Source organism: Copadichromis virginalis, linkage group LG2, assembly GCF_057382275.1.
Source record: "Copadichromis virginalis isolate Kocher_CV1m ecotype Utaka linkage group LG2, C_Virginalis_male_GT1.1, whole genome shotgun sequence".
NCBI classification, from domain to species: Eukaryota; Metazoa; Chordata; class Actinopteri; order Cichliformes; family Cichlidae; genus Copadichromis; species Copadichromis virginalis.
In genome coordinates, this window is record NC_140619.1 from 24,275,024 (window position 1) to 24,347,112 (window position 72,089).

The 72,089-nt window shown below is 42.2% G+C and overlaps 3 long non-coding RNA genes across 3 annotated transcripts; 1 reads left to right on the top strand and 2 right to left on the bottom strand.

The window, feature by feature from the left end:
- Positions 1-14,683: 14,683 nt before the first annotated feature.
- Positions 14,684-15,703, bottom strand: LOC146717340 (uncharacterized). Its single transcript, XR_014921895.1, has 3 exons — positions 15,526-15,703; positions 14,925-15,061; positions 14,684-14,788 (listed from the first exon to the last, which is right to left on the bottom strand). It is a non-coding gene; the product is annotated as an uncharacterized LOC146717340 (long non-coding RNA).
- A 14,525-nt stretch (positions 15,704-30,228) lies between these two features.
- LOC146717341 (uncharacterized) lies at positions 30,229-43,421 on the top strand. Its single transcript, XR_014921897.1, has 3 exons — positions 30,229-30,353; positions 31,897-31,999; positions 42,129-43,421. It is a non-coding gene; the product is annotated as an uncharacterized LOC146717341 (long non-coding RNA).
- Positions 43,422-45,507: 2,086 nt separating this feature from the next.
- Positions 45,508-52,041, bottom strand: LOC146717342 (uncharacterized). The gene is made up of 2 exons (XR_014921898.1): positions 51,820-52,041; positions 45,508-46,113 (listed from the first exon to the last, which is right to left on the bottom strand). It is a non-coding gene; the product is annotated as an uncharacterized LOC146717342 (long non-coding RNA).
- Between the last annotated feature and the right edge of the window lie 20,048 nt (positions 52,042-72,089).

Genomic DNA, 72,089 nt, shown 5'->3' on the forward strand with positions numbered 1-72,089 from the left:
GCCGTCGCCTGGTCCAGCCTCAGCCTCTGCAGCGACGCCTGGTCCGGCCCCCGCATCGCCACCGTCTGGTCCTGCCTCGTCTGGTCCTGCCTCGTCTGGTCCTGCCTCGTCTGGTCCTGCCTCGTCTGGTCCTGTGCCCACCAGGCCATGGCCAGCATGCCTAACACTGGAGAGCTGCCGCTGCATTCCATGCAGCCGGCCCCCTGAACGGCTCCGTCTCCTTCGCCGCCGCCGCTGCCTTCCGCGCGGTCGGCCTCCTGAACTGCTCCGTCGTCTCCTTCGCCGCCGCCGCTGCCTTCCGCGCGGCCGGCCCCCTGAACTGTTTCCACGTCGTCGCCGTTGCCTTCCGCGCGGCCGGCCTCCGGACCAGCTCTGTCACCTGTGCCACCCGCCTGGTCGGCCCCCCGACCGTGTGACCCGTGAACTCTTGTGCCTGTGGGCTCTGGGTCGGCCCCCTGAACTTTATTTGGACTATGGTCATGTGCTCCTGTGTTTTCTGTTGTTTGTTTTTGTTTCCCGTTCTGGTCCCTCCGTCCTGATCCCCCGCCTCCCGCCCTGGGTGGATTGTTTTCTGTTTTTGTTTTGTTTCTCGGGTTTGGGCTGTCGGGAGCCAGCCCTTAAGGGGGGGGTGATGTCATGGTCCTGGGCCGTGTTGGCCCAGTATTCTTAGTTCTCTTGTATTTTTGTATTCAGTTCCCTGTTTAGGTTCTGTTTCCTGAGTTGCCCTGTTATGTGGTTCCCTGTGTGCTTTCCCTTTGTGACTCTCACCCCCTGTGTGCCCCTCTATGTATTCATGAGCCCTTGTCCCCTTTCGTGTTTTATTCCATGTTTTCCCCAGCCTGTTATGTCTGTGTTCTCCCCGTGCTCTCTCCTCCTGTCTGAACCTCTGTACTTCCTGTTTTACTTTGACAGTCTCTCGTCAGTATGCGTCATGTTGTGTTCACTCCTGCCCTGTCTCGTTATGATTATCTGTGTCAGCTGTGTTCCCCGTGTGCTCCCACTTCCCTCGTTAACCCTCTGTGTATTTATGTCTGCGTCTCCCTCAGTTCTGTGTCGTAGTCTCCCTCATGCTGCGTGGATTTCCCTGTGTCTCTCTCCAAGTATTCGTTTATTGTGCCCAGTTTAAGTGTTGTATTTTCCTGTCATCTTGTCAGCAATAAAGCTGCCTTTTGAGTTCATCCCTTGAGTCCGTGAGTTTTGCGATTGGGTCCTCATCCTGCCTGCCACACAGCGATCCATGACAATTAAAGAGTTTAGCTCCCCTAAACTTGGCACTAAAAGCAAATTGTGAAGCAAAGAGATGATTAAAGAAAATGTTGAAACAAAACGCACCTATTCAACATCTTAAGAAGCTGCATAATTGGGGTCAACTTTCTGCGCGTCACGTAGTAGTAAATCAGATTACCCGTGCGGCGTCAATTAGGGAGATTCCTGAGATCATCCACAGCTAGTCCTTGAACGTGTGCTTCGGAAATACTTGAGAAATACTAGGATCATCTTTGAAGTAATTTGCCTTTTAATTTATACGTATTTAATTAAAAAATCCAGAGTATTTTTCCACAAGATGAGCAAACCGGATTTTAATACCAGCAATTGGCATGGTTCTCCCCTTAAAATGTCATGATTGTTTGTTCCCAATAAAAGATCATCAGATACTAAGAATACTTTGTAACGACTGTAATTTTGGGAGATTAACCCGGGTTGCCATTACTTACAACTGAACGAGGGATAAGCATTTTGTTCCCCATTCTTAAAGAGTGAGAGGATCTTTTTGTGGCGAGGGCGAATGACTGCAATCCATTACCATGTGAGTTCTGCATTAAAAGAGTCTGAAACAATACCTCTGTCCTTCAAAAGAAAGGATTGATTTTTTTTTTCTTCAGAGACCTGCCAGCGTTGGATATTTCTAATTGTGTATTTAACCCCCCCATTTTTTCGCACTGCGGACCTTTGATTTCATAACAGATTTTCTATGCAAACCCTTTTTTTCAAAAGTGAAGAAAAATAGAGTGTGAAGAAATGACTCATCATCATATCAAACTATAAACCACCCGGAGCCTGTCTGCATGCCGTACCACATTTTTAGTAGTTATATTGAGATATTACAGACAAGTCAGCAGCTATTTTTTTTATTGTTTTTTTTAGTTATTCCCAAAACACATTCCTAATAGAAAACATATATTTAACAAAAACACAGGAGAACATTACAAACAAAAGATGAATGCCTGAGAACAAAGTGAATCGATCTCTAAAGTCCATACCCACCATAGACACACAAACATACACAAAATCCCCCGCTCTCAAACACACACATGCACACCGCAACACAAGCTCCCAGTACCATCACAGTCGAGCGGTTTGGCAGAGCGACAGCAGCAGCGGTGGTGTGGAGCTGTGTGCTGTTCTCTGTGCACTCACCTTTCACCTCCTGCCATTTTAGCCTCAGTGATTCCATCAGTGCACCTGAATACAGATGCCGACTTGAGCCCCGTGCTTTGGTCTTACCTGACGCACGTGGACACCAGTGGAACAAACGTAGCAGACAAAGTATAACAGGTAGGAAAGGGGGCAACAACAATAAAAAATCACATACAAGGCAATATGACAGCCAGAGAGACAGGATGCTGGTGTTGTTTGCCGCATCTTGACATTATTCGTTTTCCGCCTGTTTCACCTCATGTCACTCTGCTTTTTCTTTTTCTTCCACCTCGCTGTCCTATTTTCTCTCTGCGACCACTTTCCCTCCGTTTTTTGTGTGCATATCTTCCCTTTTGCAGGCAACTGTGTGTTGTGTTATACCATCAGGGCGGTCATGGTGTTACGGGGTCGCTTATTTGGATCAAGAACTACTTTTTTTTCCACTTCTCGTATGAACCACGGAAACAAAACTTCCAAGGAAAACACGCTTTTGTTCTGAGACATGGAAATAGACCCTGTGCACGAGAAAATGCTAACTTCCTGGTTTGATGTGGGGTTGTACATTTCCGGTTGCTTTACTTTGCGGTCAATCGCTACTGCGAAGATATACTCCAAAATCATGTCCAAAACTCAAAAACGGAAAGATCGTGTTAAGTTACAAAGAGCAGAAGGTTGGAACACTCACCGCTGTTGTGTCATAAAAAATCTAATGATCAATTTTGACATTTAAAGAGTTTAGATCGATCAGTTGTTTACATCACTCAACACAAGCAGAACTGCATTACTGCAGCAGAAGACACATCGTCCACATTCAGAAGCACATCTCTGGTCTTATAATTTAAACAGACAAATGTTCAGCATTCAAACTACAGGTGAAGAATAGTCAAACCAGATGTTTCCCCGTTATGTCGAGATCAGATAGTCAAGTACACACCTACACAGCATGTTAACAAACCGTGAAAAAAGCCACACAAAAAATGAATAATTGCTGGTAAGGGTTTCTATACATTAGTATTTACGAAGGGTATGTTGTGACTTACCTTAAAAACTACAGTGGTCCCTCGCTAATAACGCAGTTCACCTTTCACCTTGCTATTTCGCAGATTTTTTAGTGCAAGTTTGCATGCTTATTTTTACGTCACATTGTGTCCTGCGTCCTGATCGCTGCAGACGATCTCCTCCGTGACGTCTCTCCTGTACAGTACAGAATCGCTGCATCGATGCTAGCAGTGTGACTCTGAAGTGCAGTACTGTATGTCCATGATGTCAACGAAACCTTTTGCACCGTCAAAAAATAAAAGTGGCTACTTGATTTCACCTATCGCTGGTTATGTTTAGAACATAACACCCGCGATAAACGAGGGACAGCTGAGAAATATAACATTTGAATCCTTTTCTCTTTTGCCCTGAGGCGAGGGGGAAAAATATCAACAAGTCGATGAACATCATTTACAGATATGTTGGGTAAATGCGCAAGACATCTATAGCAATGTAAATCGACGCTTGATTCATTCATTTACTTAACTTGTTTTGGACCGTAAGCAGGGTGCGAATAGGACACCGGAAACAAATTAAGTAAGCGTTCCTCTAGAATGTTTCACTAGTTCGGATTTGTTATGCAGTGCACCGTGGAGTTGACCGTGACAAAGAGGGTGACCCGTCCCTCTCTGAAACATGTGCGCTTTCATTCCCTAACCCCCTGATGTCCTCGCTACCGACCGCTCTTTCTTTCTGTCCATCTCTCATAAACGATTGGTATTCCTCCTTACCTCCTCACCAACAGCAAACATCACTCTCATCAAAGGCCCTCGTCTTTGATCAGGTCTTCAAAGAACTGTGTCATCAAAGTATATCAGGTTAGATATTTACTGAGAAAGGCTAGAGAGAGTGGGAGAGATTGCTTCTAATGCCTCTGAGTTATGGCACAAATGTATGCAGTAACAGGTCACTAATTACTAATTACTACCATGGCACAGACACCAAAGCAGTAATTTCTGTTAGATGGTGAGAGAGAAGGGGTGCTTTTGGGTTAAGGTGCAAATGAGACAGGCATCACGGCAGAGCCCTTTAGCTTGACATGTTTGACATTAGCACAGAAATTGATGCGAGGACAGCAGAGCATGTGAACACTTCTTAATCTTAAAAACAAACAGTCTCTCACGGTGATACAACTTATGTGACATCATTATGCATCAGAACAAAGATGGCAGATATCTGTGTCGATGATGTGGAGGAAGCCGAAGATTTGCTCAGAGAGGAACAGAGGACAGCCAAGAGAAATGATCTCCATAGATAAATGCCTGCATCACTAAGTGACTCCCTCCCCAACTTTGCTCACTTTAAAAGAGACAAATTCTCATGTAATGTATCCATAGCAGCACACTGCATTACTCCTGTTCCCCAGTGCTGAAATATGAGTGCTATGTCACCTAAGGCTGCCAAGCTAACCGTTTGCCTAATATAGGAGGGAGCAACGCAGCAAAAGAGAGAGAAAGGGAACACTAAATGTCCTGATGGAAAGAGAGAGAAAGAGCGTTAGAGGCTCCCAAGGAATAGTGCCATCTGCATGTGAATGAGTCTCACCCGGGGAGATCTCTTTTGGAGAAATTAATGATCTCAGGAAAGCAGAGCTGAGAATGTGTGCTCCATGGAAAACGGAACGAGTCTCATGTCAACCAGGTCTCTTCTTTTGCTCTTTGTACTCAGTCAGATATTAAACGTCCACGAGCTTCCTCTGGCAATCCCGTGCATATCCGCTTGTTTAAATATCATTATTACAGGGGGACTGCGAGGCGCTTGGTGAAAGGGTCATAATCAGTGAACAAGAAAGGGGGATTATATTAAAAAAGGGGAGTGAGTTCTAGACGTGGAGCTAGTTAAAAAAAAATAAATCAAACAAACGCGCGAGGCTTGTCTCAATAGCGTTGACATCCAGCTGAGGGCTATGTACCTGGGCGGTGGGATGGGAGAATTCAAAAAGCAGGAACAGGCTAATGAAGGATAATCAGCTCCGCATTGTCGAGACCTCTATTTCTTACCCCGTCCCTCATTATTTCTTTTGTAGACACGTCAGTGTACTGCGTGGCGGGCCTACATCAGAATTGTGCCTTATTGGTAAGCGCCTCACTCAAATTAAAGCCTTGCTTCTTTGCAGAGACCCAAAGTTTTCACTTTCAAGACTTGGACGTAAGTAATATGAAGTCACCCTTGACCAAAATACTACTGGTGCCATTTACAGTATGTTGTTAAGCCTAAGTATTCACTTTAGTCTTTTGTTACTAGTGGAATTTTTATTGCAGCAGCAGTTTTCTATAAATTTATCCTAGCCTTGATTCACAGGCAGGGAAAGGCACAGCCTCCCTGACAGTAACTCTTACAGTTTAGCACTCGCATTTGGCTGTTTACAAAGTCTAATAAGCGTGTCCCGGTGGCAGGCCATGCTTCTGCAGAGGAGGAGATTGCATTTTAGCTCCATTGTGTGGCTTGTGGTCCCCTCATCAGATCTGACAGGCAGTATGACAAGTCCTATCTGCCAGCTAGCTGATAAGTGCAGCTCGAGCTACGCTTAGGTCTGCCTCAATCCAATCATATGACAGCCCCAGTGAATGGCGTTCACTCACTGCAGCTGGGCAGGGCTATCCTGGCTCAGTCGCTAACGCTGTAGCATTTTAAACCATGGGTGGAAAGCTAGCCATGCAGAATTATAGTGCACTGTGTTAGATATGCTGTTTCAGCTCGAGTTGTGCTGAAGCTGATTTGTTTCTAATGGTGCTTGCAGTATATTACATAGAGCATTAAATGAAAGCTTTTGCATTAAGTTCCAATTTTTTTTTTCTTTGACAAGGCATTTGACATTGATCCTCATAGCATATTTTACCGCTTTGTTTTTTTTTCCCCTGACACAGACTCAGTCAACTGTGTCACTGGAGTCACGTTTATGCATTAATTTGAAAGGGTCTCTTCTGTTGGTTGCTTTTTTTAGACTTCTAATGTTTAAGAGGCAAAAACAGAACACGGCTCACGATGCCCCGATGTTATGCAACAACCCTGACTGAACTGCAATTTTGAAACTGCCTCTGATCCAAAAGAAACTTCAAAGTGACTGCAGTTTTACAGCAATTGTGGAGAGTTAATCCAAGCCATCACTCTTAGAAGGTTGCACAAATCCAGTTGTGCATACAAAACTTTTCAAGTAAAGCACTGATTGAACCACAGCATGGTTTTGGATTGTTTTTGTTGTAAAAGCAATATCAACAGCAATCAAAAGCACATTATATGAGGAGATCGTTTTATAAGGTAGTCTTTCAAAAACTATGCAATTCAAAAGAAAAATATGAAAATAGCACAACAAATTGTAAAGGCAGAACAATTTGGAGTGAACACAATTTGGGAAAAATTCAAAAGCACTCAAAAGCAAATAGAGAAATCACACACACAAGCTGACAGTCTTCCCTATCTTCTAAGTGTCCCATTTCACTTCACCCTTCATGGTCACTGCTATCTTACCGGCAATACTTGTAGCTGTTGATGTCGGGCTCACCTGTGAGTGCGCATTGATGAAAATGTGGCTCGAGTCAAAACCAACAGAGAAAACAAAGCTTTTACAAGACATGGCAACCATAATAATTACTCTAAACCAAATCTGTCTCTAAATCTAACCTAGTAGGTTTTTTTTGCCCAAACAAATGCACGCCGTTATTAGTGCCTAAATCTAACCTTGTCAGTGTTTGTTAATACCTAAAAACACAACATGTTTTTTTAAAAATTGATAACATATTTAAAAATATACATATGGTGTCATAGTGTCTGCAATATATAAGTTTAGCTTCAGCTTTAGGAGAGGAGTACGAAAGTCGAGTGCTGAAAAATCCTGTTAAACATGTTGTAATAATGTCACACAAATATGTAATCAATCAAAAATACATAGTATTATTGTAATGAAAATATAAAGTTAAGTCAATAATTATAAATAGTTAAGTAGTAGTAATAGTAGTTGAAGGCATAATCTGATCACTCTCTTCCATCATTGTGGAGCCCCTGTGCCGCTCTGTTAGAGAGGACTGTGTTATTTTTCGCTTGTTGTGGCCTGCTTGATAGAAAGAAAGAAATAAAAATAGCAGTACCACTTAATCAAAAAGGATTTAACTTCAACTTAACTAGCTTTTAAATCAAGATATGGAGGAATATTGTTAAAAGCCAAATGAAAATCGATACAAGGCAGTGTGGCATTTGCTGAAGTGCCTCAAAACAAAATGCATTAATATAGAAATGGCAAACTTAAGTTGTGATTTCTTGTGTGGACGCTTTGTGTGCCAGTAGAGAGCTGAGCAAGTCTAAGTCAGGTTACTCTGAGCAGATATCCTTAAAACAATCTAGCGCCATCATTCTGCTAATATGTAGAGCTTTAAGAAGACTCATTAATGTATATGACGTTAGTGAAATTCATTAGAGCGCTGAAGAATACTGATCTAAAATGTAACAAAATTCCAGATTATTACGATTTTTTGGGGTGTTTTTTATAAACATGTGCTTTACCCATCTTGATCATTTTTCAGTGTAGAACATGGTGTAGTGTGAAGCATCACTAGACAACACATTTAGTGTCTTGCCTACTTGCTGGTTTACTGAATTCAGGGACTGACTGTTAAGCAGCTGGATTATTAATTATAATTAAAGTTTCCAAGTGCTGGCTTAGCTCGAGCTTAAGATAACCGCTGAATTTGTCAGGGATGTTGTTATTCCTTGTGTTACACTTTATTGGCCCGAGGGTTCTTTAGTGAAGATCGGTTAAAATCGCATCAATCGTTATGGCTCCGTTCATATTATCTCAAAAATGCAAGTATTAATACTCAATAGGTGGTTATCTCTTGTTTTTTAAACAATAATCTTAACAATAATTTAAATTTGTGTCTGATTTTTATATTATTTGTTGTAATGAGCGATTTCAACTTGGCAGGTAGTAAGTATACTGGTGGCTTTAAAAAAGACTGCAACCCTGGATATTTTTGTTTTGGCTACTTTCATTTACTGTAACATACATTGAATGGTTGGCTTAAGTTTAGGAAAAGTTAGCGGTTGGAATTAACATATACAATTAATTGGGAGTGAGACCAAGATATGCACAAGGACCTGTGAATTATACTTATGAGCTGTGATTAAACACGATCAGTTCCAAATTGCACTTGCTATGTGGTTCATGATTGCAACATTACTGCACAAATTGTAATGTGAAATTGATGCAGAGTCACAAACCAGCAACTACGACTTCTGTTCGCTTAAACCTTCTTCCCGTGTACACATTTCATTTTGTTGCCCAACTCTACTCCTGCTAAAAATCCTAACCCAGTGCACCAATCAGTAACAGACAAAGCAAACATCAAAATTCAGAATCAACCAAAACAAATGAGATGCAAAGAGATTTCTCCTTCAGGTTTCTTTGAGGAGTTCAAATAATTTTACTTAACAAAAGTTTCCGTGTAAAGCAGACATTTGTTATACTCTCTGTCCTCCGTTTGTGTCTCTATGAGTATGGTGCATTTCTGGCCCAGCAATCCTCAGTCAGTCATGCTGACAATAGGGCTTCATGGAGGACCAAGCCAAGTCCAATTAACAAAGCCTGTTACCATCTTCTGTTGAAAAGAGCCACATACTGGGTTTTCATTTGGGAATATAACAGCAGAGATGTAATGTGCGCTGACAAATGGTGTTTTTGACTTCCCCTCTGTTTTGGAGAGAAAGGGAGGTGATAGAAAAGAGAACTGGCAAATTCCACCGTAGTGTTAGTGCTCACATTTTGCTCCCTCCCGCCGAATCAGCTCCCCACGCATTAGAGTTACACTTGTTAAACTAATATTGCAGCGCTTTCTGTAAATTCACAATCACTGTAAAATCAGCACACTTACACAACCTTCTTTTTTTTCTCCCCCCGCACAGCATCATAAAAAATAGAACATTTTCTAAGCAGGCAACTGAAAAACAAAGAAAGTGAAAACAATGGGGGACAAGTTGACAGTGTTAATGCAATGAACACGGAGCCTGTATTTTAAAAGAGCGCAAGTCTGTCAAACACAGAGTACTAAGATTGACACAATCCCCGAATTTAAGCTCCTGTAGCTCTTTCTAAAGCTTCAAACTATCACATAATCTTTACCAATAAAATAACAATGCCTCGAAAGAAAAAACTCATGATTAACTTTCCGTGTTTTTGTGCGTGTTCCACAACATCTCACAGTCTCTATATTGAGAACTGCTGTTTAATGGGACCGGTATAAATGTGAGCTTGTATGTATTTAAAAAAAAAAACAATTAATAAAGGGTTCCAAGATTGTTTTTTCACTCTTTGTGAAAGCTTATGGTCGGCTGGGAAATTGTACCAGTCGAGGCAGTGGGTTTGTGCACTGTGTGGTTTGGCAGCCAGTCATTCATATGCCTTCTCAGAGTTTAGCAGTTTAACACCAAGCCTGTTAAAATGCCAGCAGCTGTCAATCTGGCTGCTATCCTGGCCTTGTTAGAACCTAGATATTGAGAGGGAAGGATTGCAGTCTCTGATATATAATATGTTGCCTGTATACTGTCGAGTGTGCAGTTATACAAGTTAGAATAACAGCCCTCTTAATAGGAGGCATGCTACACACCATGTGCATCTCTTTGAGGGCAGATTTATCAAACAAGTAAAGTAGTCAATTGGTCAGAGGGTTAAGTGCGGATAAATGAAGGAGGCCAAAGAGAGATTACTTAGAATTCATGTCAGGAAGGCTGAAACACAGGAGACTTGGAGGGAAAGACTCTCGGCTTTCAGTGGGAGCTAGCTGCAGGGTCTCTAATAAAGATTGGAGCCTATGGAGCCCTTCCAGGTCAAAAGGCCATGTGGATCAAAGACACACAGACTGCATTCCCACTGGCAAGTCCACAGGTGGTACAAACTAGGAAACAGTCTAGAAGTCGGAATTGTAGGGCTGAGGACTCCCTACAAATTCCCTTTAATCCTTGGCCTGGTCAGGCTAACAGCAGTGTCTCTGCTTGAAGGGCAGGGTGGACAGTCTTCTCACAAGGGTCAAGTTTCCTGCTGCCTGCCCTAGGACGTCCTCATGAAAAAAAAAAAACCTTTTTTCTTTGCAGAAGCACGGAGATTTTCCCACCTTCATATCTTCTTCACAGCTGGAGAACCTTCCGGGTGATGTTTCCATGAACCTTACAACTATAAGTGCACTAAAACTAACTAAAATCACAAAGCACTTATTTTTCCATATGTTGTTTTCATATTTACATCGTTGCCCTTGTGCTTCACAGCCCTTTCCCCTGTGTTGTTTCTGTACACGTTCTGTGCTATTTTGCCAAGTACAAACATTTAAATCTAGGACAGAGATGAAAGTCTGTTCTTTGCACTGTTGTACATTGTTATCAGTGTTAATTACTTTGTTTATTAGAACTCCCTCTAGTGTGCTATTTTAACGCAGGGCTTGTTAGACACTTATCAAGACTTCACATATAAATTGCATTAAATTACCAAGAAATGGTCCAGCAGCATATGCGACTCTAAAAGGAATTGTCAGATTAGGGCTTTACAATCAAGGAAACTCTTTGATTAAATATTAACAATATAGAAGCTAACTAGCCACAAATCTACAATTCATATAAGAAACAAAACAAAACTTTAGTTTTAAGTCCACACTTTTAATGTTACATAAAGTCATCTATAACATAATGTATGAATTTCCTTAACACATTAATAACATTTCTATGAAATTCTAAGCATTTGGAGAATAATTTTGTCTCTGTACACATAAAAAAGTGTACATAAAGTCTCTTTGTCAGCCTAATTATGGCTTCTTGGACTTGCTTTTATTCACCTAAGACCTCATATTCAGAGTTCCAATGAACAGCTACCAAACGAAAGTTCAACATCGGAAATCAACCACAGGTGAGGGCATGAATTAAAAGAGCTGTAAATAATTTCTGGACATCAAATAGAGAAGGAGCTTCTCATTCCCCCCTGATTATTATTAAAGAAAGATTATCTGGAAAAAAAAATGACGACACAAATTTCATAATATTGCTTGTATCGTATATTGCTATGGCAAGACAGTCCATTAATGCTGTCTTGCAGTATTTGATAGTAAAATCATCAGAAGGGAAGTGATAGGCTCACAAAAAGTGTGTGCACTGGCACTGTGCTATTTAGTATTTAGAGACAATTACTATTTCTCTCCGCATGCACCAATAGCTTCTTTTAATCCTCACTTCAGCTGTATGCAGTGATTAAATAAAAGCAAAGCAATCGGATCCTCCTCATTGCTGAGACACGTCAGCCAGATCAATAAAAATGACAAACTCTTAATGAAGGCCACTCTTCATCCCATATAATTCCACCACTCCTCCTAGTGTGAAAGCCTTGGTGCGCCATATGCCATTTAATATTTATTTACACCCAGTGAAAATCAATAAATAGATTTTAAGTAGAGCTGGAAGACACCAGTTTGCCCTTTATCGCTCTTTTTAATGAAGGTTTTAGTCCCTTTGGAAACGGGAGGGAAATTTGTAAATGAAATGAAATGCACTTCAAGCATTTTGGGGAGAAAAGAGAGTGGATTAAAGTAGCAGTGTGTGTGTGTGGGGTGGGGTGTGTGTGTGCGCGCGCCTATGTGCGAATATGTGCATGTAGCTTTAGCGATGTTTGTGGCTACACAGACAAGGAGAGAAAGTCTGAATCAGGGCTTTCAGTAATCAGTGTCACATTGTCAGGGAGCCTGCCTTTGACTAATGAGAGGTGCTGACAACCTCACTGCATACTCCCTTGGCTCTGCTGAGTGGGACAGATCTGTTTCAGGGCCTTTGTCAGGTTCAATCTCTCTCTACTACACTCTCTTTCTCTCCCTTTATTTCCTTCTTTTTCTCCCTCTGAGTGTCAGGGAGAGCAATGACCACTGGTCAGCCCCAAGGACACCCCCTGGCATTCCACATGGTAACAAATTGACCATGGGGGACAAGGTGCCTAAAATTGCCACGTAGATGAAGAGGTTTTGAATTTTCCATTCTCCCCCAAGGACCGGAAACTGCAGATTTTGTTGGTATCACAATGACAGAAAAGAAAGGGCGAATGCCATAATGTCAGAAAATAAGCAAAACAGGAAGGAAAAGTTGGGCTTAGCCAATTTTAGAGGTGAGTAAGTCCCAAACTGATAGACTAGGAAAAAGCCTGTACTGAACACCTGATATAGTGTAGTCACCTATTCAGCATGTTATATCAAAGGGCGTGGAATGAATCCATCTATAATATTCTGTGTCACTAAGATAAAATGTTGTACAGATGACCTCCGCGGGGGGAGGATTAACTTTAAAAATAAAGAAAGAAAACTGAAAAACAGACATTTTCTGTGAATCCCAGATTTTTGACAGATGGAAGATTCAACATTGGCATTGGCAGTGAAATGTGTTTAAAGTCAACAAAATGTCACACTTCAAGAGATTATATCTGCAAGGTGGGTGAAAAGTTACAGTGGCTCTCACGGGTCTCGGAAACCTTAACAAACAGATGGAGCCCACTAAAAATCGAAAAACAAAAATAAAAAGCGTTTGTCGAAATAATAGCCTTTCTAAATGTAGAGTGTAATTGTAATCAAAACATCTACTGCTTTTAAATATAATCACAAGAGAGTGCAATCTCCAGGGCGCCACTCAGCACTTGCTACAAATTCAAGAGAACTGCTGCTAAATTTATAAGTACATACAGGTTCTATCTGCTATCCACCTTAATGTAATGTGACAAAGTAATTTTGGTTCCACTGCCAAAAAAGTTTAGGGGAGCATGGAAAATGGCACCGAGACTGAGCAGGCGGCTAATGAAAATGGTGCTGATGCTTCAGCTTCAGCTGCCTGTTTGAATATAATACCAATGCTGCTCCTGGAGTACGGCCTGCCCCAGCTAGAGAGCAGTGTTATGCCCAATCTAGGGGTGGTCGAAACGCAACATCAAACTGAGACCATTTGCACCAAACAACCGCGGACTGGGGAAGCTGCCGCAGCAGGTGCATTTGCTGCTCTCATCAAAGGGAGGGACAAAAAAACAGGGGTAAGAATGGAATATGCAAAATACCTGGGTTAATATGGTTCGTCAGTGATCATGAGTTTACTGCTTTCTGAAAATAAATTAGGGGTACACCTGGCAGAAAGGACAAATGGAAATGTTGGTGTGCCGGATGGTAAATGATTATGAAAAAAGGAGGGAGAAAGTTTTGTTCAGGAAAGAGCATTGAAACAGGTCTAGGCAAGGCAAAATGACACCTTAACATGCCGTCTCTTTTATTTGAGCATTTAAATTGTGCAGATTGAATATCCTTGGCCATCATTTTTCAACTTCACAGGGACCTTGACAGAAACTGGACCAATCAAAAGAACTAAGGCCTCACTGGTCCATACAGCAGGAAAAATACGTGATGTGAATCATTTTGGTTTGCAGGTACTTAGCCTGTCTTGCATCTGGCCTTACAATAATAGCAAGACACAGAATATGGTTTAAACTCTCTGGAGACTTGAATGATTGGCAGGTGTGTAGTAGGAGAATTTTTTTTTTTAATAAAATAAATTGTCTCACTTACCACTGTTTTGTTGAATCACAGTGTATCAAATCAGGTATGAAAAAAATGTACAGAATGTAGAAGAAAATTGGATTTTTTTTATATTAGAATTATTTGTTAACGTTTTAGATACATTTCAATGCAACAGATGAGCAGATGTGCCTGTTTGTTTTTTTATCAAAGAAAATTTGTAGCGCAGTCACTGAAATATCTGCAATATGAAAATATACGGTAATTAATTTGTATATTTAATTTATATAACGTCAAAGAGTTTTATAGTTTTGTATCATAGAACAAAGAAATAAAACAGCAAAGGGAAAAAATGCAACAGTGCTTTTCTCATATAGCTGCACGGACCATCCAAGGCACCAGGAGACCCTACCCTCACCCAGTTCTCACTGTAAGAGGCAATTTCACTGTCTGCAAGTGTATGATAACATAAAGATTTAACAGTCTCTAAAAAGAGATTCAGTATTATAGGGTTAGGTCAGCTCAATACTGTAGGTATTAACTGATTATTCTTGTTTCAACTCCACTGGAACCCATCTAGGTGTTCTTTTAGCACATTGGATCAATGGAAATAAAGTTAGAGTGGCTTAAACATTCCCAGACTCCCCACCTGAAGATGTCAGTCATGGAGGTGATTTGTTGCCGTACCATGTGGCTCACTTTTGGGAGTGTATTACCTGCTGTAAGGTCTGTCTCTGTTGCAAAATGCAGTTAACATCCAGAGCACATCTCTCAAGTCTGCTCCCTCTGCTAATCTGACACAGACCTGTTTGTTTGTGTATGTCCCACTATAAAAAAAAAAAATCAAATTTAAAACATCCTTGACACCAATCAACACCAATCAAAACGGCAAAGGCAGAGGAAACAATACACTCATATGTACTGTCACGCGGTGTGTGTTCAGATAATGGGAGCTTTTCTCACTCGAGTCGTCTTAGCTGGCTGTCTCCAGTCAGGTCTACCTCTGAGCTAATCAGGCCGTCTCAGTTCTTTAGATGCCCCCCATGGGACAACACAGCCACCAGCACACTTAATTGGTTCATTTGTTCCGTCATGTTTTGCTGGGCAGAGACAGAATGAGAGGAAATGCTGCTGTGGAACCATTGTCTCCATGCTCGTCTCCAAGGATAAGAGAAAGTGACACATGAATGCTCACCCAGATAGATAAATAGTTGAATAGAAGCAAGATAAAGTGTTGAGGGAAAGGATGAAGGCAATTCATTTTATGGCTACAGAGGAAGTTGTTTTCTACTTTTTATTTAATGTATACTTATTAACTCACTTTAACATATTTCATAACACTTGATAATTTAAAATATACACTTAGATATGCATTTACTGAGCAGAAGTGATTCCAAACAACCTGCAATTACACCCTAATTATTGCATTAGGGTTTTAGTGAGGTCACAATGAACATTTGCCTTCAAAGTAAAAGTTGTGCCTTACCACTCCACTAAAACACATTTTAAATGTTTGGTATTTTACTTTGAAGGCTAAAGTCTCAGTTTTCACTTTGTGTCTCACCTTTCACAGTTTCACTACTGCTTGGAAAGTGAAGGCGGCATCTTCCATGCAAACGACTAGCATCCGTAGCATCCTGTCAGTAACCAAAGCAATAGCAAGGAGGTTTCTGGTGCAGCAAACTGTACCTCTTTGTGACCAGTTTCACACTAGCAACTGCTAGCAACCACTCACCAACTGGTCCAAGTATATCCACCAGGTTGCCAGGGAGCCACTGACGGAACTGTAACTGTGTGCAACTGATTTTATAGCGACCGCTAACAACCTACAGCAGCCCCTCATGGGTGGGAAAGAGCTGTGTGACTGAGGCCCTGTCCTCCTACTACAACTCAACTTTGGATAAGGGGAAGAAAATAGTACAGTCCACAGCACACACATAGTTGGAGGGCTGCAAGCTGTGTATGGCTACACAAAAAGATGATCTTATAATAATGACCACATTTAAATGGCTTTTAATTACATCACAACTTCTTGATTGCAAACTGTTTAAACACTAAAGTAAGTACAAGAATAAACCGCTGTGGCTGCAGAAGTGATTAAAAAAACCTTTTAATATACGCTTCTGTTTTGTCCTATCCTGACCTCTGCTACTGTTTACTACAAACTTGCACATAAAGAAATGCACAAGAAGAAGATCCAGCTACTGCAATATACCACAGCCACATAGAGAGCTTAGCTACCATAGTGCCTCTGCGTGTGCTCCCCAAGCTTATCACTTCCATCTGATAAATGCGTAGATTGGATTGGGAGGCAGGCATGGGGAGAGGAAGGGGCAGACAGAAAGTAGAAAGCTGGGGAAACCAACCAAGGCACCATGCAGCTTAATTCTCCTATGCCTGCTCCTAAGATTATCTGCCATGATTTTCCAACATAAAATAAAGATAGATAAATAAAACCCAGAACCGTATTGAATGAATAACAATGAAAAACCATAAAGGCTTCTGGGCGTCTCCAAGTAATTTATTCACCATTTGCTGGAATACCTGGAGCGAGAACAATTCGGTGGAATTGAAGGATGAAAAAGAAATAGAATATTATGTTGTAGTTGATGGGTATAAAATTACATCTGCCATTAACTCTAAGCATAATACTGCCATGATAATCAAATGATGCCTCATCAATATTGATGATTATGTGGTAGAAGGAAAAACAATGGCACCTGATTAGTGATAGCGGGGTGTGATAGTGTGGGGCATGTCTTAGCCTAATATTTATACTGAAACTGGGAGTTTTGCTTGAAATCACATCAGGTCTCTGTGGACAAAAAGTGTTTTCTGCCGTCCACACGTAAAGACAGCCAGCAAACGCATGCAGTGATGGTAATTGTGGGGGCCTATTCCATGAAAGGAATGCTGTTTTAAACATTTTAGCAGCTTTTTAGCAATCTGTAGACCACTCGTGTCAGACAGTCTCAATTAGCTTCAAATTCAGTTTTCAGAAATAAGACACTGTGGGCCTTTATTGAGATGATCCCAGGAACAATCTGTAACCCAGCTCTGTTCTCCATTTCTAATCTTCTAAAACGAAGGTTCCTTTAGGGAGAATGATAGCAACATATTCAAAATAAGACAAAAAAAGGGAGGAAATTGAAAAACAGTGAGTGAAGAAACTACTTCACCTTATCTTCTCACATGTCTTTTCTTGTCCTATGTGCACGAAACTGAATCCAATCCTAAAGATTAGCACTGTCAGAGAATAGATGACACACGCTGCACAGCACAGGGCTACAGAGAATGATGATAGCTAGCACACTCACACGGTGACAGATGGATCAGTACTAACCAGCAGACACCATTAAACTGAACCTTGTGGTGTTGAGTGGAGTAGCTAGTGCAGTGAACAGGACAACTCCACCGCTACTCAGAGGAAAGCGCTGTCAGCCAGCTCTTTAATGACCACTTACAGCAGAGGGATGGGCCAAGTCCAGCTCACACTCTCTCACCTCCAGCAGGAGTTACATGGAGATAGAGCCAGTCTTGGCTCGTTGCCCCGCTGTCACAATCCGAGTCTGCTTTGAAATCGTCACATCTGGGCAGAGGGATGGCGATGATGGTGGGCTGGTTCTGCTGTCTGGAGGCTGGGCAGGGTCTGGAGCGGTGCTGAGTTATACTCTGGAGGAGCTCTGGTTAATGGAGGCAGGTCACTTGGACATCTGTTTCTGGTGAGCAGGGGAGACACAGAGAGAGATTTGTAATAGGCCAGGGGATTTCAAATGCTTTCTTGTATATAATTGGTTACCATACTGTAGCTTGAACACAGATTTCTTGCTTGCACATCTTTTTACAAACCACTTTGGAATACAAACTACTTTATGTAAATTAGAGGCACTGAGCGCAGAGAAACACATCTACAGCCTCCCACCTTTGGCATCTAGCAACCAATCTGCGTCATGCTGACAGATCTTTCTCCGTGCCCTCACTAAAACTAGGAGAATGTCACAGCACTCACATTACTCTCACAAAGATGGATGCTGCAGCGGCAACATCACACGGGCTGCAGCTCAATGACTTTGCTAACCTTTTATACCAAATCAGGCCTGCAGCTAGTCGGCACAGTGCTTATCTTTGCAAATATTGCAGAGCTGATAACTAGGGCTCTCATAACCTATTTGTACACATGTACCCTAAGGATTGTTCAGTCTGTCAGAAACACTAGATTTATGGACTGTACTTGTAAGTGTTTTGTTTTATATTTGGAAAAGGCAGCAAACAGGCAGGTCACCGGCAGGGACTAGAAAGAGAGAGCGTATTTCTTCTATATTGGCTTCTTTTCACTGGCTCCCTGTTAAATCCAGAAACGAATTTAAAATCCTGCTTCTCACATACAAAATCCTGAATAATTAGGCCTCATCTTATCTTAAAGACCTCTTAGTACCATATCACCCCAGTGGAGCGCTTCAATCTCAGACTGCTGGTTTACTTGTTGTTCCTAGAGACAGACACCCTTTCTAATTTCAAGATCAGGCTTAAAACTTTCCTTTTTTTTGTAAGGCGTATATTTAGGGCTGGATCAGGTGACCTTGAATCCTTCCTTAGTTATGCTGCAATTGGGGCTGCAACACTTTTTATTCGCTCACCTCTTCTCACTCATCATAGCTTCTTTTCCACAAGTATGGCGTTATTTTTGTGCCACTATTCTATTCTATTCTATTCTATTCACCTGAAAAAAATTCAGCAAACGTAAAAAAATAAATTGCAGGTGCAAGTGTTGTATTTTGAGGAGAAAGTTATTTTGAGCAAAGAAAAGCTAAATTTGAGTGAACAAAATTCATTCCTGCATGCAAAAAATGTTTTTCAGTGTTTGCTATTATCCACACACACACACAACAGCAGCCCCTCTCGCTCAGTTTTTGCATTTGCGCTTGCTCGCGCTCTCAACATTTCTGCCCGTGCGCGCTCAACTCTTTCTGTACACCGCTATATTTGTGCCACAAAACCAGCCAATCACAGAGTTGGATGCAAAAAAAAAACTGATTGGCTGTTTTGGTCTCCAATCAGCTTGAAATGACGAAATGCAATATCCCAGAATCCATTTCGTCCAAAACTCAAACGAGGCAGCGCAGTGGCGGAGGAACACAGAGTTGCGGAGTTTGAAATATTACTCTTTCTGGGTCACAAAATAAACTTTTCAGATTTCATGCGAGAATGGTGCTGTGTAAACTTCAAATGTCTGCTCGATTCATCAAGACATCACATATTTCCGAAAGTGCTCTAACGTTTTTGGAGATGCCTGTTACCCACCAGCTGATCAGGGGGTCACTCGGGTTAAACATAATATATAAGGCTGAACTGACAAAAAAAATCACCGACTACACCACCAGGTATTATAGGATCAGCTGATCATTGATTGGTTTCATGATTGAAGTAGCAACAGGAGAGGGAGGGAGAGAGAATGAGAGAAGAAGAGGCAGCTGTGCAGCAAAGACAGAATAACTCCAGCTTTGTGTCTTTTTCATTCTAGCTGAAGTCCGGGACGAATCGCGTTCCTTGGTCCAGCCCAGAGTTGATCATCACCAATTGGCTACTCCACCACCTTTCATTGTTTATACCATTACAAAAACAAACAAACAAACATAAAAATGAAAAATCATCATCGGCCCACCGAGCAAATGTCCGGTATGCCCAATGGCCAGGTCAGCTGGTGGGTAACAGGCATCTCCAAAAACGTTAGAGCACTTATGCAAATATGTGATATCTTGATAAATCGAGCAGATATTTGAAGTTTACACAGCACCACTCTCGCATGAAAATATCTGAAAAGTTTATTTTGTGACCCAGAACAGCCAATCAGAATTTTTTTGCATCCAAGTATGTGATTGGCTGGTTTTGTGGCGCAAATATAACGGTGTACAGAAAGAGTTGAGCGCGAACGGGCAGAAATGTTGCAAGCGCAAGCAACACGTTGCGAGCGCGAGCAACACGTTGCGAGCAAGCAGAAGTGCAAAAGCTGAGCGAGAGGGGCTGCTATTGTGTGTGTGTGTGTGTGTGTGTATGGATAATAGCAAACACTGAAATACATTTTTTGCACGCAGGAATGAATTTTGTTCACTCATATTTAGCTTTTGTTCGCTCAAAATAAATTTCTCCTCAAAATACAACACTTGCACCTGCAAATGTTTTTTACATGCGCTGAATTTTTTTTAGATGCATTCAGAATAGTGGCACAAAAATAACGGCATACACTAGCACCTACCCAGCTCGACTCGACTCAACTCTAATGTTACTAAGAGTTGTTATAGCAACCCGGCCGAAAGACCCTTCGCGCCATTTGTATGCAACACAACAAAACAATGGATGAGGTCAAGGCAATGGTATACCTGCTGCTTGATGTTTTTTGTCAGACTCAGGGACTGTGGTGTTCACTTTTGAGCAGTCATTTCCCTCATTGCCAGGTTTAAAAATTGTGGTTTTGATTTTTGTGAAAGAGTCATTTTCATGACTTGTAGAATCCTTTTTCTGGGACACATTTTAGAGTGACACATTTTTTGGATTGACTTAGCTCGCTTGGAGCAGCTGAACAAGTAATAAAAAAGTACCTGGTACCAGATACTGCTACCTAATAAAAAAACCCTAAAAACTGAGTTGATTCAAGTGAGAAACTACTACTGGAAAAAGTGCTTATACACCACATTAATCATGAATTATTATTAATCTCTTGCTCTCCTCCACAGCATGTCTTTCATACTGCCTAAAAGTATTTAGTCAGCCACCGATTGTGCAAGTTCCCCCACTTAAAATGATGACAGAGGTCAGTAATTTGCACCAGAGGTACACTTCAACTGTGAGAGACAGAATGTGAAAAAAAAATCCATGAATCCACATGGTAGGATTTGTAAAGAATTTATTCGTAAATTAGGGTGGAAAATAAGTATTTGGTCACCTCAAACAAGGAAAATCTCTGGCTCTCACAGACCTGTAACGTCTTCTGTAAGAAGCTTTTCTGTCCACCACTCGTTACCTGTATGAATGGCACCTGTTTGAACTCATCATCTGTATAAAAGACACCTGTCCACAGCCTCAAACAGTCAGACTCCAAACTCCGCCATGGCCAAGACCAAAGAGCTTTCGAAGGACACCAGGAAAAGTATTGTAGACCTGCACCAGACTGGGAAGAGTGAATCTACAATAGGCAAGCAGCTTGGTGTGAAAAAATCAACTGTGGGAGCAATCATCAGAAAATGGAAGACATACAAGACCACTGATAATCTCCCTCGATCTGGGGCTCCACACAAGATCTCATCCCGTGGGGTCAAAATGATCATGAGAACGGTGAGCAAAGATCCCAGAACCACACGGGGGGACCTGGTGAATGACCTGCAGAGAGCTGGGACCAAAGTAACAAAGGTCACCATCAGTAACACACTACAACGGCAGGGAATCAAATCCCGCAGTGCCAGACGTGTTCCGCTGCTGAAGCCAGTGCATGTCCAGGCCCGTCTGAAGTTTGCCAGAGAGCACATGGATGATACAGCAGAGGATTGGGAGAATGTCATGTGGTCAGATGAAACCAAAGTAGAACTTTTTGGTATAAACTCAACTCGTCGTGTTTGGAGGAAGACGAATACTGAGTTGCATCCCAAGAACACCATACCTACTGTGAAGCATGGGGGTGGAAACATCATGCTATGGGGCTGTTCTTCTGCCAAGGGGACAGGACGACTGATCCGTGTTAAGGACAGAATGAATGGGGCCATGTATCGTGAGATTTTGAGCCAAAACCTCCTTCCATCAGTGAGAACTTTGAAGATGAAACGAGGCTGGGTCTTCCAACATGACAATGATCCAAAACACACCGCCCGGGCAACAAAGGAGTGGCTCCGTAAGAAGCATTTGAAAGTCCTGGAGTGGCCTAGCCAGTCTCCAGACCTCAACCCCATAGAAAATCTGTGGCGGGAGTTGAAAGTCCGTGTTGCTCGGCGACAGCCCCAAAACATCACTGCTCTCGAGAAGATCTGCATGGAGGAATGGGCCAAAATACCAGCTACTGTGTGTGCAAACCTGGTAAAGACCTATAGTAAACGTTTGACCTCTGTTATTGCCAACAAAGGTTATGTTACAAAGTATTGAGTTGTATTTTTGTTATTGACCAAATACTTATTTTCCACCCTGATTTACGAATAAATTCTTTACAAATCCTACGATGTGGATTCATGGATTTTTTTCACATTCTGTCTCTCACAGTTGAAGTGTACCTCTGGTGCAAATTACTGACCTCTGTCATCATTTTAGGTGGGGGAACTTGCACAATCGGTGGCTGACTAAATACTTTTTTGCCCCACTGTATTTACTATCAAAAACCCTTTGGGGCAACTAGGGTTGCCAACCGTCCCTTAAAATACGGAATCGTCCCGTATTTAGAAACAAAAGTACACGTCCCGTATTGAGCTAATAAGGGACGCACTTTGTCCCGTAATACAGTGAGAATCAAAAGTAGTCTATAAATGTTAATGGAATTAACGCTTTGTTTGAAAACATAATTCCCAGCCCCTCTCCTGCTTTGTGACCAATGAGCTGACAGCACACTTATGACAATTCGAGTATGACAATTCAGATTACCGCTCATCTCATTGGTCGAGGAAAGGTCGCTTACGGAGAAAATACCGGAAGACAACAGATGACCACAACAAGAAGCATGGCCAACAGGGGAACAAACGCCGTCACTGCGGTGCAAGTCTCGGACGACAGTACACCTAAAGCTGGGCAGACACTGTGCGATTTTTTCAGTCGCGTTATTCAGCTCCTGCTCAAACTGCACGATTGACTCGCAGGGGTTAGAGGTTGGTAGGTCACGATGCAGGTCTCACACTATACCGCCCGATGCTCTGATGCGACCTGAGTGCTCACACTGTGCGTCCATAAAATTAAGGTTATAACAGAAAATCTGTCGCTCGCTCTCTCTGTCTCTCACTCACACAGACACACCACCACCATCAACTTTGCTAAATTGCTAATGAAAAACATGATCAGGCAGCTGTGATTTAGCAGCGATGTAGATCCAACTATTTTCACGGTTGTTGTGGTCGTGATAATTTTGTGAGGCCACATCGAAAAGGCTCGGATGAGCTTTTCAAAGTTCTACAAGTTGTGCCTCCATCGCTTGTGTCCAGATCACACGCTGCACAGCCGTGCTGCTCCGTCTTTTTCACGGCGTTTACGTGTTTGCGCGCGAGCAGTGTGAGCGGCTCACGAGCGATTGATGATCGGGAGCTGGTCGTGAGGTGTTAATCACTTCTCGTTACCCCACGTATACTACACGACGCACGATGAAGGCCAAAATCGGTCCGATCACTCAAAAATCGGCTCAAAATGGGCCTAAAACCGCACAGTGTGAGCCCAGCGTTAGAGCAGCAATGTTTGTTCCCCTCAGAGAAAGGGAAGAATGGGAAAAGGAAAACACCTGGCTGGAAAAAGTTAATATGGGCATGTGCAGTGAATATCAGCGCTATGTGGCCAGAAGTGTGATAATATAATTTATTTTGTGTAATAAACGACTGCAAGGATAGATGATTACAACAAATAGATGACTAATACATAAAAGTAATACATAGATGAATAATGATGATGAGTTAAGATGCGTAATCATGGGAACAAGCGGGTTTACAAACGGGAGCAGCTGATTAGCATTAGAAAAGCTGAAATAATACCTCAGCTGAAGCCAATTGTACTAAATGCACTAAATGTGCACTGTTACAAGAATATTTTTCTTTCTATTGTTTTCTATTATTTTAAGTTAAGCAGGACAGAGTTCTTTTAAAGAAAGATTTACTTATATTCTCAAAAGTTAAGCATGACAGGCTTCTGTTTAAGAAAGAGACCTGTTTTACTGTGTTAATGTTGTCATTTTGAGCTAAAAATAAATGGCTAAATGATCATTTGTTTCACATGTGTTCATATCACAAAGAATACACATCTACTTAAATCAAATTCAAGTCAAAGGGTTAAAAAAAATAATTTCACACACAAAAAAAGAGCTAGAAAATTCACCACACTGGGAAGGGTGAAGACAACTGGGTCGCCCGGCCCTGGCCACGAGGTGTCCCTTATTTATTTTTCAGGGAGTTGGCAACCCTAGGGGCAACTGTTGTTGTGATTTGATGGTATATACCGTAATTGTCGGGCTATAAGCCGCTACTTTTTGCACAAGCTTTGAACCCTGCGGCTTTTAGTCAGGTGCGGCTTTTCTATGGATTTTCCATGATTTTTGTCATATCGTAAGACGATTTGTTTTGTTTGTTCCGCTGTTGTACGGCACTACGTTGCCTGGCGGAAGGATCGGGGTTCAAGAGTGGTATGTTAGTCACATGTCCGTCCGCCAGGCAACGTAGTGCCGTACGAAGTAGCGCGAAAAACAAACTTCAAAGTAGCGCTACGCATTCAGCGGGAGGCGTGGATGACGAGCGGCGATAAACTTGCGAAAAGCAAGTTATGCCCAACTCCACCGGTGGATTCTGACAGCGTGGAAAAGTGCGAAAACATCCACGATCACCAACGGATTTTGAAGGGCTGGACTGCTGCATGATGGAGAGGAGGACACTGCCACGGCCCTTCTGAGGGTGTTCGACTCTGACACTGACAACGAGGATTTCTTTGGTTTTGAAAGTGACAATGAAGGAGAGAAGCGGAGAGTGGATGACGAAGCCATCCTGAGCCTGTTCGTTTCCGACATTGGAGAAGAGGACTTTGGTGGTTTTAGAGCGCAGGAAGAAGAGAAAGATGGTGAATGACTGACTTTTCTTCTTGTTAAAGCCGTGTCACTGCACCTGAGCCTAAAAGGTAGTCCGAATCTATTTTTCTGGTGTGCTGTAGGTTACTGTTATGTACTACATGTGCAAATATGTACCCATAACTTGTTTTTCAAAATATTAATAAAAGGGGTGTGTCTCCAAACAGCCATCTCTTTCCTGACAATTCCCTTTGTGCATATTCTCTTACATATGATAAGTCAACATTGAAACACCTGCGGCTTTTAGTCAGGTGCGGCTAATGTATGTACAAAACAGGATTTTCCCCTGATTTTAGCTTGTGCGGCTAATATTCAGGTGCGCTTTGTAGTCCGGGAAATACGGTAAATAAAAAATTTTTCAATGAAATGTATTGAAAAATATTAGTGCCGTCAGGGCTGCCTCATTAGGGAAAACCCCACATATCCTCTAACATTATTAAGTCAATATTGAGGTTTTAAAATTAGTTAAAGAGAATACATATTTACACGATAATAATATTTAATATAGGACACTTGAAAAAGTTATTATTATAATGACTATAAGTCAACTGTCAACCAAATAAATAAATGGGAAAAATGGTGAAGGTAGTGAGTTATGTGTTAGGCTCAGTCTGGGAAAACACTGGAAGTCAACTCACAGGAACCTTGCTCTGAGCAGTGAATATCTTTGCGTGTTTTTTAAAAAAAAAAATACTTTTTTGTCCTTCTTCTTTTTTTTAAAACACTAAAAAAATCAAAGTAGGACAGTTATGAGGCAAAACAAGATAAACGCATCTAAGTTATCTCTTTTATAGCTGCTGGAAGCCCAAAAAAATCAGAATCATCGCAAGGCCTGCGGGACTTTCTGTTTTTTTTATGAAGAACTAGTTCGGTGTTACGAAAAATGATGGGTTTTTTGTTGCAGCGGGATGAAAAGACAAAAAGACAAAAGGATTTCCAGGGAACGACAGCAACTGCCACGACCCATAGTAAGATACTTAGTTGTCTCAGTCCACAAGGGAGCAGTCTTGCAGTGACACTGTCAGAATTATTCTTTTGTGTCCACATCCACATATGTACAACATAGTGTTTGATAGACAGAGACCCTACAGTCTGGGAAAACTAGACAGAAGGGAGATGAAACAGCTAAACCCCACTGGAATATAGTGTTCAATTGAGCTACGGCAGAAGTTTGAGGCTTATATCAAAGCAAAAGCACCAACGGAATAAAGAAGTGACATAGTTGAACTTTTCATCCATCCTTCAACTCTATCAAGTTGGATTCTTTGAACTGCATAACTATATAGAAGAAAAGCAGCTACAGTCCACTGGACTTAAATCACATTTGGTAAATTTAGCAATTGCCACTGGTTCATTTTAGTTTTTCCACCCATCAGATTATGATAAGGATGCTGAATAGAAAAGAAAAGCTGGTTTATTGGCTTATTACGCTTTGTGGAGCTACTGTCCTGTCTTGGACTTGGGAGGATGAACACCACATGTCAGCTCACACCAGTGTTATCACTAGATTTAGAAAGCACAGGGGAGACAGGGGATAGGCCTGATCCATCCCCTGCCTCAGGACTCTATCTCCGAGAAAAGCCACACAGATTTGCCCTTTTGCTGGAGGCCACAGGGTGCACAGCCTGCAGGGTCAGATCCCTTTTCAAAAAGCAAAACTATGGTTTGATGCCAAATTCCTACACAAAGTCGTGTTCCCTTAAGAAAGGCAATGCTTTGCCACTATTAACCCATGTTGTCACTGATAAATCTCTCATGTAATGACAAACAGCAGGGAATAGTCCTAAGTTAGAGGCAGTGAATCACTGACGTGAAATGGCACAGTTGATGATGTTAAACCAACTAACAAGCCCGCAGCAGTTTAATATTAGGGAGTTCGCCTTTCATTCCTGTTCAAAGCCGTGACACACTGTAGGATATCAAACCTTTCTTCAGATATCAAATGTACCAGCCTCTATTGAACAAGTCCTTGGCTTGTGAATTTTGCTACACATCCACATAAAGTTCACTCAGGGTCTACACAAATGAGACTGTCTCTGGGGAAGATGATTGGCTGGAGATTGCAGTGGCAAGGTCTCCCACTGAGGGACGAATGTACAATGGGGCCCTAAGGGGCCTGCTGAAGAAGGGCGTTTAGCCTCCAAGTGCCCCCCTGTGGTAACTCTATCTCAGGGGTGGTGGGGGGCCCTCAGCTGGGGCTAAGTGGAGGTGTGTAAGTCACTGTTCCTCCCCTCCGCCTGTACCACCTCCCCGAGCTGGGAAATAGAATTGGTGACTGATGGTTTAGGTTCTTTTTCTGCTTCTTCAGTTTTGCTGGGTGGGAGTACTTTGTGTCGTGTGTTTGAGATAACCTTGAAGAGCTCGGCGACAGATAAAAGTGACACCTAGGTGGGGGATTTATCACTCACTGAGATGCCCTAATGATGTTAAACCATTACATGTAGGTAGAGTTGGTGCTTCTCAGACATAAGGTCACTAGTTAGTTTACAGCTATCTTTGCCTTTCCACGTTTAAATACAGGCATTTAAAGTTAGTACAGCTAAGCAAAATACAAGAAATCACAGAGAAATCACCTCTATTGTCCGTGGTTATATTAAAAACTCTGCTATAGCTGTTATAAAACTGTTACATCATCTTATGAGATCCTAAAATGCAATGGAAATGGCAAGACTGAAAGGGATGACAGCTGTAAATGTTTGCCTCACCACATTCCTCATGTGGAAACTTCCTTTTGTCAAGCTCAGCTCAGATCTCTGAGGTGGAAGATGGAAGATGATGCACAATTCAAGATGTAGTGATGTAAAGCATAGCACCGCTGGACTTAATTGGTTGTCAGGAGAGGGGTTTGACTGAGAAGTGAAAAGGGTGGATTTAGGGGGATTTCTTGAGCATTCATTTTTGGACAATTTTAAAATTAGGGGATAATTTGTGGAGATGGCCACTTCCTGTTCCAACAGATGAGTGAGTTTGGTGTGGAAGAACTTGACTGGCCAGACACCTGTCATCAACTCAGTGGAATACCTATGGGATGAAATAGAGTGGAGACTTCTAGTCACGCGTTCCCGTCCAGCATCAGTGTCTGACCCCACAAATGTGCTTCTGGAAGAATGGTCAAAAATTCCCATAAACACTCCTAAACCTTGTAGAAAGCCTTCCTAGAATACAGGGAGTGCAGAATTATTAGGCAAATGAGTATTTTGTCCACATCATCCTCTTCATGCATGTTGTCTTACTCCAAGCTGTATAGGCTCGAAAGCCTGCTACCAATTAAGCATATTAGGTGATGTGCATCTCTGTAATGAGAAGGGGTGTGGTCTAATGACATCAACATCCTATATCAGGTGTGCATAATTATTAGGCAACGTCCTTTCCTTTGGCAAAATGGGTCAAAAGAAGGACTTGACAGGCTCAGAAAAGTCAAAAATAGTGAGATATCTTGCAGAGGGATGCAGCAGTCTCAAAATTGCAAAGCTTCTGAAGCGTGATCATCGAACAATCAAGCGTTTCATTCAAAATAGTCAACAGGGTCGCAAGAAGCGTGTGGAAAAACCAAGGCGCAAAATAACTGCCCATGAACTGAGAAAAGTCAAGCGTGCAGCTGCCAAGATGCCACTTGCCACCAGTTTGGCCATATTTCAGAGCTGCAACATCACTGGAGTGCCCAAATGCACAAGGTGTGCAATACTCAGAGACGTGGCCAAGGTAAGAAAGGCTGAAAGACGACCACCACTGAACAAGACACACAAGCTGAAACGTCAAGACTGGGCCAAGAAATATCTCAAGACTGGTTTTTCTAAGGTTTTATGGACTGATGAAATGAGAGTGAGTCTTGATGGGCCAGATGGATGGGCCCGTGGCTGGATTGGTAAAGGGCAGAGAGCTCCAATCCGACTCAGACGCCAGCAAGGTGGAGGTGGAGTACTGGTTTGGGCTGGTATCATCAAAGATGAGCTTGAGAACCTGTGGTCCATCATCAAATGTGAGATTTACAAGGAAGGAAAACAGTACACCTCTCTGAACAGTGTCTGGGAGGCTGTGGTTGCTGCTGCACGCAATGTTGATGGTGAACAGATCAAAACACTGACAGAATCCATGGATGGCAGGCTTTTGAGTGTCCTTGCAAAGAAAGGTGGCTATATTGGTCGCTGATTTGTTTTTGTTTTGTTTTTGAATGTCAGAAATGTATATTTGTGAATGTGGAGATGTTATATTGGTTTCACTGGTAAAAATAAATAATTGAAATGGGTATATATTTGTTTTTTGTTAAGTTGCCTAATAATTATGCACAGTAATAGTCACCTGCACACACAGATATCCCCCTAAAATAGCTAAAACTAAAAACAAACTAAAAACTACTTCCAAAAACATTCAGCTTTGATATTAATGACTTTTTTGGGTTCATTGAGAACATGGTTGTTGTTCAATAATAAAATTATTCCTCAAAAATACAACTTGCCTAATAATTCTGCACTCCCTGTAGTTGAAGCTGTTATAGCTGCAAAGGATGGGCCGACATAACCTTTCATTAAAAAAAAAAAAAAAAAGGAAAAAAACGAACAGGATGCCACTTAAATTCATATATGTGTAAGGCAGATGAGTGAATACGTTTGGAAATATAGTGTATATGCAAAAATGTATTTGGGCATTAACCGTAACAGCAGTGGCGGTAAGGCTAAGCATATAATAGCTTTCAGACTGGTAGTGTGAGCGGGCAAGGGAACAAAATAGTGCACAGAGCATTTAAGTACATTCCCATGATCACCTGGAAATGTGTGGCAGTTGAGTGTATGCTGACCTCTGGTATTGAAACTAGTACTAGAGCTTTGATTCAAGTACATAATGTGACCAGCTTGATGTAATTATTTATTTCCTATGGTGATTGAAAAAAAATCGTAATTCTCGCTCATAGAAGTTTTAAGGACTTGGCTGTATTTTCAGCATTTACTTCCAAATGAAGAGCAGTGCATGCCAATCAAACTATAATGTGTAGATGTTAACAGGTGAAGAGTGTAAGCAAATGACAATAAGAATTTACATAAACCTAAACAGCAACAGCAGCCCACAAAGACAAACATGGATCCATTCTCTGAAATAATGACAGTTGCAGAGGAGTTGCACACACAAACGCTGGGACATTGAGCTCCTGCCCTGTGCTGCCAGCCCTTTCTGTTTTCTTAACCTGTCCTTTGTAAACATATGACATAAACAATACTCAGTACTGTACAGGATAAATGAGGGTTAATTGAAAATTAAAATAACTTACAATATTTAAGGTGGAAAAAAATGATATAAATAACTGACTGATGCTGACAAGCTGTCTTTAAATGTGCAATTAAGTTTGCATTTGCATTTTTGCACTCTCTGACTGCGTGGTAATATTTCAGTCAGGTGGCGGTGTGCAAATTATCCAAACTAATTGGGACATCATGCACAAACTGACTCCATCATCTCTGTCTGTTGTTTTTCTCTCCGCAGCAGGTCAGACTCACACACGGGCGACATGCTGCTACTTGTGTCTCGTGGAGCGCCCACATCGTCGGACACTTTCCACACTTGCCCACACACCACGACTGCATGCGTGCACTGTCTTCTCATCACAGTGTGTGCTTGTGAGTTCATAATAATCTAATAATCGCCTGTAAGCAATGGAAATAAAGAACAATCTGTTAGATTTCTGGAAATTCTGGACAAGTTGCCATGCAGGACTTTAGACAGTCAATGGCAAACTATTCCAATATCCAAATATTTGCTCAGACTAATGATCACCTAATTCTTTCTGTTTTCAGACAAAGTGCCTAACGGAGTTGACTTTTGCATTTTAAATTAGACTGGCTTGCTTTTTATAAGCTAATGTTGGTTGGTTATTGCTTACATTTGGTTTGCAGCATTTCTAAGTTTTTTAATTTCATACCAGTGACAACCAGATGAGTCTAGGGCAAATGCTATTGCTACCTGTGTGTCACCAGTAACAGCAGGGAAGAGACAAGATAGTGCTCCTCAGGGAATTCGAATGAGTATAGCTGACTGTGACAAAGAGAGTTGCAGAAGGGGGCCGAGCATGTGTGGTTCAGCAGAATTCTAAAAAACACAATTGCTTAGCATTGCATGGTTTTAATTGGGAATTGATGCCATGAGCAAAATTTCAAATTAAAATCTAAAATTATAAAACAGAAACTGAAAAAAGAGCACTTGTTAAGTAAGAGGCCCAAAGGACGGATGCTTGAGCGCCACCTTTCGTCTTTCTGTCCACTTGCCTGACCTTAACTGTTCAAATAGAGTCAAATGACACTTCTTCATACCTGAAACTGGATATTGGGCCATTTTATGTGGCAGGCAATGTATAGGGGAAAATTTGTTTAAATAATTTACCTTCCTGTTATACTGAAAGGGGGAAAAAAGCAGCGGATCCCCTAAGGCTCTTTTCATTGGGTACAGACATCCTGACTCCCAGCAAAGCTTACATAACACTGCGCTCCACCCGTGATCATCACAACTGTATCTTTCAACCTGTGCAGCACTGCATTTGCCTCACAGTAAAACAGGCTCGACTCCATGGCTAAACGAATGTTTCATCAGCGGGAGAGTGAAACTTTCTCTAATGCACTCTGACATGGCTATATATGAACACCACGCTCCATCTCCTTCTTACAAATAATGCATGTGAACTCACGAACGTCACAGATTCGCAGTTTATTTGCATTGCCACACCACAATGGCTGTGGAGGCTCTGACAGCGTATAGCAAGTTCAGTTTGTTTATGGGAAAGGGGATCGTTCAACTGAAAAATAACAACGGCAGAGTATGCTTAATAAAACCAGTGTGCAAACCCACTATTGTAATGCAGCCTGTATGAATAACACATTTCATTTTAATGGTTTTGTCTGCCTTACATGTCTAAAACAGCGATTTTGATCGATAACAGTATGTTGCATCATACATAAGGTTTCCTCAAAAATCAATCCAAACATTTCTGCCAGCGTGTGTGAGTACAATAATTCAGTCTCATTTAGCACAGAGAAAGATGAGATAGCACACTAGGATAGCTGTTGATTACATGAATTGATTTCCTGTTTGGAGCCCCTAATGACATTATGAATCAAGTACAAGTTACTACAAAGTATTTAACAACTAATGTTGTTTGATGTTTGTCAGTGGTGTGTATTGGCCAGAGGACAAAACACAGGAAGCTGTGATGGATTTGATGCCTGTCTGAAGTGTGGATAAATCTGGAACAGAGTGGGATGAAGATAACAAGGTAAGGCAATAGACTGGCATTGTGCCGCTTCATCTCTCTGTCTTTTTCGAGTCTTTCTCTGTCTTTACTGTATCATTCTCTTTCACCCTTCTTATCTCGCCATCTATCTTTTTGTCAGCTTTCGCCCTCTTTTACAATGCCAGCACATCTGTTCAGTCCTTTAACACCTCTGCTGTGCAGTGAATGATGTTGCCTTAAACCCCCGAAACATCAGAGATGCCAAAAAGCAGGGCAATAAAATAGAATCTCTCTCTTAAGAGCATTCCAAAGGTTATTAGCTATTGCCCACAGATAGGTGTTAACATCATTTTTCATTGTGGGAAACATTCCCCCTTCCAAGGAGAAGTGTAACTTTGTAAAACACATAAGTGATACACCCCACACAGCCCTCCTTCACTAACTTGTCTCAGGCACTGACTGATTTACTGTAATTCACTTTATTTTGTTTGTGCAGAGTATAAAACACAGTTGTGGATCAGAGTACAATTGCACTGAAGGTTATTTTCAAGAACAGCAAACTACACTTTTACAATCAGTCTCAATTCAGCAGTGTAATAAAAAAGGAAAAATGGCATGGAGGTCGTTTTGCTGATGTGAAAGAGACTCTTAATGGCATAATTTAATCTTGTTTTAGATGCTCTTCTTCTCTCTTTTTTCCCCTTTCTCTGATTAAATGTGATTAGGCTGCACAACACCTTTGCCATTTCTTAATGCAAATCTTCCTTTCAGCCCAATTAGTCTGTCTTCTAGAGCGCGCACTTCTATCTAAGCTGTCACTCGGCGGGGCTTAGCCTTCGCAAACTGTGTTTTTGCTTTAGGGCCCAATAAGGACGTGCCTCTTTCGGCTACTGACTGCCAGACAAGCATGAAGAATTTCTAAATTATGACAAGAAATCTGTGACTGAAGAGTGACAAATGCAGTGAAACTGTCACAGAAAAATATTTGGGTTATCCAAGTTTTAAAAGTTAATGGCGGTGCCATTTAGTAGTCTGTTTTCTGAACTGTGAACTATAGCGGCTCCACCAAACTTTTCCAAGGTTCTAAATATCAAGAAGTATCTCTAAATGACAAAGTTTAAAATTCAATGCATGCTTGCTTAAAATCAGACGCGATCATTCTATAACTGTCAAGAGTATTTGTAGTAACAAATACATACATATATGTATATAAATCGATGTGATGAGAAGGGAAAATGTGACCCCCATTCACAAAGATACAGTACTGTGTAAAAGTCTCGAGCCACTCCTAATTCCTTCATGGGGAAATGGGAACTAGCAATTGACTGAAACATCTGCAAACATACATAGATATACAGTAAATAATACTGTAAACAATCCAAAAGTGCTTTAAAGTCAGTTTTTTGGTATGACCACCTTTATTCTTCAGAACAGCCTGAAACTTTCTTGTCATTTTTTGAAGTAGTCTTCAGGAAAAGTTCCCCAGGCTTCTTGAAGGACAATCAAAGCTCTTGTTTAGATGTTGGCTGCCTTTACTTCTGTTATCTCTCAAAATGCTCTTACATTTCTTTTGTATCGGGAGGCCGAACCATGACCGCTGGTGTTTCACTGTGTGTTTTTCTATCCAGGTATGATTTTAATGTATTGGCTGAGTGGGATTGGGAATGTTTTCCACCATGGTTTTTCATGATGGAACAAATCATATTGCATATTGATTGAACCACAAACTTCCAAATTGGATTCATTACTCCAGAAGACGTATTGCCACTAATTTTCAGTCGAGTTCTTGTGTAATTTGACCTCAGCTTTGTCTCCCTTTCCTTCAGAATGGCTTATTGCCATATCTGCAAGTGTTCAGTGAACAGGATGGATCAATTGAAAGGCCAGCTGCATCTCTCAGCTCCTGTGTCAGGTCTTTGCTGAATTTCTTTTGCTATTTTTTAAGGACATGACATTCAGATAACTGTTCAACCACTGTAAATAGTTGTCCATCCACTTATTTCTTTGTCCTCCACTTGTCCAGTTTCCTCACTGCACACCATGACGAGTTATACCAAGTTTTCTAAAATAGCTAATAGCTCTTTAGGAATCACCTTGTTGATGCAAAATGCTATTTTATGCCTGTCAAACTGTGTTATCGTTGGCATTTTTCATAGATTGAACCAAAGACATGGGAACAAACTATGTGTTTTTGTAACAAGCTGTTAGTAACAAAGTGCCTAAAGATACCATTTAAAATTGATGCTTTGCTAAATTGTCTGTTATGTATAGACACAAAACTGATTCATCCCTTGAGGTGTTTTTTTATGCTTGAATATTCATAAGTCAGTGTTAAGAGGCTTAATAAACTAACAAACAAAAATTCCTTTGAAAAAGTGAAAGGACTGGACTGAAAATTAGTGGAAAAACAGCTAATGTCCACACAGAGGCTTTGAAAGACCTTCAGAAGGCCTGAAGAACTATTGCTCCAGACCACTTAAATATACAAAGACGTCTGGCCTCTTCAAAATAAAATACGAATAAATGAAAAGTGGCTCAAGGAATGGCATTCACCCCATTTCAACTAAGCTTATTAATAGGGACTTTGTGCATTCATTGGGAACAACCTAACTGTGGTTGATAACATTTGTTGATTTATAATATCTCTAAAGCCTAATAGTGATATTTTGGAACCACTGAGACACCTAAACATCAAGAGCAAATACTTTTAGGATTACTTTTTCTGTTATCTAGCAATAACTTTTGGATTACCCAACAAAAGGAATCACATTACCCTGCAACACTTTTGCATTACATTACAGTAAATGATTCAGTATCCTGCACTACAACAGACCACTGCTGACTGTGAGAGACAGAGCACCTTTTACTGTGTAATCATCAATGGTGTACTAGTACTGTGAGGCGACACCAACAGGACTCCTAAACAGATAACAAACAGACAGTTTGAGCTGCATATAACTAAATATACTTTGGATGCATTTAGTTTTTGATTAAATCACAGTTATTGATGATCATTCTGAAAAGTTTGTGCTGTAAATTCTGGTTTCACGGTGGTGTATTTGCTTAAAGCTGGCATTTCCATCATGACTGCTTTTCCTCACAGTGACCTTGTCAGCGCCTTGTCTGTCTGTCAGCTAGCTCTGCTAAAAAGGCTAAAGCAATCTGGCAGCCTCCCCTGTATAAAAGCGGGGTGGGAGGGGGTTGAAACAAGGGTGGAGGAAGGATGAGAGAGATGTGACCTTTCTACTTCCAGTGAAGTGTTTTTAGCTAAACAGCCTTTCAGAAATGAGCAAAATGACAGGTTGGCAAGTGTTGCACCTCAGAGAGAGATGGAGAGAGAGAGCATGCATGATTTTCCTCAAGATTTATTAGTCTTTTCTCTGATTAGACAGATTTTCAGTTTTCTGTTTAAATTGAAAATGCAAAGTTCATGTTTTTGAAACACCATGTTTCAGAGATTGGAAGCGCTTTTATTTAAAGAGTAAAAGGTGGAAAGCAACTTGAAAGCCAAAGACATGAGACCTCCACACACAATCATTCATTTATTGAAGTCTTTTAAAGTAATATGTGATTTCACTCATTTACAACCAGCTATTATATAGCACCATGTCCTTCTGAGGGAAACACAATGCATACTGATGCTGTCCTAGCTCCCCAAGGTCAACGCCGCAGAGCCCGCGTCTAATGTCACAGCTTTGGTGACGTTAAAGCGGGTATTCAAAATGCACTGAGATCTCCATCTGTGGGTGGTGGAGGGTAATGAGAAAGGCTGAGGAGAGGTCACTTATATGACCAGCATTGGCAGCGATGACTTTACTGAGATGCAGTCATGAAGTCAAAAACACACAATCTTTCTCGCTCTCTCTATCTCACACACACACACACACACACACACACACACACACACACACACACACACACACACACACACACACACACACACACACACACACACACACACAGGGTGGGTGCTCTCTCAACCAGAAAGGAGACTGAGATTGGAAATAAAGACCATCCTCTGTGTCTGAGGACTGTGAATAGGAGCAGTAATGTTTTCAATTTGAGCCCCAAGAGCAATAATGGAGCTCATTCTACACCACCTAGATACTGTAGTACTGTTCGCCTTAAAGCCTTAGGATTCTATCATCCTTCACCCTCTCAATTCCTCTCTTTTTGCCGTCTGTGTGCTGTTCATGAAGGGATTAATTTGTGGAATAAGGACTCTTTGGTAAAAAGAAGAAGAAAAAAGACTGAGAGACAGAATTGTGGAGAGAAGAGAAAGAGGATAAATAGATGAAGAGGTGTGGGGTAGATGAATAGGTCGGTGTTTGACAGCGGGCGTTATTTCAAATTCCAGCCTCTCGCATTTGAATGACATCTGCTTGAATCTGTTTCATTCATTCATGCAGTATAAGAATTCAATTTCATGGCATGGAGTCTTGAGGCACGTTTCCTGTATATCTCTACGTGCTAGCGTGCCACGGAGCGAGAGTCATTCTTCCTCTGCTGGAAAAGAAAGGGTAAATTCATTTGTGTCATGAAATGCAATCCAGGTTATTGTCTCTGCCCAGCTTCCAAGTATCCCATGAAAGACTTTTAATCATGCACCGGGGAAATAATGTTGTGAGATCTAACTGCTGAGCCAAAGGCAATTGTGAAATATTCAGATCTGAAATAAAAAAAAGAAAAAAAGACATGATTACCTTTGTTTACTGGAATATATTGATATAATAGGCTTGTGTATCCTTGAAAACTGCTATGTCAGAGCTCAGTAAGAAGAAATTCATAAAGTGCAGATGCGAAACTAAGATGTCATGTAATGTGGTCCGAGAAAGTAAACTTTTGATAGAAACTGGAGCTCCAAGGACAGCAGGAAAGAACAGCTTTAAAGGAAAAAAAAGCAACACAGTGGTCGCATTGTCAAAGCTCTGTGTTTTCTAAGTCCCTACATTTGACAAAAGAGTGCGCGAGTACAGAGACAAGGTAGTTCGTCTGACCTTTAAGAAATGCACAAAAGGGTGAAAAACCCAGAGACTAAGTGGAAGAGAGAGATTTTAAAGAAAAAGCAAGATGCTATTCTCTCAAATGAATGGATAGCAATGTTTTTTTTAAAATGCTGCTACATCTGCATGACTGAATTTCTTGCGCCATCAACCACAGAATCCAAAGTCTTTACCTTGTTTTTTTGTTTCTACTTTTACTTATTGCCCAAACAGTCAACGAGGCACCATCGAGGTTTGTTCTTTTGCATTTTCACTTAGACCAGAAAACAAAAAAATTGCGTTGCCAACAGCTAGCTTCTGTTCCTGTAAATGTTTTATGCGCCTGATTTATATGCAAGCAAAAACTGACTGTGCTTTATTCAGAGATTTCGTCAAACTGTCATCATAACTAAACCTTGCATATAAATCTCATTACAAAAGTGCAACAAAAAATTGACTTTGTTTCTTTCTTCAGATCAAATAGTCTCAAACCTCATAAAAGCTTGTCCTTGAAGTGAGAGGGATGAATCAGCAACCCAGTGCCTTTTAGTTATTAGTCTTAAATAATGCAGCGTAGCCACTTAATACATGTGCTTTAGACTAAAAGGTAGTGATCAAAGAGAAACACTGAGCAGGTCAGATGATGCTAGCGATGAATAACTGATGTCCTTGTGCATGTTTGTGTTCTAAGATGTGTATAACAGACATGACCCGATTCACATCGCATTGGTGAATGCCTTTGTTGATAGAGAAAAGTGGCAGTTTTCTGCCTACAGCTCTCATTTTGGAAAAGGCTCAGTGTAGGGTTTCACAGGGTTTAAATCAAAAGCATTTGATTATGGTATCCTATGCACCAAGAGCTTTTGCTTGATATTGTTGTCTCCTTTTTCGTTGAGATGGCGTTTAGAGGCTTTTGCATCTGAATTCTTTACAGATATAAACTTTTTTTTTTAATTCCCAAAGAGTTTTCTACACAATATCTTAGATGTTCCTAGGACTGCACTCAAGTACCACTGGTTACCTACCTGGGAACTGAAAAAGATTGCACCATAGCATGGAAATCCATACTTACCCGGAGCTGACATCTCCGAGGACCAATGCAGAGAGCGATGGCAGACGGTTATGCCTGAAAAGCACGAAGGTGATTTTCAAAAAGGAAAAATTAAAAACAAAACCACACACACAGATGCACCTCCAAAGTGTTTCAAAGGGGAGTTGTAATGAAACCTCGTGTTCATTTACGGCTCCTGTCTTTTTCAAGTGGAGGCAAGCTAGGACAGCTTCATCATGCCTGTCCAGGAATAGGGTGTGTGTGCCAATTCTGTGATGGCCAGCAGGTTTATCTAAGCTGACAGAGATGAATCTCCCAGCAGAGGGCTGGGCCTGTTCAGCTGTCCTGCTGAGGAGAGCCCACACCAGGGCTGACATTAAATTATTTCAGGAGGTAATTAGTCTTCTGTTTTTCACCAAGACACCAAATGGTCTTGATCTCATGCACACATCCGTGTTGTCTGTTTTAGATAGACTCGTACCGATAAAGAGGAAGAAATTAAACAAGTGAAACGAGCATCAGCTTTTCAGAAAACAGCGAACTTGGCTTACATTGTACAAATATTGTAGAACAAGTAAGAGCCCTTTTTACATGCAGATAGGATACAGTGAACAGCGAGAAGGTGTTAATTTTAACAAAAATGTCACTGCATATGAAATGCTAACAGGGCCACAGCTATTATACAGAATGAAAGAATCTCATCACCCATCCACTTTTCACTTTTCTCAGTTTCTAATTTTGTTAATGACATGTTAAAGACTGCTCTGGCTGACTTGATGGCAACAGACATTATTAACTTCAGTTATTCAATCAGTAGACCTTGAGAGAGAGGTGCTAAAGATATGATCACAACTCAACCAAGGTGTCAGGCTGTCTTTTTCTCTGTTTTTCCTTTGTCGTACAAGTGCTCCGTCCCAAACCGGGGAAGACTTTATTTATACCCTGCATCAAAAGTTAAAATTACCGTTGACTCCCTATCAAGGAAAATATGATTTGCCTGTCACGTTATAACTATCGTTGCCTTTATGGACTATATTATGCAAAGTCATGCAAATTAGATCGGCAGCCATCAGAGAAAACAACCCTTAATTTTGTCCTTCTGCTTTTCTTGTGTTTAGCGTGTAATGTGGTTATGTGTGCTGCCAGCAAATGAAAAGTCACTTTCATGGCGTATTACTTTCTCATGTTGCTTGTTGATCAAGTGGTGCATCTATAACCACTTTTTCATCCTAAAACAAATAAGTTCCCCCTTCCTTTCTTTATTTTTCATCAAAATAAACTATCCGTCTTGTTAAATTTGTCACGAGAAACCGTGACGACTTTGCAAGAACACCTCTACATGAACCATAAACGGTCTCTTTTTTAAAATCTGTTTATAAATGAGCCCACTGAAGCGAACACATCTTTAAAATAAATAGTCCCGTCTCTCCTTCTCATGTCCGCTGATAAAAGCTAACAGCGTCACATAGTAGTTTACAGTTACTTAGTTGAGCCTGTGGCTCTGTTCTCTCATTCAGTGGGTCATTTGAGGGGTAAAGAGTAATTTACCATGAAAATCCAATTGCTTTAATCTAATTTGCTTTGATATAATTCACAATAGGCTTACAGCCACAAAGCGTTTACCTAGCTGAAACAGTGGAATTGTCCCTGGGGTACAATTACAGTCCAACTACAGGTACTTGGCTCATAGAACATTAAATAACCAGAATCTCCTGCCACTGGATTTACAATGAAATGAAGATCAAAAAAGAAGAGAGAGCACAGATGCATGAAGATTTGTTTCATTTTGCTAAATCCATCCTAGCAAAGGACTAGCCAGAAACTCAGACACCTGAACGATTCACAAACAAAACTTTTCGTCATGTATTGCGATTATATCGTCACCAGTTTTAAATTCAAGATATTACTTAACGAAGTGTAGATGCAAAAAACCCATTTAAGAGCTGTAATTACTTTTTTTTTTTAAATAAAAAATATATATTCAGAGGAGCACATCAACTTTGTGAAAGCTCTGGACCGAGAGCCAAAATTTTCAGTCACCCCTACTGCTCCAATAATTGCAGAGGACACGCTGATTAATCTGTCGCATTCCTGCTGGAGCCAGCAGGAAGACGGCACAAATTCTGATGCTAAAGTGTTTCCACATGACACAGCATATGGAGCTTCGGTAATTCTTGACCAGAGGTGGTGATGCACCGCCGGCAAAGAAGTACATGGGGATAAATTAATAGGAATATAGTATTATCAATAGTTGCGTAGAGACCTGCGGCAACTGCGGAGAATCAGCTCCTCTCATCTCTGTCGTGAACAGTTTGTTCTGTCATAATAAACAGAGCATGACATTCGCTTCATTCAGGGAAGGAGATTCTGAGCTCCCTCCAGAGAAAAACAAAAACCCTCATTGATGTCTATCACCTTGTATCATTATTTAACGCCATAAATATTTCATCAAAAGTAGGCAGTGTGGATCTTTTTGTGTGTGTGTGTGTGGGGGGGGGGGGGCTGTGCAGTGGATCAGATGCTTCCCCTGCATCTCCCTCACTCCCTCACCTTCTTACTTTGTCCCCAAAGTAACCAAAATATCGTCGTCCCTGTGATATACTCATTGCTAACCCTCGCTGTCACTCCCCGTGCCACAGACAAAAGGACAGTGGCACCTCAGCCTATATCACAAAGCTAAATATTACCATCTTGTAAACCTTCCCCTTCACTTTTGCTGGCATCCTCCTGTCATAAGTCACTCCTGACATTCTTCCCTAACCTGCCTTAATCTCTTTATCACCAGTCTTCTTTTTGCAGAAAAAAAATGCTTTAGAGAGTCTTTCAGAGTTTTGTAATTTCCAGGCAAGAAAAAAACCTGCTATGTCATAAATTACATATTTAACTGACAGCTATATACGGAACAAGCATGTCGTTTATTATTTAGCTGATTTGCGATGCCATATTTCAGCTGTGCTACAAAACAGCATCACGTTATGGGTGTGGGTGGAGGAAGAAAAAAAAAGAAACCTTATTCTTTCTGGCACAAAAATAAAGTGTTACTTTGGCTCCTCCTCGATAATGCAGCGCTTTGTGACTCCAGGTGGAACTGAACCAGGCAGGAGACATGCCGGGACCATGTGACCTGCATGTAAAGTCTATCCTCTCTTGCTTCCCGGGAGCGTGTCGTGCAAGGGGTCTGTTCTCCGCGGTTTAAGGGCTGTCCATGCGACACATGATGCCAAGTGGTCACACGTCAAGCTGATTGCACATCGGATGCGTGAAAAACTGCAGGAAGAGTGAGAAAATGACAAAGGTGTGTCGCGCTCTCCCCTGCAGCCCTGACACCAGCACTTTGGGCTTGTCCTTCTGCTGAACCAAACCATTTCAGACAAATTGGCGGGGGGATATCGATTGTACATTCCGGATGCTTTGGTATCCTGTCGTCAACAGAGTCCAGACAGAGGGATTTAGAGAGGCCTGAGTTTGAAATGTGTTGGATTTGTAACTCACAGCAAGCCTCCTGCTTTACTATCCTTGACTTATTTTATTTCACAGGTCTGTAAGCCACTTCACAGTTAGACTAACTTCTCTCTGAAGCCATTCAAAGCGGCTGACCTGCACCTGTCGGAGGAACAGTTTTATTTTTTACATTTTTTTCTGTTTCGCCAGCTCACATATATGCACACCCCATTGTTTATCATTTCTCAATGTCATTTTGAATGAATTTTAAACCACATCAAGTCATATCCGTCTCAAATTATAAACCTCCATAATAGGTTGGAATAGATGTTCATGGTAGTCGGGGTTTGCTTGTTAGCATCTATGTAATTGTAATATATTGGTCAATGCATCTGAATTATGTGTTCCAACCCCTGCCAAGAAAAAGATGGCTATTTTTGTATCCTTTTGTGGAGCACAATATATATTCAGTTATATTCCGAAAAAGTCTAAGAATGTTCCTTTTAACTGCTCTTTTATTCAAATTTGATCACTGATGAATTGCTATATTGACGTATTTATTTAATATAATAGGCTATTTTGAAGGTGAATTCAAAAGCAACTACAGGAGAAGCAAGATTACAATGAATAACAACTCTATTATGTCCCTTGTCCTCTATCTCCCGTTTCCCTTCCTCTCTCTAATCTCATTTCTCAGGGGACCGGAGCAAGGAGGAAGGAAGTTTTCCCGTGGTATCACACAAGAGACTGCTCTTCCACAGGAGGAAAAATGAAGCGAATAAATAAAGAGAAAATCGAATTCCTTCAGCCGTTGCAGGAGTGCCAGCCAATGAATCAGCAGAATAAATTCTCTCCAGAGATAAACAAACATGATATTTCAGCCGGGAGCCATAGGACGGAAGGGCCTCTGTCGCTCTCGTAAAGTTCAGAGCGCTTCGGACCGTAAAAGAAGCCGCCTTCTCAATCAGGGAAGCCTCTGGCACGAAGGCCTTTTACAACTAAAGCTGTGTAATGAAAACCCACGGAAAACCTCACACGCATGCCCTCGACAAGGACTTTAACGCCGCAGATATACGGCCTCATATGGAAAACCATTAAAGTGGGATTCTGAAGCACAAGTGTCTCCCAACACACTGTCAACACACTAAGTGCTTGTAGTCTTGATTTACACATCTGCGAGCTGCACCGTGTCCTGCGTGCTGTACTAATAAAAAAATGCAGCTGTATCCTGATAGAAAACATGCCTTCAACTACGAAGCTTTTACTGGCTTGATTTCCAGTTTTCCTTCACTCGTATTTGCAAACACCTAGCGGTGATTTTAGTGTCTACACTTCGGTGATGGAACCCGCACATCACTGTGAATAGCGAGACGTTCGTGGTTTTTCTGTTGTCTTGTGGTAATGATAACAAGACAGAGTCAACATTTATGCTGTTGATTTAAAGGTCAACGTCTTGTGCGTGTTCACTTGGCTTTTTTGCACCTTAGGGCGAAAAAAAAAGAGAGCCACTCATGTGAAGTGAGACTTGAAAAGGAGAAGGCTGGAGGCTGTGTAGAGTGAGCATATAAGGGGGGAAACAAACATGTCAGTTTACGGGTATCGCTAATTTAAAAAGGATTATCTCAAAGGGTATTTCTGTTTGGAGTGTTCCTCAGCATCTACACTAGACTGACAATTTTGTACGTTTAGCAAAAGAGAGCTGTATCAGATTTCTTGGCTGAGGGTTCGTCTCTGCCTAATTTATTGGATTGCTTCCAAACAGACAACGAAACTCTTGCCTTGACAGGTTAAATGGCTCCCGCAACTTAGAGACACATTACTTTGGCACGGAAGGGGGTATGTTGGGAAAGCATGGCAAACTGCAAAGCTGCTCCTTTCGTCAAGGAAACAACACATAATTGGTCTTGGCACTTGAACTGTTAGCACTGTATAACACTTGTATGAGGATGTCAGCTATCTTTGTAGATAAATGGATTCCTGTGGAAATAAAAAGGGCACACAGCACACGTTTTGCTTTCTTTCTGTGTGATTACTATCATGACATTTTTAAGCATGTATTTTAGCAGGAAAAATGGGCATTTAAGCACATCCTGGGTTATTAAACATATCACTCCCTGGATTGTTGATTGTTTTTTCCTGTGCATTTCCCAACCCACGTTGTCCACCCAACGCCTATGGGGCTATCATACCCAAAATTATTAGATGTAGAAAACAATACAGACATAACAATGAATATTCACTGAGCAGAGACAACTTTATCTCAAATACAAGTAATATGGGCCAGCAATTGTGCTTAATATCTGCCACTTAACTCTGCTGGATTGCATTTATCAACTGTATTTCTAGCCTTTCTGGGCTGACACATTTCAGAGTGGCCCTTTTGTTGCCACTGTCTGCAACCCAGACTGATGAGGACAGTTTTAATAGCAATTCTCTCTCATATACAGAGATGCAGTTGTGACTGAGAGACACGCAAAAGCGCCACAGAGTTGAGATGCTGTAGCCGATTCGGTGATTTAGACAGGAAGGGCACTAGCTTCTTAAATCTTTTTCACAATGACGCCAACAAACACACTGACCACAGTGATATCCCAGATTGAATCTATCCAGTGTGAAAAGCTTTGATTCATGATTTCGTTTTCTTATACCCTACCTACCTTATTTTCTCATCCATCTGCAGCATTCTCTGCAGAAACATTCTCTCACTGTTTCTGCCATTCTTTGGAAAATAGGACAGTGACAAAAGAGTGACAGCAGGAGCCCAGACTTGATTTTTCATATGGCTCTTACCAGTATCAACTTCCTCATGACGAGCTGTCGTCCCAACTTGCACAGTGTAAAAAGTTACCACATGTAGTGTTGTGTTCAGGTACCCTGTCATATCCCAAATCCTTTGTTTGTTTTCTTTTAGTCTTGTATTTTTTTGTCTGTTTTTTTGTTTTGTTTTTTCCAGTGGCTACTCTGAAGCATGTTTCAAGCATGTGTGATGCCTGAAACGTGTGTGCGCCTATGGGCATGTGAGCATTTCTCATAAGGATGCAAGTTCTTTTGAATTAACGCATTCTTCACAGAAAATAAGTCAAGGCACTAAAAAAAATTAATGGAACCTTGTTTCCTTCACTGAGATGCTTATTTAACTGGTTCCACAGACCCGAAACATCGCACAAGGGTTAAAGCCCAAAATATGAGGGCTGCATCCCACCTCAGCATCTCCCTCAAAATCGATAACAACCACCGACATCGTGAATGACTGAGCTATCATCCTTCACTATTTATAGCGTGTGATGCTCTGTGAACCGTGAAATTAATAAATAGCATGCTCAGTAATTGCCTGGAAACCAAGCGCTGTGGCAAAGTGAGGTATAAAATCGGAGGCATCAGATGGGGTTCCTAATAAGTTGTCACATTATTGTCAATGACCTTCAAGCAATTAAAACAGTGGAGTAAAAGAGAGAGACAGGGGGTGGGGTGGAATGGAGGAGGGGTTAAGAGTGGTCGAATTGATGGGAGTGCAGGAGGACTCTATTAGGACGGGAGGATCTTCATTAAAAGGTACTGACTAAGAGAGGGTTAGTGCTCAGGAGAGCTGCGAGTTTGCCAGTGGCCCAGTTTAAGCAATCTTTTGCCTAATCTATTGGTGATGACATCGAGTGCCTTATAAAATCAAGATCTCCATGTTACCAAGCATCAGGGGCAACGAGGTGGAAAGCAGGTTGCTTGATGAGCACTCCTCCTGACTTGTGGTTCAACTTATGTTTCTTTTTCTTCAAAGAGCATTGGTAGAGCTGCAAGACTGCACATGTGCACATAGAATGCAGGCTTTTGTGCAGAAGACACTACTGTTACCACTTTTAAAGGGCCAAGGAGCCAAATAAACATACAATACATATATTATTACACCAATAAATACCATTAGGTCACACTTACCCCAAAACATTTACATATGCTATCTGTGTGTTTGCACACTAGAGCACTTAAAATAGATTTTAAGTGAGTGTCTGTGCAGGGTTGCATATGATATCACACTTGCTTGTTTCTTAATAATGCAGTGTTTAAAAAAGTGGGAATAACATAAATGGTTTGCAAACCTTTTTTAATGAAATAATAATGGTCCAACAAATAGTACAACAGCAACTTAGCAAATGTTGAAACTTAGTGTATTAGTTCTTAAACAATAAATAGACATGTACAGTTTTATAGTAGTAATCAGTACATTGACCAAAAATGTTAGTCAGCGAACACAATTTTGTTCATATACTCCAAAAAATACAATTTAAAAAATAAATAAAACAGCCTTCTCTGCACCCAAGCACATTTAAGATGCACTGAGGTGAAGTGGAAAACTTCTGAGTGGTTTATGTACACATACAGTCAAGAGCTATTTTATTAGGTGCACCTTGCTGGTATTGGTTTTGACCCCCTTCTTTCTTCAGAACTGTCTTAATTCCTTTTGGCACAGACTCCAGAGGTGCTGGAAGCATTCCTCAGAGAAGATAGTATCACACAGTTGCTGAAGATTTGCTGACTGCACATCCACGACATGAATCTCCTCTTCCACCGCATCACAAAGGTGCTCTGTTGGCTTGAGATCTGATGAACGTTGATCCCTTCTGAGTACAGTGATTTGTGATCCATGCATGGTGCATTATCCTGCCGGGTGCATCCATCTGAAGATGGTTACACTGTGGTCATAAAGGGATCCACATGGTCAGCAACAATGCTCAGGTACACCATTACACTATCACCTGCAGCCTGAACAATACAGCCTGATACAAAGCCGGATGGATCCATGCTTTTATGTTTAATTTTGTCCCTGCCATCCAAATGTCACAGCTGACATTACAACTCACTCAAACTAGGCAATTTTTTCCAATCGTCTATTGTCCAATTTTGGTGAGCGCATGCAAATTGTAGCCACAGGTCCCTGTTCTTAGCTTACAAAAGTGACACTAGGTGTGGTCTTCTGCTGTTGTAGCCCATCTGTGTATTCAGAGGTGCTCTTCTGTATATCTCTGGTGATGTTACTTCCTGTCAAGCTCAAAAGCAGTCTTGTTTTCCTCTGACCTCTGACATCAATGATCCCTTTTTTGCACAGAAAACTACTTTCTATTTCTCTTTATAAACTCTAGGGAATGTTATTTGGGAAAATCCCAGCAGATAAGCAGTTTCTGAAATAGAGCGGGGTGTCTGGCACCAACAATTATGTCACATCGAAGTCACTGAAATCACTTTTCTTCACCATTCCGATGCTCGCTTTGAACTCGAGCTATGTCAACATGCCTAAATGCACTGGGTTGCTGCCATGTGACTCGATACTGGCGAGCAGTTGAACAGGTGTACTAAATACACCTGTTATGTCTGTGTGTGTGTCTTTCAGCATGAATGGAGTCACAGATGTTTGGCACAACACATCGTGTTATCCAGATTAATGTCTGCTACAGGGAATTTAGTGTCTTCCTTTCCTCAGTAAGACAATGAAATAAGTGTTCAGGGAGTAACCTGACCACACCTGTCGTCCATTAAAGTATTTGGTACATGATGAGTATTTGGTGCAAAACAATACATCAAAAATGCATCTTGCTGTTTAGCATTTGAACTCCTATGTAAATAGGACAACCATTCACTTCACAGTGTTGTTTAAAGAAAATGCGATGCAACAGAGTGCTAAAGATGTTTATTTCAGCATTTATGAATTGTGTTGTAGGTGCCAAATTCAATTTGAGTACATGTACACGTAGAACAGCAGAAGTATTAGTCAATAGTGGCTTTCATGACACAGCAATCAGCAGTTTGTAAGCAAATTAGGTATTAAATAACATAATTAAATGACGGTGTAAAAACTGTAGCACAGAGACCAAAAATATACTTGGGATACACCAGCAGGTTCCACTCACTGTTGTCACATTACTTTTGTTTTTAACAGAATCTGTCAGAATGGATGTAAAAAAAAAAAACTAAAAAAAACCCTATGTAAATACATAATGCACATAAGTAAATATAGCATCTGTAGCGCTTGTATAGTAACTGAGAACATGGGAGAGAGAAAAATCTTTAGTTGATTTTTAGTCAGGAATGAGCAAGGAACCTCTCACTCATTAATTAGTCAACCTCTCTACCTGTGGGCCAGCCTGCCACACTCCACTGTGATTGATGGAACAAGAACAAAGGGAAGGGACCACGATTACTGATGAGAATTATAAATACGTTTCAATTAATAAAAATCCCCATTGGTACTTGTCTTACAAGGTCTGCAGGTAGCGTAGGTGTAAAAGTGGTGAACACTGTGATTTTTTTTGTGAAACAGTGAGATTGCAGGGGTGATACAGGAATAGAACAAGCGCGGTCTCCACTGGTATTCTAGATGAATGAACAGAGAAATAGGGAAGATGAGGGGGGGGAGAAAAGAGGACAAAACAAAGTGAGTGAGGGTAGGTGGAGAGAGAAAGAAAGGCGAGGGTGGATATCGCCCAGTGCTCTTTAATAACCAGGGCAGCGGAGGTTCAGGAACCAGACATGAGCAGCCCAGTGGACACTAGAAGAAGGGCAATGGGGTCACACGGCACAGAGGGGGAAGAGATACTGCATCACGCCCACGGGAGATTGATGTGTTTCCCAGCAATCTACAAGCCCATAAAAAAGGGCACTGTCTGCGGGCAAGCTTAAAAACCAACCAGGGAATTGGTGTACAAAAGTTCATCTGGCACTGTCATAACACTGCAGCATGACAACATAACCTAATAACTTCACTAGCTTTGCAGGTATCGTGGCTACTTTCCCTGAAGTACAAAGAGGGGGAGTTGTTTATTTGATCTGCAGTGGATGTACAGATGTGCACTTAAAAAAGTCTGAATTTCCTTCACCTCGATGCTGCCTGGAATCACATTAGTACTCATACTGAGTTATACAAATTCTTTACACGCTCTGCCCATTAGTGTGAGCAGGAACTGTTTAACCATATATTGGTTTGAGCACATAGGAATTTCCTGCTCAACCACTGGACACAGATTTGTTCTTGCGAAGTCACTGGCTAACTTAACAAACTATATCCTTGGCTCATTTCATGCTTGAATACTCAAGCCTTTACTTACATCCCTTTATATCCACCAAATGTCTCAAAGTTATTTTATTTTATTTACAAGTCATGTACTCCAAAGGAATTTCACTACTTTACCAAATCTGTCTACTAAGTAAATAAGAATCTCAATTTTCCCAGGCATTATAAGGACAAATAACACTACTTTGTTAAAGTAAAAGTCATGGATATTAAATGAAATTACATCTTTTTCGCACTCTTAACTTGTGAGAAAGGCCCTCAACACTGGAAAAACCTTGCAACTGCATTGAGGCTAACCTAGCCACTGCAAACTACAACCTTATTACCACCACATTTCAAGACTACAAAGAGGGAGTATTTCATACTCAAAAGACTCAATCTTCAAAGAGCTCCAGCTGATTCTTTGACACCTACCTGTGTTTGTAATGTTGCAAAACCCAAGGTAATTTCCTGTAATTCCAAGCAACATTTGCAAACGACATCCCGAGTACATACTATAACCTCCACAAGGACGCCACATTAGCATAAACATACCACATTAGGGCAATGAGCACATTACGCAATGGGCTCTTGTTATAATTCAAACAGCGGAAAATGCCCCTATTGGGTTTTAAAGGCCAGTATCTCCCACCAGGTCTCTGTGTCTTCTTCTTACAAAGCCACAGTATTGTCTTTTTAGTTGCATTGCAAGATCAAAGAGTATTTTGAACTGTGGCACCTTCTTTCAGAGCACCGAGGACGGTTGCATGAGCATCTTCAAAGGACAAGTTTTATTAATCACGACAGTGACTATGTCAACACGGCAAGGAGGTGAAAGGAATACATTTAGAGCTTAACACTGATGAGGGAAACATAGCCGTCTAAGCTTTGATTATGCAATGTTCACAGGAAAATATGTAACCCCCCCCAAAAAAAAGGTTATAAGCCCAACACGACTGAAAATAAATTGGAAACATTTGATTATATGTATTCAGCATCTGCTCAGCTCATTGTGTTCGTGTGAAGAGGTTTTATTCTCACAGTGAAGTATTGATCGTTTTAAACCTGCACCTGTCTTCACTCAAACGGAGTGCTCTTCAACCCATTCTGTGCTGCAGTAGTTATTCCCATGATGCTTTTTTCATGCTCCAAACGCTGTGTCAACCTGGGCAAGAGCTGCAGGGAATCTTTGAGTCAACACTGCCTCTTGTGGACTAAGACTGTAAATCCAGAGACACTGTAAACACCTGCAGTACAGTCCAGAGCAGATGCTGCAGTGAGAAACTGTTCATTATCCATATCTCCTGAAACCTCGTGGATGCCCATATTGAGCTGCTCTCATAGAGGAGAGTTCAACTCTTATCCGGGTAATGTGGTTAATCAATTAGAAGTCCTCGTCCCCTGAGGGTATTCACATTAACTTGAGTATAGGTTTTCACTTAGAGTGGATCAGTGATCTCTGCAGTGGCTTCCCCCTCCAGACTTCTTTCATTATCTAAAATGAGAGCATATTGAAGGGGGGCACAAAGGTGGAGCAGGCTGGGGGAGTGGTGGAGAGATTTGTGAGAGCAGGTCACATTTACGTTTCATGCCACACCTCGGCTGAGACGTCTCGTATATCCATCAAATGATATTATCCATCACCATCAGCCCTCCGCTGATAAAGAGAAATGACATGAGCTGCATTAAGAGAACATTTTTTTTAAAAAGTGACTCAGACAACTACAGTGTTCAGTCAGTGTCAAAAAGAAAGAAAATCATTGCAGCTCCTCGCTCCTCACCCACTGCAGTCTCGGTTTAGAGGAATCTATTCAAAACCTCACATAATTCCCTGCATTCAATCTCATCCATACAAATCTGTTCATTCTTTCTAGCACAATATTCTATTCAGTGTTTTCTCTGTTCAATCTCTGTGCCTGGCCTCACTCTCTGTCTCTGGTCTGTTGCAGTCATCTTTAACAGGACCCTCCTCCTGTTCTCTGACAGCCATACTTTGTCCTCAGTTGATTCTGCAGTCTCGCAGTAGTTGATAAAAAGGACTTGAAATAAGTAAAGCACAACGATGGCATAACAAGTTTGGGAAAAACTCATAAAACATGTTTCATTATTTATAGAGTTGTCAAGCAAGTAGTTATATCAAAAATGATTCGTTGCAGGTAAGTGTAACTACTGTTGAAGTCGGTGAGGAGAAAATAATTTTTCTTCAAAATAAATTAATCTGTAATTCTATATATAATTTGCTGTTGGTAATGCTTCTGTATATATCAGTATAATCTGTGAATTTCGTTTTGCACCTCTTTGCATAAGTATAGTTTTATCAAAATGATACACTTCCTTCTATGAATTTGCTTAGTGTGAAAATGAAAAGATGCCTCCATCTGGAGATTTTTAATGAGGACGGTTCATTTTTTTCCTAATGCACAGCTGCAGGAACTGCTTATGTCACCGTGACACACACATTCACTGCCCAATTCTGTGGCACTTAATCGAATGGTTACAGATTTGTTCTTGTAATATATGTTTAAGTCAATACTTGGGCAAATCAGTAACTTTAATTCTTTTGTCAACTGGATTTCTTTTTCGACTAAATACCTAATTTTCTTAGTTCACATATATTTACTACATTATTAGGAAATATAAAAACTAAATTTTCTCCTATTCTTTAAGTGTGCTCATTGTACAGTTATGGCTTATGCAAGTTTTAAGTAAAGATATTTAAAGAAGGTAATTTTGAGAAATGCTTTTTTGGCTGGTATTTATGTGGAAATATTCATTCTCGTGTTTCTACACACAATATACATCACCGAACCAAGTTAGCTTAGTGCAGAGACAACAAATATAGAAACAAATATGTTTAAAGAAGTAACATAGCAGCATGAAAAAGTAACTAATTAATACTTTGCATTTCTTTTGTAATCTGTACAAAAGAAGATTAAAAAAACAGCAACAGACCATTAGCAGTTCTAGGCTATCTTTAAGTTCTAAGCTAAGTTTACCCTCTTGCTAACTTAGCTTAGCACTTCTTGCTAACGTAGCTTAGCAGATCTTGCTAACAGAAAATTCACTCACTTTTCATGGAACCAAATTTTTCCATTAAATGTCACTGGTTAATTTAAGATGTGTGATGGTCAAAAAAGAATTGACTACAAACTCGCTCTCTGTGCAATCACTTTATCTTCCTCTCCGTCATTTACAATATATAGGGTTTTCAAAGTTAAAATGGATCTGGGATGGCAAGAACATACATAAAGATCCCTATCTAACCACGGATATAGTTGTTGGAAAATCAGATTTTGTGTATTTGTAAAAGTGATGAAACAATAGAGGATAAAAACCTGCCCTACTGATCACTTGCCTTTCCACTGACTGACTCTCATCTGTCCTCCAGCCTCTATCTTCAGATCCCCTTTCCATCACTGACTCGCCGAAACAGTCTGTTCCCCTTCCAGTACTCCATCACAGCAGCACGGAGCCCTGGAGATGTCTCCCTGGTAGCGAGTGATGTAGTGGGCTATGCTAACAGACCCTCTCGGCCACTATTATTAACCAGGCACAGCCCTCATTTCTCAAAGCCTGCAGAAACACATGCACAGAACTACAAATAGACAAGAAGTCCAGAAAAAGATGAAAAAGACACACCTACAAAAACCCACACAGACACTTCACTCAATTCTTCACCGTGGATAAGCAGACATTGCATGTTTTCGTTTGTTAAAATTAATGTTGCAACAACTGCATTTGATTTAACTTTAATTTGGTAGTTGAATTAATGAATTGGCAGCGGTGCATTACAGTGATGACAAGACTATTTTTCTGTGCCCCACAACTGCAGTAGCCAATGATAAAAGCAGTATTATTACCACAGTATGCAATATTCAAACAAGAGATTTGTCATCTAATGAAGAGAATTACATTTCAGACTGCATGTATAATTCATTGCCATCAACCTTAATCCAGTACTCAGCGCTGCAGACTGCAAATGAAGAACAGAAACACACAAGTGCTTTATCTGAATCAATAAACTACTGTAGATTTAAATGTGGATAAATGAGGTAAAATTGGAGGCATTTGTAAGGATAAAACAAGTTCACCCAAACAAGCCTAACTCATACAGGTAGGTGAGTATCCACGCTTGCTTGCACACAGTTCGCTTTTTGCTACGCTTTCTCCTGTGGTGCATGACTGAAAATCTGTTTTATGTTTTTGTTGATGTGTTGCTGAGTGTGTTTTTTCTTGCTTGACTGGACTAGTATTCCTTCATTAGTCTTTCCCTATCAGCAGAACTGCCATTCCTGTATGTGAGTGAAAAAGCCTTCGCCTTCCAGTGGTGTGTATCGAATTCCTTTACCCCCTAGTACAGCTAGTGCTGCTAGCTAGGAAACAGAGTAAATATAACTGCTCCCTCTCTAGCCCACCAAGGCATTGATTTATACATAGCCTACTGCAGCTGGGAGCTACAAATCTGAGGGGAAGTCAGCTTATTCATAGAACAAAAATATAGTTGTTTCGTACACACATCTCAGAGGATTTGATTCGGTATAGATGAGGCTTGTCAGAGCAGTGTGTTAGTGGGCACCAACCAGACACAAATGTACTGTAAGTTTGCAAAACAATCCCTGTTTATGACATTCTCCCAGAATATATATCTATGTGTGTGTGGGGGTTTCTGTACTTTACCTATAGAGTCTTGTCAGGGGAAGGGTTAAGCTCTGTAAATTTGTCTACATTCACATTTTACCCTTTTAAAAATGCTGATTCCCCATATAGGTAATGCACTTGTCTGTGTGTGTCGCAGTAATTCAGCACACAGCGGGAAGCAACCTTCTTACTCAGGGAGCAATTAAGAAAAGAGAGGGATGGAAGAAGGGATGGGGGGCGGGTGTTGACTGCAGACGTGTATCTTTCACCACAGTAACGTTTAAATAAGATAGCGAAAAACGCGAGTGTTCGGAAAATGTAAAGAAAGAGAGCAAACAGATTGGAGAAAAAGAACTGGCAGATGAGAAAGATCGAAACAGACAAGAGACGTGGACGGAGGGGGAAAGGAGACAGCGAAAGAATAAAAGGCCCAGGTCGGGAATATGTTCCTCTGTTGTGAGAGGAACCTTGTTGAGTGAGCCAGTGGCTTCGATGTCTGGCACAGCATCAGTCCATGTGATCAGACAACCGGCATCTGGCTCATCACCCAGTCACTTTGTTCCCTCTCTGACAGCCTCAAGGCTTGACTGCCTGACTGACTGTTGAGGAGATAGAGCGAGAGAGAACGAGAAAGAAAGGGCGGCAACTTCCTGTGCTCTCTTTTTCTCGCCGAAGAGGAAATTAGCAATGTGAGCCAATTAAAACTAATGCAAAACACAGACTAAAATTAGCTTTTCCCGGGGGTCAGTCAGAGAAAAGTCAATGGTTCAAACGATCAGTTCGCTTTCCCTGTCAGGCATTTACACAAAAACACACAGACACGAACGTGCACGCACACAGCTGCAAGATGTATAATGGCTGTCCTGTCTGCTGCCCCATAGGCCACGATCCCATTGCCCAGATAGAATTCCTAATTGATGTGACAAAGTGCCTGGGAGTGTCCCGTTTCTCCAGAGTGGTTTTCTAAAATGCTGCTCTGACCTTCCCCCCCCCCCCCCCCCCCCCGTCTCTCTCTGTCCTTTTGTATGCTATTCCTTTCACAACCAAGTGTGGTTTAAACGGGGGGTAAAAACAGTCTCTTGACATCCGGCGGTCGGATATTGTTATGATCGCAGAATATTGACCGAGGGACATCGTGGAGCAGAAATGAGAGGACAAATCAAACATCAAAAAGCTCAGCTATAAAGCGATGGTCTTTGCAGAAAATGAAAAGCATCGCAGCGCGTCAGCTTTCATCTTGTAAGATAATAGCCTAGTCATCGCTGTTAAGCAGACATGGCTTTAGAGTGCAAAAGGAGATGGGTTTGCCTGTGGAAGCTTTTAGGAACTGTCACTCCGAGAAACATGACAGCATCGCTAAAAATAATGCCTGCTTATAAACTCAATGTCAGTGGCTCGGGGCGTGTTAGGTGTCTACTTAAGAGACCGCGGTGTAGAAAAACAACATTTGAGGATGCTCGCGCACGCCCGTGCACGCAGACGCTATCAATCTCCGTGTTACATTTCACTGTCAACGGGCAACAAACGCAGAATGACACAAGCCGACCCATTCTTTGTTTTCTTGTATCTAGATGGATGTTCTTGTTGTGTTTTGTTTCCCATTAATTAAGTGTGGGGGTGTTGGTGTCAGTCACTATTAATTTGGAAGTGGTGATGCGCCCGGCTTTGTTTGTCAGTCTTCTTTTATTACACCGCACTATTGTCACTGAAAATCATGATTAATTTGTTGAATTTAATGATGTATAATTTGGCAACTCCATTTTTTTTTAATAGCTGTCAACTTGACAGCTCCGAGGAGATGCATTCGGAGGTTGGCTTTAGAGGGAGGCTGCCTTTGGGTTTGCTAATTGTGATTTTCTTGTTGAAAACGTGTTTCAATCTTTCAATTACTGTAAATGAACGACTGACACATATTAGCAGAATTTTCAGTTTATCAGGATTTTTGGTTGAATTTTTGCCTGAGCAGGGGTGTGTGTGGCATGTGTGCGTGTGTTTAGGAGCAAAAACCAGCAGATAACTGCTTCTAGTGCACAAATGAATGAACTTGACACAAAATGTGCATCGCGCAGCAAATGGAAATGTAACAGAGCTCATGATCTGTCTGGAAATGCTGCTGTGTGTGAGCATGATCTTTAACTTTCCTTGTGACCTTTACTGCATGAAATGGTAACTCTGTATTGTCGACATCGCGAGGCAAAGAGCTGTTCAGTGACCTGTGCAATGAGATCAATTCAGTTGTCAAAGAGATACTCCAGGCTTCTATCAAAAAACTTGCAATTGTCCATCTACGATGTGCGTGTTCATGTTTGCAAATTCAGGCTTGTGTTTCTGTAAATGTATGCTGTATGCTGTATGTGCGTGTGTGTAGCGTGTGGCCCTTCCACCATGTGTAGGAATTTAAATCTGTTTACCCCTCCCGCCTCAAAAAGTCTTGATATGGGCTATTTACATTCTGAAATGAGAAACAGATTCAGATTCAGGGGCAGTTTCTAAGCCCCATTATTTCCCGTCACTTTCAAATCAAAATCAATTTCCCCAGCCCCCGTTGTTCTCCTCTTGGGCTAGAATATTTTCTCTTCAAGTGTGTCTGATGAAAGGTTTTCTGTGCACAGCCCTGCAGAGCCAGTGTGCTCTTTGTATGTGCATGCATGTGTCAGTGGGACACATGGCGAATGTGAGATGGACGAGCGTTCGACGCTGACCTAAGCTGCCCCTGCACTGCTCTGTTTGTTTAGAACAGTGCTTCATCCTAAAGGCAGATAACATCACACACACACAAACATACACAGAGAAACGGGCAAGCGAGTGCAGTAGCCCAGGAGTGCCTCACTGTTGTAGTGCATGCTTGCTAGTAATGTGTGTTGTCTGAAGAGCTGTTTGTTCTCCTCCCCGTGCTTGATCAGGTTGGATGAAATCTCTGCCTCCCTGCCGATGGCAGCGACACAGTAGCCGAGCGGGGATACTGATCTGTCAGCGCACCATACAGACAGCACTTAAGAGACTCAGGGTAATGGCTGTTCGTGGGCCCTGTTAAAAACCCTCCCCTGTTGCTGAGGCTTAGTGTCACTTAGGAGGAGGGTGTGAAAGATGCAGCACAAACTGCAGGGACTTGCTAACTAGATGCCTGCCATCTGCAAAGACACGCTCCTGTCCTGAGAAATAGTGAGATTTCAATGACTATTTAAATATCCAGCAGGTAAATATTATGTCCCTACTGGCCTTTGTTTACCATTATTGACATTGGTTTTGTTTGAAAATGTAAATGCGATTACAAAAACTTCATATAGGAGTTACTGAATTACATGAAACCCCCCTAACAGCGTTCCCAGTTGGTCTAATCCCCACGTTTGCCCAGTCCTGAAGCTTTATTTATTTTTTTACCCCTGTGATCCACATCCACAAGTCTCTTTTTACTGTACACTGGATAACAGACAGACTTCATCCTCCTGTCAGAGCTTCAACTTTGCCTCCAGCCTTGCCCCGGCACTGTCCATACAGGATGCGATTTAGGCAGCGTCATATCTGAGAGGCACGGTGATGCTTGTGGAACATCCTGCATCTTTCTCATGGCCTCTTAGGCGAAGACATCTACAAACCAGAGCCAAAGTCATCCCCAGCTTCGTCTCGCCTCACAGAGCTCTGGATGCAGCACTTTCCAACTCAGGAGGGGTGTTGGTTTCCATAGGGTCCACTGAGATACGGGACACGGGGTTTCCTATCATTCTGCTGTTAGAGCATAGCCATCCTGCTTCTCAAGGCAATTTTTTTTTTGGCAGAGGCAAGCCCTACACCTTGTTTTCTAAACAATTTAATGTTGGCTTCACTGGCTTTACTTTGCTGCACACCAGTTTGCTGCTCAGGTTGGGTCTAGACAAAAACAGAAAAAGAGCATTGTTTTTCTCTGCTAACCCTGGGGCAGGAACGTTTTCATGGCTGTCCTGGCTCTCACCACTGCTTCACTGGTGCCATTGTCCAGAACTGTGTTGTATAAATGATGTAGTGATTCCATGTCTCAAATCAGGCAGGAGCTGCTTAGATGATCCCATCTAATTCTTTGTTTTTGTCAAAGTTTTTCTTCAGTTTAGTGTTAACATACATGGCCTGATCTGGTGAATGACAATGATACGTCTCCTTTTTCCCTGAATTATTTTGCTTTGCACTTATGTGTTGTGTTCTTGTGTGTTTTTCACTTCTTCTACAAACTGTAACCAAACTGTCTGTTAGTATAGATATAAACTTGAAGCTCTGGCCCTCACCTGCTCCTTGGTTAACAGCTGAAAACACTGTATTACTGGGATAGGAACTCACATCTCACACGTGCACACACACACGCACACAATCATATTATGTTATATTCCTAAATTCACAGAATTTGCAGCAGCAATGATAAAACGCACATGAGAACAACAAGCCATCATTAAATACTTTGTAGCAAATATGTGCACAGGTATATGAGATTGTCTGACGACTTGTAACTTTTTATGGCAATTCTAAGATTTCCATTCGGCAAACTAATAGTACTTGGTTAAGGTCAGGGGAAGATCTGCCAAGCAAGTGTCACTGACTGCGGCCAGGAAACACTGACTCCTGGCAGAAGGCATCCAAACACAACAGCCTCTAATGTTATAACCAGAGTCTTGGCACACGCAACCCATCTCTCCATTTTCCTCCCTAAGAGGTTGCATTGTACCGTTAAATGTCACACTCCTTCCACCTTCAGAGAAAGTCATGATTTGCATTACCACAAGAGGGTGCATGTCAGAAAACTGTAAATGTGGGTCAAGTGACTCAGCTGTGTAACAAACCACACACGCTGTAGGCTTTCTGATAAGGGCAGCCTCTGTTTGACCAGATTTAATTGACTGCTGTGTCTTTCTGGCAAAAAAGAAAGCAGTCATCAAGGTCGGTTTCTGATTCCTGGCCTATAAAATGTTTATTCAAACCAGTTCTAGTTCATATGAGAATACAGAAAGAAAGTGGAAACCTTGAGATTGTTCTGTTAAAATAATGATTTCTTTTTTTCCTATATTTACATTTTGTTCATTTTTAACTTATATTAAATAATGAATTGGGGTTATTCAGAACTCTGCTGCTCGAGTCCTCACTAAGACCAAAAAAGTGGACCACATCAGTCCAGCTCTAAGGTCTTTACACTGGCTGCCTGTCCGTCAGAGGATAGACTTTAAAGTTCTGATGCTGGCCTATAAAGCTCTGAATGGTTTAGGACCAAAATACATCAGTGACCTCCTGACCCAGTATGAACTTTCCAGATCCCTCAGGTCATCTGGATCCGGTCTTTTATCAGTTCCCAGAGTCAGAACCAGACACGGAGAAGCTGCATTCAGCTTTTATGCTCCTTATATCTGGAACAAACTCCCAGAAAGCCTCAGATCAGCTGAAACACTCAGTTTATTTAAATCCAGGTTGAAGACTCACCTGTTCTCAGCTGCATTTGAATAAAGCACCAAATCCACACTTTTAAGCTTAAATTTCAAAACTTACACTAACTACTGATCTTATCTATTTCTGATTTTATCTGTTTTGATTTTATATACTGTTTTGTTTGTTTGTTAAGCTTAAATTTCAAAACTTACATTAACTACTGATTTTATCTACTGTTCTGATTTTATCTGTTTTGATTTTATATACTGTTTTGTTTGTTTGTTTGTTTGTTTGTTTGTTTGTTTGTTTGTTTGTTTGTTTGTTTGTTAAGTGGGATTAGAGCTCTGGGTAGCTCCCCAACTGGGTCTAGACTGGGTCTAGAGAGTATTTTAAATTCAGGGAATTCAGGGAATTTAAAATAGAAAGTAGCTCGTCCACAGAAGGACTGGTAGCTCCCCTTACGATAAGGGTTCAGATCGCGCGAACAGGTGTGAAATGTGTGTGTTTAGTTAGTTTGTTTGTTTGCTTGTTTTAATCAATTTTAAATCATGCTTTTTATTTGTTTTTGTTTCTAATGTCTCTGTAAAGCACTTTGAATCACCTTGTTGTTGAATTGTGCTATACAAATAAATTTGCCTTGCCTTGCCTTGCCTTGCCTTATGGCCTTGTGTATCCACAGGTCTCACATTATGTGATATGATAAGACAGTCGTGTAACCTGATGTGAAAATCTAGGATGCACAATAGTTTCAATGATAGAGTATAAAGTAATATGTGCATGAAAATGCGAAGCAAAAACCAGCATATACACAAAACTGCTGAATTTACGAAACGTGCACACCAGCCTATTGTGTCCAATCAGTAAAATCTGAATCTAACTAACAGGCCAGCGTCCTCTGCATATAATTTGCATACTGACCTGCTCATATTTATATGTAAGGAAATTAATTTGCCTCCAGGTGAAGCTGAGAAAGTGGTGACGATGTTGCCAGAGCGAAATTTGAGTTTGAGTTTTCAGCAGAGAGGCAAAGGCTTAAGAATAAACATGTTTGGACATCAGCGCTGATCTGAAAAAAGACTTATAGACTACAAGAAAAAGAATCTGTGAGCCCAGCAGTGTTGGTCAAGTTACTTGAAAAAAGTAATCAGTAACTAATTACTGATTACTTCCCCCCAAAAGTAATCCTGTTACTTTACTGATTACTTATTTTCAAAAGTAATTAATTACTTAGTCACTTAGTTACTTTTTAAAGACACGATTTACAACCTGAATAGGTGATAAATCTTTCAGCCCAATTCTACTTTTTCTGCATAATCCATCATACAAAATGTAATCAAATGGAAAAGTCTCTTTTTAAAACTTGTTTTATTAGTTTTGATCTTTTAACTTCAAGCAAAGATTTAATTATATGCAACATTCTCTGACTGGAAGGCACAAGCATTCTCCACTGCAACCACTGAACATCCAGGGTATGGACATTGAGGCTGTGGACAGCTACAGGTACCTTGGTGTTCATCTGAACAACAGACTGGACTGGACTCATAACTCAGACGCCCTCTACAGGAAAGGGCAGAGCAGGTTGTACCTGCTGCGGAGACTCAGGTCGTTTGGGGTGGAGGGCCCACTCCTGAAGACCTTCTATGACTCTGTGGTGGCTTCTGCTATCTTTTATGGTGTGGTCTGCTGGGGCGGCAGCATCTCTGCTGGGGACAGGAAGAGACTGAACAGGGTGATCCGAAGGGCCAGCTCTGTTCTAGGATGCCCTCTGGACCCAGTGGAGGTGGTGAGTGACAGGAGAATGGCGGCTAAGCTGTCATCCCTGTTGGACAACGTCTCCCACCCCATGCAGCAGACTGTGACAGCACTGAGCAGCTCCTTCAGTGGGAGACTGCGGCACCCACGGTGTGGGACGGAGAGATTTCGCAGGTCTTTCCTCCCCACTGCTGTCAGACTCCACAACAAAGACTTTAACTAAACAAACACACACATCCACACATGTGCAATAACACTAAGTGCAATAATCTTTTCTGGCATCGTTGTATTTTTACTCAGTTGTATATAGCATTCGTATTCTATTTTTATCTTATTGTATATTTTTATTCTATTTTATTCTACTGTATATAGTATATTATTTTATTCTATTCTGTACAGCTGTGTACTGTATTTATTCTTATTGTATTCTAATTTTTGCGTCATAACTTTTGCACTGTCCACTTCCTGCTGTGACAAAACAAATTTCCCACGTGTGGGACTAATAAAGGTTATCTTATCTTATCTTATCTTATCTTATCTTATCTTATCTTATCTTATCTTATCTTATCTTATCTTATCTTAATATTTAAACCTATTTTCTGCACATTCCAGCACATAAAATAAAATATTCTTTTGTGTTTACGCTCACTCTTTCAAATAGATGCAAGTAAAACGTGGCAGAAAATAAATAAAGTCAAAGACTCAGCGGTCCTGTTGCTCTATTTTCACCTGTAAAGCAGGAGTTGCGTAGGCGGAGGTTTACCCTGGTGCAGGTGTGCCGCAGCAGTCAGTTGAAGAATCCGCAAGTTTCTCTGTGAATTTCCCATTACGTCGTAGCGCTCTCGGTGCTTGCTCGGAAGTTTAGGGGTTTTCTTCCCACGCATAACGGACGCTAATGTTTTTGTCACTTTTTATGGAATCAAACTCAAAGTAAGGTCAGTACTTCCACGCTTTAAACGCTGCACGCTCATACTCTCTCCCGCACTCGATATATTATCCATTGTTGATCTGCACACAGCTGTTGTCACGAACGTCGCACTCGCTTACGTCACTGTCATGAGACATTCTCGCAAAAAAATCACGGTTTTAGTAACGCAGTAACGCAGCGTTCCTACGGGAAAGTAACGGTAATCTAATTACCGTTTTTGCAATAGTAATCCCTTACTTTATTCGTTACTTGAAAAAGTAATCGGATTACAGTAACGTGTTACTGCCCATCTCTGGAGCCCAGGAAGACAAACTTACTGCAATGAAAAAAACAATAGACTAACCAGCATCTGTGTATAGGTGCCAATAAATTAGGCTGTAAGTACCGTAAGTAATCACATCCAGCAGTGATACAGGCCATTTTTAATTATTGGTAATTTAAGATAAGAGGAAATAACAAATCCTGGAATGTATTTAAATTGCAAGGTAAACAAAAACTATACATAAAGTCTAAAAGGCAAAAATATTAATAATTAATGCTTATTGTTGTTAGAAGTTGTAGTAGCTGTTTTCATTTAAAAGACTAAAGTGTTTACATTTCGTAAGACAGACAGAGCCTTTTTTCTTTGTATTTACTTGAAAGAGACTTCCAAATTTGTACAGTCAAAAAGAATATTGATAAACCCCTGATTTTTGTGTGAAATGCTTGCATGCATGATTTACACACATTACTGTTAGTAATACTCTGCCATTTATTTGGCTAATACTCATTCTTCAGCCATCATGGCTTTGTTGGCATGAAAGATATTAACATTGTTTGTGAAAACGTTCTAATTTTAACTTCCAGTCCCTGAAGAAGCCCACATCTTTATTCTTTGGTGACATAAACCCTGATGCACACTGTGCCACGAAGCAATTCAGCACACCGTGTTTATTTATTAGTCCATGGCTGGTATCTCATGGATTGAGTAGACACACACAAGACATGGAGCTGGCCATTATTCTGCTGCAACTCTAGGGCTTCATAACTCAATAAGAACATGGCTGTTGGTGATTTATGCCGTGGACCATGGGAGTCTGTACATAAATCATTAAGAGCTCACCTATCGCTTTCTCTTATTCATACTAGCTATTATTTATACTGCCACTGTCTGGCCCTGCGTGATCAATATCCTTAATTCTAATTACATCTCAAGCACTCACCACTCTGTTTGTTGGAACAACGCGCATTTGCGTCAAAAGTGTTAATCAGTAGGTTCAGCGTGAGGTAGAGGATGAAAATCGCCGAACGAGGCAGAGTGGCGGAGTGAGAGGGGCTGAGAGCAAATGTGATTAAGGTGGAGTGCAGAGATGAGAATGTTGGTTTTATACTCCAGCGACGAGATGATGTTGACCTGAAATACTTGAGATCAGAAGTAATCTGTCGTGTTCAGGCGAGGGTCCAGAATGGTGTAGAAGAAAGGCCACGACCAGATGAATAGAGAGGGGATCAGGCTCACCAAACAAACAAGGCTTTTATCCGGAGCCGAGCCGCCTGTTGACTCTCCCCATAGCTGGCTATCATTGCTCCCATCACCTGTTGACTCTGCTGCTCAGTGGATTTGAGACAAGGATCAGACCATGGCTGAAGTCAAAGTCTTGTGTTCATAATGCCCAGTATGCTAGCAGATACTCGGGATGCTCGGTGTGATAAGGTCTCAGCCCCTGCTGCCGAACCTGCTGTTTAACTTCACAAACAACTGCAGTGATGACAATAAGGGTTTTATAACACACACACAGACACACACATCTTTGTTTTTCTTTGTGGTGGTTATATGATTGGGGTCTATGATCACATCTTGTCAGCGCAGCTGACAAAGGGGAGACTGTGGCTGCGAATCTGTGTGTGTGTGTGTGTGTGTGTGTTTGTGAACTGTTTGCTTTTGATCAGAGCTCATCTAAGCAGGGATGAAAGATCTAATCTTTCTGGCAGGAGACAGATAAGGGCAACATCTTGGCCCTTTTCACCCTGGCTTGACTTCAGCTACCCAAACCTTTCAGGTTATGTTGTTCACCAGTATTCGGACAAAAACATAGTTAACACGTGTACAGTCAAACATGAATTGAAGAACAATATATGCAAGTTAGAGTTCCTGCAGTTGTGTTCCTCTGCCAACCAGTGAAGTTAAACTTTAAATCCACGTCTGTCCAGACTTGTGACCTTTAACGGTTTGGATGTAAAATGTCATCGCTTTATCTTTTTATCCCATTAGACACAGGTGTGGAATTTTGCCATAGTAGGCATATGGATTTTTGAGATATGACCCCAAAATATGTATTTGCCACAGAAGTCACAGTAAAACTGATCTGTGACCTCTGAACCACCAGATTTTAATCCCTGGAAAGCCTTTCCTGAGATATAGCGTTCATGAAAATAGGGCAAACAGCTGTACACAGCTGTATTTCAGACAAATGGAAGGAAAACCCTGAACACGTGACGCAGAGCCATAATTAACTGCTCGCCTACATTCGCCTTCATCTGCTGCTTTCCCAATGAAGATTGCTCGCTTTGATAGATGTGTGTTTGTGCGCGAGCATCTGTGCCCCTGTGTACTGTTTGCTTTAGGGATGAGTAGGTGCCATAATCCAGAGCGCTGCTGTGGCAACACGGAGACAGAGGCGGATTGACGCTAATCCCATGAGAAATAAGAAGAGGTGAAACTAAAAGGTCGCCTAGAAGGAAGGAGTCACGGAATGACAATTAGACAAAGTCACAAAGATTTTTCATGAATTCGTTTCTGAATTTTTTTACATTTTATTTTGGAGTCCGTGCAAGACGTCACTTCCTTTTTAGGCACGCTAACGATGTTCAAAGAGTGTAAAAAATGTAAATTACACAAGCAGAGAAACCAGACTGCAAACTATTTGTATGTTTTTGCCGATGAATATGATACAAAGATACTTTCCTGGATGTGAATTTCGAAGAGAACTGCAGACCCCATGAGCAATATTTTTGCTTTGTGAGTGTGTTGGGGTGTATGCGTCTGTGTCTCAACAGAGTCTGCCTCCAGCTAACAAAATATCTCCCAATGGATAACTTTCACATGTCCCTGACATCAACTTTTGTCAAACAAGATTTGTCTCATACTTGTTAAACTAATTGGCCTTCATCCTAAACTCGAAACAAATCATGTCATGCATTCCATTATAAATCTACCCCAGTGGAGGTTCTTGTCAATAGAAAGAGAGAAAAAGAGGAGTGTGTGTTGGAGAAAACGTGGTCGTGTGGTAACGGGGGCACAGAGCAGAAACACATCATAGTTGTTGTTTAATTTGATGATGTCTCCAGCGAGAGCAATGTGGGCGTGCTGCTGGCTCAGATCTATCTTCCCCTCTCTGTTTGCGAATGTGTTTTTAACCACTAGATCATTGTAGCAATACACTGGTGGCAGCACTCCGGCATTACCCTGCCTGCAACATCGATCCTCACAGCTTCATTTCCAACACTATGGATTTCTGCATCAGAGGGGAGGAGTGAGAGACTAAGAGAGACAGTGAGTGAGGGAGAGAGCAAGCAAAATGAAATTTTTAGAGGCATACACATACAGCGAAGGCTTTTAAACTAAATAGAAATATATGAACAGTGTTGAAGCCAACAGAAATTCAGAGGGCAGTGAGTTTAGTACAGGTACAGCATAGAAAAAGCTTTCAGTATATGACCAGGTTTCCACGCAAATAAAGCAAAACAAAAGTTAATTATAATTAAATATTACGTTTGCATTCGCGACCACATGACCACGTTTTCTTACACTAATAGCAAATATATTAGGCTCAGGTCTTTTGCAGTAAAGGGCCCACTCCTGAAGACCTTCTATGACTCTGTGGTGGCCTCAGCCATCTTTTACGGTGTGGTCTGCTGGGGTGGCATCATCTCTGCTGGGGACAAAAAGAGACTGAACAGACTGATCCGGAGGGCCAGCTCTGTTCTAGGATGCCCTCTGGAACCAGTGGAGGTGGTGAGCAACAGGAGAATGGTGGCTAAGCTGTCATCCCTGTTGGACAACATTACCCTCCCATCCCCTCATGCAGGAGACTCTGAAAGCACTGAGCAGCTCCTTCTGTGGCAGGATGCAGCACACACGATGTGGGACAGAGAGATTTCACAGGTCTTTCCTTCCAACTGCTGTCAGACTTCAAAACAAAGAATTTGCAGATGACAACACACGTGCAGACAAACAGACACACACATCTAATACATCATGATAGCCTTCGACAAGTCCCCCAATACTGCTAAGTGTAATTTTCCGTTGCAACGTAGTATTTTATTCTATATATATAGTATTTTATTCTACTCTACATATTGTGTTATTCTAGTTTATCTTGTTCTATTCTATTGTTTTTCTTAATTTTTGCTGCTTGTAACTTTGTACTGTCAACTTTCTGCCATGACCCAAGAAATTTCCCACGTGTGGGACTAATAAATATTTATCTTATCTTATCTTATCTTATCTTATTATTAATATTATCTTATTAATATTGTGTCACTCACTGAAGCTAAGCTTTTTTTTTAAATCTGCAAGTAAGTGTGCAAAAGTATATATGTATAATTGTGTTAAAGGGTTGCAAAAACTAGTTTTATATGGGAGATGTTTACCTTTTTAAAACTTGTGTTTTATGGCTTGAAACAGTGTACTTTATCCCCAAATATGATTATATCTCTAAGCCTAACTACAAAGTTGAATGCCTAAATCTAACTGTGTAAATCTGTGTTTAAACCTGACCAAATAGTGACAGAAAAGGTGAAGTCAAAATATAAAGTGTTGTGTTATTGGCCATCCCCACCTGCTTCCTCACATTGGCCTTCATTTATTATTATCTGCGTGGATATGTTGTTACCTGGAACAAAAAATAAGAGTGTATACAAAATTACTGCATTTATGAAATGTGCACACGATTTTATTCTTACCTCAATGTGTTTGTTAGTAATAGAATAGAATAGAATAGGTCAGAATAGCCCTTTATTGTCATTGTACATGTACAACAAAATTGTGGAACATCAGTAGTAAATCAGAATTGTTCTGAACCAACAGACTTATGGAAATAAATTGTTGGGTAGATAGCTTGTACTGGAAGGACTGTAAGGTGCTTGTTCAGGTTTGCAGCTACCACTCCCCGGAGTGTCGGCCAGAACACTGCTCAAGGCCCGGATGAATGTTCAGAAGGGAGACAATGAACACACCGAGGATAGTGCAGACTCTTGTATTGACTTCACACAGTTGAAGGTAACAGGGATTGTCAGAGGAGCAGGTATTGCATACAGGTTTAGGTGCGTGGGCATGGGTGTGTGTGTGTGTGTGTGTGGTCTCTGAACGGAACAGAAAGAAAATGCTACATTACTAAAGTGTTCACAACAATATCTCCAGAGTACATCAACATAAACACAGGCGGGAAATAAACTAACATCCCCTTTAATACCATAGGCCATATATTACCCACGACTCACACATAGACCCCCTGAGAGAGCTAACCAGGTACACAGCTATACCCAACCACACGGCAGGAAAGTTAGCTTAGCTTAGCTTAGCACCCGCTAGCGGCACAGACAGAAACATAGTCATTTCCCCCCTAACCTTGGTTACAGTCCCAAACACATCTTATTATCACATCCTCACACATCACCAACTTACGTTGCTCATTAACGCACACTTCTCACGGAATAACCAATTCTCTGCCAGTAATCTGGAGCAGAAAAGCTCAGGTGCTTTGCCCACGTCTCTCCCTGGACATAGTCTCTCATACAAAGCGGTGGGGTGACCTCTACTGGCCACTCTAAAAACTGCAGGTGAACTAACAACTGAACAGAATAAAACCATAACTATGGGGCCTTTTGTACAGCCGCCCCCAAATGTATGAAGTACATTTGCTCACAACAAAAGGCAATTTTACAACAAAGTCACGGTGATTGTCCTTTGTCTTCGTCCGGGAGGGCAGGCAGCACCACCAGCCTCGCCACAGGTCGAGTGAAGGTCCGGTCCTTCACCTTGATGTCAGCAGACCTGATGTGCCCGTCGGGACTGGGGTGGACTTTGGAGATGCAGCCCACGAGCCAGGAAGCACGAGGCAGCTGAGGATCTACGATCATCACCACCGAACCTTCTGTGACATCTGCGGGGGATGACCGCCATTTCTGCCGAAGCTGCAGGCTTGGAAGGTACAGCCGGACGAATCGAGACCAGAAGTGGTCAGCCAGCACCTGGGAGTGCTTCCACCTCCGGTGACTCAGGAGCTCTTCTCTGGGGTAAGCCACTTGAGGACGTGCTCCGTCAGGCCGCCCCATCAGAAAGCAGTTGGGGGTCACTGGATCAGGATCACTGATGTCAGACGGGACATAACCTAGTGGTTTGGAGTTCAAGATGCCCTCCACCTCCACAAGGACCGTGCGGAGGACCTCTTCTTGAAGGGGTTGGGATCCTACTGTAGTGTAGAGTGCCGTCTTGACAGACCTAATCTCCCGCTCCCACACTCCCCCGAAATGAGGAGCCGCTGGTGGATTGAAGTGGAAGACGATCTAATGGGGAGCCAGGAGCTTCTGCAGGTCAGAGGTCATGGCTGCAAAAGCTGCTTGGAGTTCCCTTTCTCCCCCACGGAAGTTGGTCCCTTGGTCTGAGTACAGCTCAGCTGGAGTCCCTTTCCTGGCAATGAAACGGCGAAGTGCCATTAGGAAGGCATCCGTATCGATGGAGGTTAGGACATCAAGGTGGACCGCTCTGATAGTTAGGCACTTAAAGATGATGCCCCACCTCTTCTCCACACGGCGCCCGATTTTGACCTCAAAGGGTCCAAAACAGTCCACGCCTGTCGAATAAAAGGCAGGTTTGTAAAGGCGGAGGCGCGCAACTGGCAGGTCCGCCATCTTGGGAACAGTTGGTCGGGCTCTCCATCTGCGGCACTCAAGACAGGTCCTTTGAAAACGCCTAACTGCTTCCCGGCCTCTCAGGATCCAATGAGTGCGCGAATCTCCGCGAAGACCCTCTCTGGCCCTGGATGGCGCAGGCGACTGTCGACGTCCTGGATGAACAGGCGGGTGACTGGATGTGTCGGATCCAAAACTAAAGGATGGGAGCTGGTAAAGGCGAGATCTTCAGAGCGGCGAAGACGTCCACCTACACGGATGACCTCATTCTCGTGGTCGAACTCAGGGGATAGTGCGAGGAGACGACTGCTGCGACTGATGGATTTCCCCTGCTTAAGAAGTCGATACTCCTCAGGGAAGCTCTCCTGTTGAGCTTCTCTCAGGACGTTCATCTCTGCTCGAACATAGTCATAAGCCGATGAAGTTCCACCGCCTTTGGCCGCCCCATGCAACTGCGTAATAGCAGCTTCCAGAAGCTGTGTCCAGGTGTCATATTTGCTGAAGTTCGAGGTGGCGGGGTCGAAGGTGGTAGAAAATCCACAAAAGGTCTCTTTACGGAGCTCAGATGGGCCTGGAGGCTCAGCCAGGGTGCCACTTGGCTCTGGAGGCCACTGTTCTGGACCTAGGAGCAGGAAAGGAGGCCCTTGACTCCATCTATTGAGTCTGGTCAGCTCGGGAAGGGACTTCCCACGGGTTATATCATCTGCGGGGTTCTGGGCTGAATCCACATAGCGCCAGGTGTGCGAGTGAGTTAATTCCTGGATCTCAGCCACGCGGGTGCCGACGAAGACCTTGAAGTGGCATGACTGGGACCTCAACCAGGTGAGTACAGTTGTGGAGTCAGACCACAGCACTATCCTCTTTATGTCCAGAGTGAGCTCATTTCTAAGGAGACGGGAAAGATGAGCTCCGGAGAGGGCACCACACAGCTCAAGTCTAGGCATGGAGAGAATGCGTTTAGGGGCAACACGGGAGCGAGCCATCAGGAAGGCTAGATGTGAGCTGCCATCACCTGTCACTGTTCTCATGTAGGCCACTGCGCCATAAGCCTGCTCTGACGCATCACAGAATATGTGAATCTCTCTCTCACTAACTGACTCCGTGATGTGCTTTGGGAGATACGGGCGAGGAAGCAGGACTTGTGCAAGGAACGGCAATTCCTCTTCCCAGGTTTTCCACTGCTGGAGTAGTTCTGGCGGAAGCTGCGGGTCATCCCATCCCCTCTGTTGATCCCAAAGGCGCCTCACCAGCATCTTGGCTCGGGTGGTGTACGGTAGGATAAAGCCCAGTGGGTCGTATTGGCTTGCGAGAACCTTATAAATATTCCGCATAGTGGGGGCGCCGTAACTGATTTTGCGGTGTCTGTAACCCAAGGTGTCCGTGGGGAAGTGCCAGCTAAGGCCCAGAGTTGGCTCAGAGGTGTCTGATTTGTCTTGAGTGAGCCAAAGTTCTGCACTTGTGGATCTGAGGTCTTCAGGTAGGTGGCCAATGGTGCTGGGTTCATTACTGGCCCACTGACAAAGGACAAATCCAGCAGAAGACAGGAGGGCTCTTAGCCTGTCCACTAGGTCCCGGGCTTCTTCAGGGGTCGGCACGCTCTGGAGAAGGTTATCAACATAGAAGCACTGTCCCACAGAGTGACGTAGCGGATCATCTCCTTCCGTGTGGTCCCTGGCGTGGCGCTGCAGAGCAAAGGTTGCACAGCATGGGCTGCAAGTTGTACCGAAGGGGAGGACCTGCCATTCATAAACGGCCACCGGTTCCTCGGGGTGCAGATCCCGCCACACAAACCGCAGGAGGGAACGATCTTCGGGAAGAAGGCGAATCTGGTGGAACATACCTTTAATGTCACCACTGATGGCTACGGCATGCTCTCGAAAGCGAAGGAGGACACCAAGGAGCGATGCGCTCAGGGTGGGCCCAGGTAGAAGATGTTCGTTGAGGGCTTGGCCTTGGAACTGGAACGAACAGTTAAACACAAGGCGATCTTTGCCATTGTGGCTAACAAGGTGGTGAGGGATATACCATGACTCATCTGCTTGAGCAACCTCAGAGGGGGACACCTTAACCACCGAACCGGCCTGGACCAACTTCTCTATCTCCACCCGGTAGATCTTAGCTCATTCTGGATCTTTCTGGAGCCTTCTCTCCACACTTCTCAAACTGGGAACAACAGCGTTAGGGCTAGCTTTAAGGTGTGGCATGTTCTCGCGGCGAAGGAGGGGGGTGGCATAGCGTTGGATGCCCTCGACATCTACACAAACTGTCTTCTGCTCTAGCAGGCTAACTGCATAGTTATCTTCTCTTGAACGGGTAACCACCTTGCCTACTGGCACCGGGACATCATCTACCTGCCATAACTTCTCTACATGTTTGAGTAGCTCACTCACCTGGGGAGGAAGGGCAGTCGTGAAGAGGCACTGTTGTGGCAGCGAAGAGGAACCTATAAGGCTGGAGGGACCCTGTAGTGTCCACCCTAACCTGGTGCGCATAGCAGCAGGACCACCCGGTGGACCAAGACGGACAGCTTCAGTTGGAGTGATGAGCTGTGGGTGGTCACTGCCAATAAGAAGGAGAGGTTTGACCTTCTTGAAGGACTGGAGAGGCAGGCCTCGGAGGTGTCTGTACTTCCGCTGCAAGGACTCCACTGGGTAGCTGTGCTCGGCTAGGTCGATACAGGTGGCGGTGAAGGCGTTGCGGACTTTGTACTTCAGCTTAGGTTTGCCACCAGGGGAGATCTCGAATGAGACACATGATCCTTGCAGAGTTTGCACATCTTGCATGATAGTGCGCAATGGAAGTGTCTCTGGGATGCCTTGAAGGTCGAGCTTCTGGGCAGCGGTGGGTAGCAGCATAGTCCTCTCTGACCCATCATCCAAAACTGCGTGAGTGCTCAAAGTCTTGCCATTATGGTGAAGGATGACTGGGACAACCTTTAACAGGACTTGGCCGCTCTCTGTAGGACGATCGAGGTACAGGATGCCTGTAGGATTCTCACCTTCTCGTGGGGGAGCAGACATTGGGCCATGTGGCTTCAAGGACTTCGAATTCACGTCGTGAAGGACCTGCAGATGACGACCCTGACACAGGCTGCAGGGTTTCTTGAGGGTACACTGTGCTGCCTGATGGGAGCGTGCGCAAGGCCAGCACCTCTTGTTAGTCTTTATCCAGTCTGTGAGCTGTTCGCGACTCAGCTTGATGACCTCCTGACACTGACTCAGGTGATGGGCACGGTTATCGCAAAAGGCGCAGTAGGGTTGCTGCCTAGCTTTGTTTGGAGTGGTACCTAGTGACCTGGGTGAGCTCTCTCCACTGTGAAGAACCGCAACAGAGCGTCTGCTTGGTCTGACATCAGGCTTCTCTCTGGTGATCGCTGGAGTGGGCAGGCCGTCATAGTCCTGACACCAGGATTCGTACTTTAACCAGGTAGCCAGGTCATCCAGGGTGTAAGCCTGACCAGAATGGTTGTACATGCACCGACGGAAATCAGCTCTTTGCTCTGAAGGAAGCTTACTAAGGAGTCGAGCCACATGGGAGCCACACTGGAGTTCGACCTCCCCATCAGGGCGTAAAGTCTTCAGCATGCCCACGAGCGACTGGATGTGGAGAGAGAATCGCTCAAATGCGGCTGCATCCCCTCGGCGGATGTCAGGTGAGTCCATGACAGCAGCAATCCTTCTCAGGGCAAGCTGGTGGGGCTGCCCAAGCCTGTCGTTAAGAGCGTTCATAGTGTCACTGAAGGGCGTGGCAGAATGGAGGTAAGTGTCCGCTATCAACTTTGCTTCCTCCAGGTGTAGGTGATCTAACAAGACTTGGTACCTGAAGAGCTCTGAACTCTCCGGGGGCAATAAGTTCTCTAGCGCCATCTTTAGACGAGCAAATTCCCCAGGATCATGGCGTGAGAGATTGGGAATGCTTGGACGAGGCCCCCTGTAGGTCAAGAAAGGAGTAGATGAGGACGGGGGTGGAGTTGGCAGTGGTTGCAATGGAGGGGGGTGTGCTCTCGGAGGCGGCGCTGGAGGGTAGGTGATCCT